Source organism: Euphorbia lathyris, chromosome 7 (assembly GCF_963576675.1).
Source record: "Euphorbia lathyris chromosome 7, ddEupLath1.1, whole genome shotgun sequence".
NCBI lineage: Eukaryota > Viridiplantae > Streptophyta > Magnoliopsida > Malpighiales > Euphorbiaceae > Euphorbia > Euphorbia lathyris.
Window position 1 is genome coordinate 29,583,863 of NC_088916.1, and position 62,811 is coordinate 29,646,673.

At 37.6% G+C, this 62,811-nt stretch overlaps 2 protein-coding genes across 7 annotated transcripts; one reads left to right on the forward strand and one right to left on the reverse strand.

Annotated features, from left to right (window-relative positions):
• The first annotated feature begins 25,873 nt into the window (after nucleotides 1-25,873).
• On the forward strand, nucleotides 25,874-36,172 carry LOC136200879 (uncharacterized). 5 transcript variants are annotated; one of them, XM_065991370.1, is made up of 15 exons: nucleotides 25,874-26,057; nucleotides 26,616-27,702; nucleotides 27,777-28,286; nucleotides 28,393-28,695; nucleotides 28,792-29,043; nucleotides 29,581-29,910; nucleotides 30,459-30,848; nucleotides 30,951-31,238; nucleotides 31,331-32,194; nucleotides 32,656-32,970; nucleotides 33,149-33,523; nucleotides 33,631-33,918; nucleotides 34,015-34,638; nucleotides 35,125-35,391; nucleotides 35,991-36,172. In XM_065991370.1, the coding sequence occupies exons 1-15, from the start codon at nucleotides 25,944-25,946 to the stop codon at nucleotides 36,023-36,025; spliced, it is 6,042 nt and encodes a 2,013-aa protein (XP_065847442.1). In that variant the 5' UTR covers nucleotides 25,874-25,943; the 3' UTR covers nucleotides 36,026-36,172. The 5 variants fall into 5 exon arrangements, with proteins under 5 accessions (XP_065847442.1, XP_065847443.1, XP_065847444.1 ...); XM_065991371.1 differs by having other exon boundaries at nucleotides 33,149-33,505; XM_065991372.1 differs by having other exon boundaries at nucleotides 30,459-30,830.
• A 6,021-nt stretch (nucleotides 36,173-42,193) lies between these two features.
• Nucleotides 42,194-48,407, reverse strand: LOC136200882 (cellulose synthase A catalytic subunit 2 [UDP-forming]-like). Of its 2 annotated transcripts, none has more exons than XM_065991377.1 (14): nucleotides 48,031-48,407; nucleotides 47,378-47,561; nucleotides 47,133-47,308; nucleotides 46,931-47,027; nucleotides 46,654-46,816; nucleotides 45,979-46,245; nucleotides 45,345-45,690; nucleotides 44,979-45,116; nucleotides 44,749-44,874; nucleotides 44,444-44,656; nucleotides 44,058-44,322; nucleotides 43,690-43,880; nucleotides 43,230-43,580; nucleotides 42,194-43,133 (listed from the first exon to the last, which is right to left on the reverse strand). In XM_065991377.1, the coding sequence occupies exons 1-14, from the start codon at nucleotides 48,139-48,141 to the stop codon at nucleotides 42,552-42,554; spliced, it is 3,210 nt and encodes a 1,069-aa protein (XP_065847449.1). In that variant the 5' UTR covers nucleotides 48,142-48,407; the 3' UTR covers nucleotides 42,194-42,551. The 2 variants fall into 2 exon arrangements, with proteins under 2 accessions (XP_065847449.1, XP_065847448.1); XM_065991376.1 differs by having other exon boundaries at nucleotides 42,196-43,133; nucleotides 43,690-43,886.
• Nucleotides 48,408-62,811: the final 14,404 nt, after the last annotated feature.

The window sequence follows — 62,811 nt, forward strand, 5'->3', positions numbered from 1 at the left end:
TGGATTTATAAACGAAGAGGTATATGTTAGTCAGCCTCCTGGGTTTGAAGATCCAAAGTTTCCAACCCACGTTTATAAACTCAAGAAGGCCTTATACGGCCTGAAACAAGCACCTCGTGCTTGGTATGAGAGGTTGACTAGTTTCCTGCTGACCAGGAACTATGTCAGAGGCAAAGCTGACACAACCTTATTCATTAAGAAGAAGGGTAAAAATACCCCGCTGGCACAAATTTACGTAGATGATATAATCTTTGGTGCTACTGACGAATCTATGTGCAAAGAATTTAGTAAACAGATGCAAACTGAGTTCGAGATGTCTATGATGGGCGAACTCAACTTCTTCCTTGAACTTCAAATCAAGCAAGAGAAGAATGGCATCTTCATTAGTCAGTCTAAGTACGCCAAAGAAATGTTAAAGAAATTCGATATGGAAGAATGCAAGCCTATATCTACCCCAATGGGTACTGACACTGTCCTCTGTGCTGACAAGAAAGGTAAGTCAGTAGATAGCAAATTATATCGAGGTATGATTGGCTTTTTACTTTATCTTACTGCTAGTAGGCCTGACATTCAGTACTCAGTATGTTATTGCGCGAGATACCAAGCTGACCCCAGAGAATCTCATCTTATAGCTGTGAAAAGAATTTTCAGATATTTGCAGAGCTCAGTTAATGCAGGTTTATGGTATCCAAATTCAAATGATTTCACACTCATTGGATACACTGATGCTGACTATGGACGAGATAAGCTAGAGCGTAAGAGTACTTCAGGAGGGTGTCACTTCCTTGGAAGCTGTCTAGTATCTTGGTTCAGCAAGAAGCAATCATCAGTGGCCCTGTCAACAACTGAAGCTGAGTACATTGCTGCTGGAAGCTGTGTGGCTCAAGTCCTATAGATAAAGCAACAGCTTAAGGATTATGGTGTAAAAACAGAAACAATAGAAGTCAAATGCGACAACAAGAGTGCCATTGACTTATCTAAAAATCCAATCCAACACAGCAGAATGAAGTATGTCAGTATAAGGCATCACTTCATTAGAGATCATGTACTCAAGGGTGAGATCAAGCTGACCTACGTTCCAACAGATGAACAGCTTGCAGGTATCTTTACGAAGCCTCTGGCTCGTGAGCAATTTAACATACTAAGGGAAGCTATCGGTATGTCTAATCCTCTCCACTAAAATTCTATGTTTAAATTGAATGTTGAGTGATTACCATGCTGAGTGATTTGTGCTAAATTAGTAACGGTTGCATGCTGAGCTAAATATGAACTATATCACCCTATGCTGAGTAGACATACATATTGAGTGATCATCATAAATTGAGTTACTAAGCACACAAACATTCCTGCTACGTAAAACTGATTTCCTAGAATCTCAAACGACTAGGATTCTTGAAACCGAGTAAAACTCTCATGCATAATAAATGCTAGCACGCACATTAATAGCCAACTAGGATGACGTAGGTGCAATAATTAGAAAACACATGCGCCGATTGTGTCATAAATGCCAGGATAATTGTCGATTGATCATCTCGAGGTCAAACCGCCACTCCAACGTATCAAATCAACTCGGCATGTCTATAAATAGTGGACGAATTCCCACTTGTATCTCTTTACACTCAAAATTTATGGCATTCTATCTCTCTCTCTCTCTTATATCCCAAAACCTCTCAAAATTTCTCAAGAAAATCATGTCTGATTCCCAGAATATCTCCGGTGCCGATTACGACCAAAATCGCTCCGATGAAAACCCTCCATCTCCTGCTCAGCAGGACTATGATGGGACTTCTATTGAGTCTCAAGGACATGGTCAGCATGACCAATCCAAGGTTAATACTCCGAGCAAGAACCCTCAAGCTGACCGAGCAACCTCTTCGAAAAAGAAGAAAGAGAAGAAAGACAAGCAACCTAAGGAAAAGGAATTTCTTCAGGTTTATAACTGCGTAAAGAATTGTGAGGTACTTTGTTGCCGGTGGTTCTCCCCAAGTTTTGTTACAGCTGAGCAACTGTTCTGTGAGTGGATCTCCAAAAACGGGTGGTCAGAATTCTTTTCTATCTCCGGTAAAACTTACCCCCGGCTAGTAAGGGAATTCTATTCGAATTTCAAAGTGGATAAGCACAACGCTGACCATCTAGTCACCAAGGTCACAGTCAAGGACATCACGATAACCCCATCCTATCTAGCAACCTTGCTAAAGCTGCCAAACAAAGGTAAAGAATTCAGAACCACAAATGCCAAACTTGACTACCCCGTTGAATTCTGTAAACCAAAGGACCACAAGGGAGAAATAGCTAGTACGTGTATGGGTCAGAATCAAAAAATGGCTCATTACATCCTGACCGACTTCATATTTCCTAAGGTCAACTCTGCCTCATCAGCCTCAAATTTTGAGCAAAACTTTATCTGGCACATGTTGACCTACCAACCACTCAATATGCCCGTCTTTCTCATCGGTGCATTCCAATGGAGTACTGGGAAACTCAGGATGGGCTCCCTCATCACAAGAATTCTTGAGGACCATCAGGTCAGCACCGTTGGTGAAGCTGAGTCATGGGGTACCGAAATCACAGCGGCACTGATGTTTGGGTTAGCATACAACCAACCCCTCAAGTCTAAGAAAAGAAAGGGGGTTATTGAGGAGAATGTGGAAGAAGTTAATGTTGAGGAAGGAGAACAAGTTATGCCAACCAAGAAAGGAAAGACAGTGGTGGTAAGCAAGGAACATGCTGATCGCACAAGGCAGGACAAAAAGCGGAAAGCTGACCAGTCAGCAAAGGATGTGAACACAGCTCCTAAAAAGCTAAGAATAGTATCCAGTGCGAGGAAGGATGATGCTGTGTCAGGTCAGGAGGCACCTAAGTCAGCAGAAAAACTGAAAAGGCAAGTTGAGCCCGAGGAAGAGAGTGAGGATACTCCTGAGCAGCCTCTGAGAAAGAAGAAGAAGAAATCCTCTAGACTAAGTCCAATTGATGCACTGCCTCTTGACTGTGTAATCTCTAAAGACTCACACTTTATGAGAAGTCAAGATATCGATCTTGAGAAACCTCCTGCTGATCAAGAAGAAGAACTGGGTAATGATGAAGGTCAGTTTGAAAAGACAGATGATGTCGAGCCAAGTAAGGATGTTGATGCTGAGCAAAATCAAACAGTTGATGCTGAGCAGGTTGAGAATCCAACTATGTCAAGTAAGACAGTTGATGCTGAGTCCACAGAGAAAGACAAAGCTGTGGGAGATCTCAATGCCGACCTAGGGCTGAACTCCTCGCCTGAGTCTCTTGACTCCATTCCTGCTGATCCCTCTCCTCCAACTAATAAGAACAGCACTCGCAAAAGACTCAAACGAAAGGCTAAAAAATCTCCAGTTATTGACCTTCTAGATGATTCTCCGTTAAGGGAACTAATCTCTGACCTTACCACACTCCAATTCCAGTTCTTCAACACCATCATTGAACCAACATTGGACCAAATCAAGAAAAAGCAAGCCTCTGTTTCTCAGGCTGAGGAACAAGCCCACCCTAGAGCTTCAAAAGGTCATGCTTCTGCCGAGCAAGTGCTCGAAGTTCCTGCTAATCAAAACAATAAGTTAGCAAAGGAAAATCCTGCTTAGGTCAGCACTGCATTACCTCAATCTTCTGAACCTACTCAGCTTCAGGCTGACTCTGAACAGGTCAATAACTCTGCCGATCCTACTCTTCCAGATTCTTTAACGCAGAATGAAAATCAGTCAATTCCTGCTGTTGACCTAAACAAAAGCCCAGCTGCTAACCAAGCTAGCACATCCAAGTCTGGACAGCATAATACTCCTCCTCCATCCGGTCCTCTTACAATTTCGGCCTCTGAACTACAACATGATGAATCTTATGCTTACCTGCATGCTACTGAGTCTGGACAAAGAATCATTGACTCAGCTCAAGCCCTAATTCAATATATTCATCAATCCAATGCCGATGCTGCTGGGTCTGTCAATGTTGAGCCAACTCAACTCTTTTCTGTCACTCAGCTTTTGACTGAAATCAAGGGTCTTAAGGATCTACTGAGTGTCATGACATCCTTTCAATCTCAACAACCCAAGCAATAATCTATAGTGAAGCTGGCTGAACTCCAACTGACAATGGTCCCCCACCACCACCAAATCAAGGAGGGAATGGGCGATCCCCCCCAAAAGGGCGTGGCAGAGGTGGAAGAAGGTCACCATCAGATCCATCATCAGGATCTAACTCCTCTTCTTCACAACGAACTAGATCTCGTAGTAGGAGATGCCCAAGAAGGAATCAAAGTTCTATGGCGGATCAGATCAGGGAAGAAATACGTAGGTAGAATGAGGAGAATGCCAGGCATAATCCTTTCGCCAACCGAGAATCGCCCTTCACAGAGTGGATTGAAGCTGAGGAAACTGATAGGCATTTCTTAAGGAAAATAGAAAAACCTAGGCGCAGCGGAATAATAAAATTTTATCTATTTCCCTTTTCTAAGATCTATTAATTGTTATTTCATATAAAGATGGATAGAATGAAATATCGTTTCTGAAGAACTATCTACAGTTGCAAACGAAGTGCCCACAACTCTTAATCCGTGTATCAGGAACAACAAAAGAAACAACACATAAAATAATAATTAATCAGTATTCAACCTTAATAATAGCAATCGCAATGATTGCCTCTAATAGAAATCGATACGAGATCAAAGAGAAAGTAAGAAATAATGTAAATTAGCCGAGACGAAGACGGAATGGTTCCTCCTCCTTTCTTATTCAGTTGGTCGAAATTCTGGGCATAGGGAGTCTATTTATAGAATTCTCGAAACCCTAACCCCAGTTGTGTTAGGTAATTAATTAATTAGAATCTTATTTGGAATAGGATTACTAATTAGATAATTAAATAAACACTTATTATTATCTAAATAATAACTAATTATATTTAGATAATATCACTAATCAAATTAGTAATTTAATTACTGTTCGGGATAATTAATTAGAGTTTCAATCTCATTAAAATCTCTAATTAATATTATCAGATAATCCTTTAATTTAATTCACAACTATAATCCAATTATAATTATTAATCAAATTAATTTATCCCAAATTTAATTACAAATTTCGGCCCATATATTAGTGTCTCACTAATTACATTTTCGTCCTCTGGTTTCAAGTCCCATATGCGACCCATTAGGTCCTTTATTGCCACTAGTCGTATATATCATTTGAAATTAATTCATCACGATTAATTCCAACATATATATAACGGAATACCGTCGCGAGCTGTTACTAGCAGAACCTATGATATTCCCCCAGAGCAATTAAGAAGTCAGGTTGATAACTGACGTTAACCTTTCCGCATTAGGTACATTATAATACGATCCTTCATCAACTATATCCTGTTGGTAAATTCCTTATAACCATGGAACGTGTCAATGTTACATATAACGAAGAGTCTGTTTTACTTGTACAGGTTGAATTCACTCTGAAAGATAAGTTAAGTGAAATATTCATTTCTACTCTTAAATCTATCACCTTGCAAGGATTTCAGTTAATTCACCACAAGCGGTCATTTGGACATATCTCCCATTTATCGGGAGTGACGAATGCTCAATCTGACATTAACTATTCTGCAATTACTTTGTGTGATACCCAACCCTGCTCTCACACACCCCAGGCTCTCACCTGTTGGATCGTGCTCGCACAGAATCAAAGTACCAGACTCCATAATCCAGAATCACTAATTAATGAATGTTTGAGTCTGAGGATTAATTACCTACTAATACCAATGAGATGAACAATTGACACATTAGATAAATCAATACATGCTGTTATCTCAAGTCGGGTCCCAATCCTAATGAACTCTTTCACCGGATCCATGTAACTGTCTAGATATCTAAATATCTAAAGCTTGTGAGATCAGCTTTCTGTCTCGACAGAAAACACTGTTACAGGCAAGTCTCAACATTAATATGCCAACCCCTATAACATATTACTTGACTGGGGTTGGTTTTAAGTCTATTGGTCTATTATAAAGTATAGTCTCACTTCATGCTTGTATGAACACTTTATAACTACTTAAATAAACTTAGGATTACTTTCTTTATGAAAGATTTGTGCCTTTATATATAGTTACAATTTAATGCTATATATCTGATTAAACAAATGACTAAATAAACAATTTATTCATTAATATTTATATCCTAAAACAATTGTCTTTAGGACACTAAACCCCAACATTCTCCCACTTTGACTAAAGCCAATTGTTTCTGAAAACATTCCCATAAGCGTTCGCATGATGATCATGAACCTTTTGGGGTAAGGCATTCTTTTAAATGGATCTGTAAGATTGTGCCTTGGTGGGCACTCTTTTAATTCTCACATCTACTCTTGTTGTTATCTCTCGGAGATTAACAACAGCCCTATTGTTAATCTCATTAACAATGTCAGGTACCACGCCTAGTTCATTAATGAACTTGCATTCCAAACTTCCTTTTAGGTGCTTCCGAAGCTGCTATATATATATACTCTGATTTAATTTACTAGCTCGGTCACGATTTCCTGCTCGGAACTATTCCAGCTAATTGTACCTCTTTCAGAATAAACTTGTATTCTGCAAGATCATCTTTTATCTGTTTGATGACTTGTATCTGAAAATCTCCAACTTTCAAATTTCATCTCCATATACCCGGAACATATCTTCAGTCATTTTAAGTACTTAAGAATGTTATTGACAACAATCCAGTGACCATCACTCAGATTGACCTATAATCGACTTTGTCATGCTTAAAGCAAAAGTGATGTTAGGTCTAGTGCAAAACGCTTTGAGCACTTTGTCAATGTATTTAGACTGGGAGGGGTCAAGCAGTCTTCTCAATCTATCTCTATAGATTTTAATCCTTAAGATGTAAGCTGCTTCTCCTAAGTCTATTATGGAGGATTTTATCCGATAACCAAAATTTTCACCGATTGCAGTATGGCTACGTCGTTCCCATTAGTAGAATATCATCGATATATAATACTAAGTAAACGACCAAGCTCCCACTAGTTTACATGTAAAGGCTCATACGAGCTCCCACTAACTTACATGTATATGTTTACAAGAGCCTTCTCACAAGTCGTAGGTTCATTGTCTAACATGTGAACCTCTTCGTCGTCTCCCACTAGAAATCCAAATCTCTTTGGGATTTCATCGGCTCTTACTAGAAATCCAAATCTCTTTGGAATTTGATGAACTCGACCAGACTTATGAGTTAGCAGTGTCACCAGTGTCTCATCCTGTGAAACAGATTTGGGTTCCACCATCGCTTCTGCTATTTCAGCCAATCCTTCTTCTTGAACTTCTTCAAGTTCAATCACGCTTTCTATTTGTGTTTCTAGAAGAAACTCTTTCTCTAGAAATACAGTGTGTTTGGATACTATTACTTTCGATCATCTGAATGATAGAAGTAATATCCTACTGTTTCTTATTAAAGAGAAACTGGGTTTCTTTTCTTTTCCAATGAACAATTCAAAGGGAATAGAACTTGGCGGTTTTGTGGATACTCGGTTCAAAGTAAATAAGGCGATTTCTAGGGCGTAGCTTTAGAACATCTTTGGAAGAGAGGTTGTGCTCATCATGGACTGTACTATATCTAATAGAGTACAATTTCTCCTTTCAGATACACCGTGGTGTATATGGAGGAGTCCATTATGAGCGAATCCTATATTTAATTTAGATAATTAAGAAAAATCATTAGAAAGATATTCTCCACGACGATCTAATCGAAGCACTATAATATTCTTTCTTGTTTGTTTTTCTTACTTCATTCGTGAAGCATCTGAACTTTCTCAAAAGCTTCTAACTTATGCTTCATCAAACAGATGAATCAATATCTGGTATGATCATCTTATGAAGCTAATAAAGTAACTGAACCTTCTCTTGCTTGTGTTGACATCTGACTACATACATCTGAATGTACTAGTCCTAGAGTGTCTAATACACATTCTCCTTTATTGCTAAAGGGTGTCTTTGTCATCTTTCTTTTAAACAAGACTTACATGTGTTCATTGATTCAAAATCAACTGAGTCCACAAGCCCATCTTGATGCAGCTTAAACATGTGTTTCTCATTTATATGGCCTAGGGGACATTCCCACATGTAGGTTGAATTATCTATCTTTTAATTCCAAATGTAAAAGCACCATCATGTCCTTTCTTCTAGAGAAAGTCTAAGTACTTCTTACAGTTCCTCTTCCAATTCCCCTCTTTATCATATTGGTGGCATTCCCTTATTGCTTTTATTAACTTGGGTTTAATGCATTTGTTCTTCTTGGAATCTTTAGAATTGGGAAACTTCCCTTTCTCTCGTGAGATCCCTCAATAACAAGTGCTGACATCACTTTCTTAAGATTTGGGCTCAACTGACTTGAGCATATTCAAGAGCTCTTTTAGAGAGGTCTCTGAGTTTATTCATCTGACAATTTGAGATGAACTTATGAATAAATCTCTGGGAGGGATTGTAGAACTAAGTCGACACTAAATTCATTATCCATTACAAATCCTATACTAGAAAGCTTTGGTGATGTAGTCAATCATCTTGACACAACAGAAGAACCTTCTTGCATCTTGGGGCAAAACAATCATCGCTATCTCATAGCTTTCACATTTGAGCCTGTTTCTCAAAACACCTCCTCCAAGTGCATAACCATGGAATACGCATCCATGTTATTATGTTGCCTTTGTAACTCTAGTGCCATAACTGCAAGTATGATACATCCTGTGCGTTCGTCATCTGATTGGTGCTTCCGGTAAACATCAATCTTCTTGACAGGAGCATCATCAACAAGGACATTGGGTATCGACGTATCTTAATACATACCCAATCTTTTTGAACTTCAAAACAATTTTGACGATGAGTATCAGTGTATCTTAATACATACCCAATCATTTCGAAACTTCAAAACAATTTTGAGTTTGCCAAAACAGTTGGTGAATTTTGAACTATTCAATTTGTTATCGGTTAAAATATTATGTAGATCCATTTTAGATATGATGATTCAGAGTATTTATTTTAACTTGAGAGTGAGATAGAGTGATGGATGTTATTGATTTGTTTAATTCATTTACAATTTAAATACGTTGGTCTTTTATGGTTTTAAATTGCTCCCACTATTTTACCAAATTAATAACCCTCCATATTAATTCGAAGGATATTCACAAACCCTTTAATGAGCTAGAATCCTAACTCCTAAAATTTCACCTTGAGTTTACTCAACAAGCTAAGTTTTATTTATTAGGTAGATTCATGAAATCAATCACATCAACCATGTGACTTCTAGGTTATTGGGTTACTAACCACATTAGTAACTGATATGTTTCGTTTATCAATCCCAACCATATTGCCCATTAGGTTAGAACAACATGAGTTTACTCATCCAATTATTCTAACCTAATCCAAGTCATTACCCTGTATTCGTGAAAACGATTTTCGATAATTCAGGTGTTACCATAAGACCCCGAGCTTGAGTTTACTCAACAACCCTAAGGCCCCCAGTACTGCCGGCTGAATTACAATATTAGGGAGGGACAACCGATTTTTACAATAACTCGTTTATTGACTTAACTTTTGATTAGTGAGGGGTTTTATTTAAAGTCTCATAATCTAACCTAGTGTTGATTTGCTTTAGCATACATCAAACACATACAATTTACATTGGTGTTATGGACATATTATCTAAATTATTCCGTTGAGCCAGAAACGGAATAAAAGGTCAAACCTAGGGAAATACTAACTATTACATATTTCTCTTTAGATCCTCCGTCTTCTCCATGGCGCCTTGAAATTACATCAATATTAATTTCTAAACCACTAAAGAATACTTTAACTAATTTGAAGGAAATTAGATGAGAAAAGAAATTACAATAGAGAGTAGATAAGGCAGGACACACATGTCCTATTTTCCAAAAATACCAAAAGACTAAATAGAGAGTCTAAATATGTCCATAACTCCAAACATGCAAAGACTTAATTAAATAAACTTAATTGGTTGATTACATAAACTGTTTATATAATATTTTAATTAATCAGATTAACCCTTAAATTAATTTTATTATCAATTTAGTCATTTACTTAACTTTTCTATCGAATTAACCTTTAATTAAATTTTGTATCATTTATATTTTATTCTAATTAAAATATATCAAACATAAACTTAATTAGACTTTCAAAATATAACTATACAAAATATTAATTATTTGTGTTCAATTATTTTACCAAAATTATTTACCGTGTTTAATTCAACCGTATCCCATACAAATAATTAAACATCAAATAACTTTACAAAATCAATTCCAAAACACAAAATTTTTAAGACGAAAGATTATAAATTAACGTGTTTAATTATTTTATCAAAACCGTTCAACGTGATTAACTAATACATCAAACATGATTATTAAGCACAAAATCGGTTTGCAAAATCAAATTAAAACACACATAATTACCATATACTTTTATTAATTATAACAATTATATATTAATAAACTTATATGGGCTGATTCGTTGTTCCTAAATTTTAATTTTGTATCAATGAAATAGTTCGCCTAATTAACCGTATCAAATAACTTTAATTAGACAACTTAATTCAATATATACAATTTAAAATAAACAACGATTAAATCATGTGGATTAATTAATTCTATATATATAAAGTTTAGTTTTCGAAAAAACCAAAATAAATAAAAATATATCAAAACACAAAACAAACATGATGGGGACGAAAACCGGGTTCGTCCCGTCGCGGATCACATCCGCATTGTTGTGTGGAATTGCTGCCAAAAGGCAGCAATCCCGCCAACACTAACAGGAGTTCATGTGTCCAACTCTTCCAATTGGAAGAGTTGGAACACAACTCTTATTATGAGAAATGGGACACAACTTTGCTGTGTCCGATTTCTTTATATATATTTTTTAAAAAATTAAATTAAAACTCTTCTGAACTAAATCAGTTTTAATCAAAACAAAATTTTCGATTCTTATTTATATATATATATATATATATATATATTATAAAACTATTTTATATTGATATATATAAGCCTTTCAAATATATATCAATAATTAATCGATTCTAACCGTTTCGCTTAAACCATTAACAAAATCAAATTTTTCAAAGATTAATCTAATTAACTCTTTTAACGATTCAAACGGTCAAACCCTTAATCCACAAAACACATATATCTCATATACAACCATCGTTTTAATCAACCGTTCAATTCTACAAACCCCTTTGTTAATTAACCGAATCATAAAACATCTTAATCTCATCTTAACCATTTATCTTTAGATTAATTAACCAAATCAAATTTATTAATTAACCTAACAATAAATCTATTCAATCTGATTGAAAAACCTTTTTATTTACATATATGAAATAACAGATTAACATAAGCTCTGATACCAATTAAGGAAAATAGACAAGTCTAGGCGCAGCGGAATAATAAAATTTTATCTATTTCCCTTTTCCAAGATCTGTTAATTGTTATTTCATATAAAGAGGGATAGAATGAAATACCGTTTTTGAAGAACTATCTACAGTTGCAAACGAAGTGCCCATAACTCTTAATCCGTGTATCACGAACAACAAAAGAAACAATACATAAAAGAATAACTAATCAGTAATCAACCTTAATAATAGCAATCGCAATGATTGCCTCTAACAGAAATCGATACGAGATCAAAGAGAGAGTAAGAAATAATGTAAATTAGCCGAGACGAAGACGAAACAGTTCCTCCTCCTTTCTTATTCAGTTGGTCGAAATTTTGGGCATATAGAGTCTATTTATAGACTTCTCGAAACCCTAATCCCAGTTGTGTTAGGTAATTAATTAATTAGAATCTTATTCGGAATAGGATTACTAATTAGATAATTAAATAAACACTTATTATTATCTAAATAATAACTAATTATATTTAGATAATATCACTAATCAAATTAGTAATTTAATTACTGTTCGGGATAATTAATTAGAGTTTCAATCTCATTAAAATCTCTAATTAATATTATCAGATAATCCTTTAATTTAATTCACAACTATAATCCAATTATAATTATTAATCAAATTAATTTATCCCAAATTTAATTACAAATTTCGGCCCATATATTAGTGTCTCACTAATTACATTTTCGTCCTATGGTTCCAAGTCCCATATGCGACCCATTAGGTCCTTTATTGCCACTAGCCGTATATATCCTTTGAAATTAATTCATCATGGTTAATTCCAACATATATATAACGGAATACCGTCGCGAGCTGTTACTAGCAGAACCTATGATATTCCCCCAGAGCAATTAAGAAGTCAGGTTGATAACTAACGTTAACCTTTCCGCATTAGGTACATTATAATACGATCCTTCATCAACTATATCCTGTTGGTCAATTCCTTATAACCATGGAACGTGTCAATGTTACATATAACGAAGAGTCTGTTTTACTTGTACAAGTTGAATTCACTATGAAAGATAAGTTAAGTGAAATATTCATTTCTACTCCTAACTCTATCACCTTGCAAGGATTTCAGTTAATTCACCACAAGCGGCCATTTGGATATATCTCCCATTTATCGGGAATGACGAATGCTCAATCTGACATTAACTATTCTGCAATTACTTTGTGTGATACCCAACCCTGCTCTCACACACCCCAGGCTCTCACCTGTTGGATCGTGCTCACACAGAATCAAAGTACCAGACTCCATAATCCAGAATCACTAATTAACGAATGTTTGAGTTTGAGGATTAGTTATACCTACTAATACCAATGAGATGAACAATTGACACATTAGATAAATCAATACATGCTGTTATCTCAAGTCGGGTCCCAATCCTAATGAACTCTTTCACCGGATCCATGTAATTGTCTAGATATCTAAATATCTAAAGCTTGTGAGATCAGCTTACTGTCTCGATAGAAAACACTGTTACGTGCAAGTCTCAATAGTAATATGCCAACCCCTATAACATATTACTTGACTTGGGTTGGTTTTAAGTCTATTGGTCTATTATAAAGTATAGTCTCACTTCATGCTTGTATGAACACTTTATAACTACTTAAATAAACTTAGGATTACTTTCTTTATGAAAGATTTGTGCCTTTATATATAGTTACATTTTAATGCTATATATCTTATTAAACAAATGACTAAATAAACAATTTATTCATTAATATTTATATCCTAAAACAATTGTCTTTAGGACACTAAACTCCAACAATTTCAAGATCCCAAATATACCAGGCTACTCTGGTGAAGATAATCCTGAAGCTCATGCGAGGAACTATCGCATGTTGCTTGGGCTTAACCGTGCTAGTGAAGCAGTGTTGTGCCGAATGTTTATCAGCACATTAAAAGGCCCGGCGTATGATTGGTTTCAATCTCTCCCCCCAGGATCGATAGATAGCTAGGACCAGTTGAGTAGAGAATTTTGCGCAAAGTTCGCAGGAAGCATCCTGCTAGTGGTTAAATGGCGAAAACTCTTCGAACTAAAGCAAAAAGAAAATGAGTCTCTAAGAGATTATGTCAATAACTTCAACAAGTTATGCATTCACGTGGTAGATGTGGATGTCTCTATGGCCATAGAAGCAGTGGTAAAAAACACGACATGTAAGAGCTTGCAGGTGGATCTCATCAGAAATAAGCCGAAGACTATAGTAGAGCTGATGGAAAAGTGTAAGGATTTCATGGAAGTTGATGATATCCGAAGGGAGTCTGCTTCTCCTCCCAAGAGAGGGAAAGGCGAATCCCGAAGGAGGGATAAGGAAAAAGAAAAGCTTCCTGATTCATCCTCCCGGAGTAGGCGGAGAGGCTCCAGGAACAAATCAGCATATACGCCATCGTTTACGCTGTTAAACACCTCCAAAAGTGAAGTGCTAATGTGGATAGAAAACAGCCAACACAAACGGAGCATTTCATACCCTGAACCAAAAGGGGGGGAGTACACCAATACGGGGAAAACCCCCAAGAATTACTGCAAATATCACAGGAGGAAAGACTATAAAACAGATGCATGCTGGGAGCTAGCTAGGGAGATTGAAAGGCTTATTGAGAGAGGAAAGCTGGACAGGTTCGTCCAGAATGACAAAAAAGGAGATGGCGATAAACCGAGAGATGAGCCGAAGAAGAAGGCTAAGGGGGTCATTAATGTCATCGCTGACGGACCAGGGTAACAGCCTACAGTAAAGAAGGCGAAAACTATCGCTCTAGACAGAGCATCAATCAATCGCCCCTTTGCAGATATTGGTCCAGCGATCCCTCCACATGCAGATGCTCTCGTCATCACCATGATGGTGGAAGGATGGGAAATGAAGAGAGTGATGATAGACACTGGCAGTTCATGCAATGTCATCACTAGAGGAGCGTTCGCCAAGCTCAAGGTTGATCCCATTCAGATAGAGACCACCATCGTAGACATCCTGGGAGTAACGGGTCACACAATCCAGACAAAGGGACAAGTGACGCTGGAATGCGAATTAGCAGATGAAGATCAGGTGTGGATGGGAGATCTGGAGTTCTCCATCATGGACGGTTAATTGGCATACAACATCACCTTAGGGCAGCCTTTTATCTCAGAAGTAGCGACTCTCATATCGATACGCCATTTGACGATGTACATCCCTATTGCCAAGGGAGGAGTGATGATCAAGGGGAACCAGAAGGTTGCTCAGGAGACATACTCTGCATCCTTATCGATCCGCCCATAGTCTAAGGATGATAAAGAAGATGAGCTTGTTACGACGGCCCTTGGAGATACAGAAATGTTCCTCATTACAGATGGTAAGTAGGTACGGATCGCCAAAGGGCTGAGAGTTGAGATTAAGGAGGATGTTACGAAAGTTCTCCTTGAATCAGAAGACGTGTTCGCATGGAAAGATGAGATCCTCATAGGGGTCAGTCCAGATATGATCACTCACAAACTCAATATCGCCGAAGACGCGGTCCCTGTAGCTCAGAAGAGAAGGAATTATGGTCCAAAGAGATAGAAAGTGATTGAGGAAGAGATATCTAAACTGAATAAGATAGATGCCATTGAGGAGGTTATTTATATGCAATGGATGGCGAATGTGGTCCTAGTTAAAAAGGCTGGCGGATCATACCACATGTGTATCGATTTCACAGACCTTAATAAAGCTTGTCCCAAAGACAACTACCTTTTACCTTGCATTGATATCCTAGTTGATGGAACCGCAGGACATGTAATATATTCCTTCACAGACGTGAAGTCGAGCTATCACCAGATCCCCATGGAGCCATCAGACAGGATCAAAACTTCCTTTGTAATTCACCAGGCGACCTATTGCTTTAAGGTCATGCCCTTTGGGCTAAAAAATGCTGGAGCTACTTACCAGCAGATGATGAACAAGATATTTGAAGGAAGGAAAGGTGACAACTTCTCAGTCTACATGGATGACATGATCATTAAGAGCACCACCATGGAGAGGCATGCAGAGGACATAAGAGAGGTCTTAGGAGTCCTTCGCCATCACAACATTAAGCTAAATCCTGAGAAGTGTACTTTCGGAGCAACTTATGGAAAATTCCTGGGATATATGATCAGCAAGAAAGGAGTAGGTCCCAATCCAGATAAAATCAAAGTTGTACTGGACATGAAGGCGCCACAAAATGTTAGAGAAGTGCAACGTCTTAACGGGCGGATCATAGCACTTGGCTGGTTCATTTCATGCTCAACTCGTAGATGCCAACCCTTTATGAAGTGATCAAAAAACAGAAAGCATTCAAGTGGAATGAAGATTGCAAACAAGCCTTCGAAGGGATCAAACACTTCCTTTCAGAACCACATCTAATGAGCAGGCCTTTGGAAGGTGAGAATCTATACATGTATGTTTCTGTTACTAATAAAGTAGTTTATACCGTCATGATAAGGGAGGAAGATGGCCAACAATATACAATCTATTATGTAAGCAAAGTTCTAAAAGATGCCGAAACTCGGTATTCAAGATTGGATAAGATGGCCTTAGCTGTGGTCACCACCTCGATTCACCTTAGACCCTATTTCCAGGCTCATACAGTCATCGTCCGCACCAACATACCCATGAGGAAGGTGCTACAAAGGCCAGAAACTTCAGGAAGGTTGATGGAGTGGGCAATCCGCCTGGGCGAATTTGACGTTCGCTATGAAGGCAGATCCGCCTTAAAAAGCCAAGTCTTGGCAGACTTTGTGAACGAATTCACTGAAGAGGGCGTGAGTCTTTCTAAACTAAAAGTAGAGGAATGGACGATGTACACTGACGGTGCTTCTTCAGCAGAAGGTGCAGGGATAAGCATAGTGGTTAAGGGACCTCATTACATCAAGCTACATTATACTGCGAAGCTAGAATTTCCCGCGACAAATAATGCTGCAGAATATGAGGCCTTGATATTGGGGCTACGCCTGTTGAAGGAGATTACACCAGAGCGGGTTGTGATCTATAGCGACTCTAAACTGAGGGTCAACCAGGTGATCAAAAACTTTGATATGAAAGATGAAACTTTGGTCAAATATATAGAGGAGGTCAAAAAGCTATTAAACTACCTAGAGATCAAAGAAACCAAATGGGAGCTAGTCCACGTGCTTCGAGGATCAAACATAGAAGCGGACCACCTGGTTGAACTGGCTTCTAGCAAAGACCAGTGGGCGGACCTACAATGTCCATTCGAGGTGAAAACTAGACCGGCATTCGCCCCAGAAGTCGTAGCTCTTCTTACATCAACCGTGGGAGATTGGAGATCGCCGATCCAGCAGTATCTTGCAGACGGAACTTTGCCTCAAGACAAAGAAGAAGCCAGGCGGACGGTAAGAAAGGCAGCATACTTCTCCATAATAAATGGTAGCTTGTACAGAAAATCTTTTGGACAGCCTTGGTTGAAGTGTGTTACGACAAAAGAGGGACGAGAGATCCTCAAAGAGTTACATGAAGGTGCTTGTGGAGCCCATGAAGCATCCGCTTCCATTCTGAAAAAGTCCAGGTTGTCTGGATTTTATTAGCCTACAGCAGAACTTGATGCTCAGAAGCTAGTAGAGTCCTACCATAATTGTCAGGTTCATGCAAATGAATCTTACATGGCTAAGCACCTACAAAATCCCATCGTCGAGGGATGACCTTTCGCCATTTGGGGTATCGACATTGTCGGTCCTTTTCCTCCTACCAAGAGACAAATGAAATATGTGGTAGTAGCTGTTGATCACTTTACGAAGTGGGTAGAAGCTGAAGCTATCTCCTGCATAAATGCAGAGCGAATGGTCGAGTTTGTAAGGGATAATATCGTCGGAAGATTCGGAGTTCCTCACACAATTATCACTGACAATGGGACGCAGTTCAATTGTGGGGAGTTCAGAGCATTCTGCGAAAGTTAAGGCATTCAAAACAGGTTCGCCTCAGTATACTACCCTCAATCCAACGGGATGACTGAAGTCACAAATCGAACAATCGTCAAAGGCATAAAAAAGAGATTGGGGGAGCATAGCAAAAAGTGGGCGGATCAGCTGATGAATGTCCTATGGGCATATAGGACCACTCCTCGGACAGCGACAGGTGAATCATCGCTCGCCCTTTCTTATGGCGTAGAAGCTGTGACCCCCATAGAGATTCAGGTCCCTAGCGACAAAATTTTATTCTATTGTGAGGACAAGAACGATCAAAGGTTGATGGAAAGTCTCGATCAACTGGAGGCAAAAAGGGAAAAAGCGTATGCACGAATGGCCGCCTATAAACAGCGGATTGCAGCCTATCATGACAGACACGTCAAGCTCGTGGATCTGAATTCGGGAGATTTAGTGCTCCGAAAGGCGGATAAAGTTCAATCCACGGAGGGCAAAGGAAAGTTGGGAATCACCTGGATGGGACCATACAAGATAGTCACTAAAATTGGACCCGCCACCTTCAAAATTCAAGATATGGAGGGGAACACACTGCCACGAACATGGAATATTCAGAACCTCCGCAAGTATTTCACCAGAGAGTAAAATGTAACCAAGGTCTTGAGTACTCTTTTTCCTTTAGTAAGGTTTTATCCCATGTGGTTTTTCTTATTAAAGGTTTTAATGAGGCTCACACATAAGACCGATTTGTTGTAATAAGGCGGATCGCCATTCAATAAAGAGAAATTTTCATTTACAATTTCCTTCTTAAGTATCTTTTTGTAGAAATATAAATATTCCAGATTCAAAAATGGGGAGGCAACAAAAGCATTCCCATGGTAGAACAACGCTATTATAGCACATCTACCTTCTCCTTAAAGATGGGAGGGCAACAAAATCGGATGGCGGATCAATCTACCTCAAATATAGGAAATGATTAACCGCCATCGAAGAAGGATTAAAAATTTCTTAGACGTGAGATCTTTACATCCTTAAAAATTCTTCCCAAAGAAGAGTTTCAAGACCTGGTGGCGGATCGATTCACCTCAAAGACAGAAAGCAATCGATCGCCTAAGGCAGCTTAACTTCCTCAAAAGGAATAAGAAGCTTCAAAGCCTTCAAAAAGGCTCACATTCCGAGGTATGGCTGGCCACCTACCTCGAACTAGCAAAATAAGTCCTAAATACAAGAAATTTACTTGGTGAAAGATATAAAGCATAGAAGCTAAAATTAAGGACCAAAAAGTTTCAACAAAAACTGTACTTAGTTACAATAAAATTAAATGTTCACAACATTATCCTCTTTGGATCCCTTCTCAAGAGACGCATCCTTCGAGGGAACCTCATTCTCCATATCAATGATCCCCGCTTGAGGAGCCGCGTCATTGATCTCTACTACATCCACCTTATCCCCTGCCTCATTGGATGTCTCACCAAGGTCATCCGCGTCAAGGTCGACAACTGGCTTGACGTCTTCATCTGATCCTTTCAGCTCTTTCTGGATTTGGTCACGGATGAAGTCACGGGGATTTGGCACTCTGTCATATCTAATAGCGTCCTCAACCTCGGGGACCACATACTTCGGATCCATAAAGTCAATCTCTAGGTAGGTGAGTCTGACGTAAGCCATGATCCGCTCGCCATAATAATACGCTCGACTACCCGCCATAAGCTCCGTATTCATCAAGACAGCTTTGTGATCCTCCGCATCCTTCTCCATCTTCTCCTTCAGTTCACGGATCTCGTCATCCTTACTTTGATTAAGGGCAATGGCAGCAACCGCATTTGTATTAGCAACGGCTACATCATTCTCCAGCCTCTTGATAGTAGCCTTATCCGCGACTCCCTAGAGAAGATCCGCCTCCATTGCGCGTATGTGAGCATAAGCCTGAAAAGGTAAGAAGACCATTTAGAAACAAAGTCTCTCTCATGGAGATCACTCTTTCATCCAAAAATGTAAAAACAAAGAAGAGAAAAGCTTACCGAAAGGAGATCCCTTTTCCCCATCTTGACATGATCAGACCCAGAGAATTTGGTCTGATTCTCTTGAACCTCTCCAAGCTGGCCAATGGCTTAATCTAAGTCATTCACGACCGCCTTGTTCCTCAAGGACCCCTTGTACCATACTTGGAGAACCAGTACTTAGGTACCCGGCACTATCCGATCCTAATGGGACAAACCCTGTTTTAGAGGGTATGGGACGGGTATGGGATTAAAAATCCTACCCGTCACGGGTATGGGAATACCCCCCAGGGTACTCGTTACCCGCTATCCATTGCCCATTACCCTTATATATAAAAAAATATTAAGGAATATGCATACATGGGAATCGAACACACACCCTCCTAACTAAAACTAAGAAGTATTACCACTTTGCCACATTGCTATTATTGTTTATATTTAAAACATAATTAATTTATTATATGAATTTCGTTATTAATTATATAAAATAGAAACCCTAAAAATACACAGCCAACATTATTATTTCATTAGTTCTCAATCTCAGACTTCTTCAGCCTCCCCAGTCCATTGCTCTCCTCACCACCTCTCCTCCACTCCATTGATTTGCTCACTGCCAGCACCGATTGTCCTCCATATTTGTCCTCACCGTCATACTTGTACACAACATATCATATCCTCCCTCAAATCCCTCTCCTTCTCCACCTAACGGAGCTGTCCTACAGTGAGGACATCTACCATTTTTACCGTCGTCAACCATCACCGTGCCGCCATTATCTATGCATTTCAAATCCGTTGTTGTTGATACTCTTGGTGCAGATTTCAATTGTTTTCTCATAAGTTTATCGTACTTGTAACATTTTGTTTGCATTTGCATCCTTAAGCTATTTTTAGATGGATATTTGTTTAATTTTATTTGGGATATTTGTTTAATTTTTATGATTTGTTAAATTTTATAATATTTTGTTATTTTATGTGTTATTTTTTAACGGGTAAGGATACCCGCGGGTGCCCGCGAATTAAATGGGACGAGTATGGAATGCAAAAATGATACCCATTAGGGTAATGGGACGGATACGGGTAATTCAAAAATAAACGGGTAAGGGTATGGGAAGGGCACTACCCGCGGGTACCCTACCCGTTGCCATCCCTACCAGTACTTCCCCAAATCAGGTTTGATCACCTACACGTAGAAAGCAAAAGATCATAATCTATAACCAAAGAATAAAGAAAATAAGGTGGCCATACCTGCTCCTGGTTGGAGCCCAACCAGTTCATCCTAGGCTTCCCAGCTCTCAAAGCATTCGCCAGCAATTTCTCCCCACCGGCAGCAGATGATCTCGTTTTCTTACTTGGGGGGATCGTGGCACCCTCCAAAGGGCGTTTCTCGTCCCTCTTGATGGGATTCGCCTCCTACACGTTCTTCTAGGCCTCCAGCTCCTTTTGCTTCTTACGCCTCTCTACAAAGGCGCGACTATCTTCAGACAAATCCCTGACAAGGGAACAACAAAATAATCAAGGTTCAAGGAAAGAACAAAGGTACCTTCATCAAGTTGAGTAAACTTCACGTAAGTAATCTCAGCCCCCACTCGATGGACTAGAGGAATGTCATTCATCATAAATTCCAGAGCATAGGCGTATGTCCAGAAGTCTGTTTTAATACTCTTCATGCGATTCGCCACTTTTTCGTCCGTATCAGTTAGTATACGCAAATCTCCAGCCATGTGTTGAGGCTTAAAATTCCAGTTCAACGAGAATCCAAGAGATTCGCCCTCTACCACTTTGACAAAGAAAAACTTTTCGTCCCAGAGATGGACGTTTGACATCTTATCACTAAAGGGCGAATAACTTTTGAATTTGACGAAAGCGATGAAAGATCCGGTTTGGCGTTTCGAAGGCTTGTGAAGAGATCGGAAGACCCAGGGAGTACAGGTCACCCCCAGATTTGAAGCTAAAAATCAATCTAAAGCTATATCCAACCAGCCATTCGGATGCAGCTGGCTGACGGTGATCCCAAAGAATTCTAGAATATCCCCCATCACATTGGGAAGCGGAAGGCGAAATCCCCTCTCCACGTGACTCCTATATACAGAAAGATATCCCCTAGGGGGACAGGCGAGTCGCTAATGAGCAGCCGCTAAAGCGGTCTCATAATTTTTAATCCACGGATAACGATCCGCCAAATCGGCAAGATCCGCTGGGCTCATGCGAGATGAAGTGATCTCTGCACGAGGTTTCTTTTTCCTAATTGGGGTTGAAGGAAAAGCCTCCATTCCCGAAAAGGTTCTAGGGTCTATCGCCAGAGTAATAAAAGCTACAGTGGCGGAAGGGTTTTGGATCCCAATTAAACCGAAGCTATGATTCATACGCTCCCTCACCGTATTACTCAACTCCGATAAGTCGCAACTAGGGGTACTCTTAGAGGTACTCTCAGAGGAACTTTCAGAGGAACTCCAACTAAACGAAGGCTCAAAGGAAGTTGTTAAATCAAAAAGTTCAGTAGTAGAGCCGGAGAAAGAACTCATAAAAACTAGATGACAACAAAATAGAACAAGAAGGTCGACTTACATGGAAAATCAGAAGCTCCAAGAGTTCTCGACACACGGAAGGCACTGGGAAGACACAGACGAAAATCGGAAGTGAATTAGCAAATGAGGAAGATAATGGAAGAGAGAGAAGGAGAGAGGTTGAAGAAAGACCGCCACTTACCTCGACCGGTGTGTCTAAGACACATGTCGCATAAAGGATGGTTTGGGACAGAGCGGAAATTAATGCGATGCATCATGACGGCGCGTCAGGAAGTGCAAAAGCCCTAAAGGACTTTAACGCTGGCTTCTGATAACATCGAGATATTATCTACGAGACTGAAAGGGATATTAACCAAAACGACTACGTATCCAAGTGACCGGGAAAGCTATGGCGTATCAAGCAAGCTACCAAAGGCGGATCTCGGAGATTCCTCCACACGCTATCCATAGTCAAACCTATGGGAGACCCGCCATCATGCCTCGATCCGCCCCCCTAAATGGCTGGACCGACTCCCGATAAAGGCACTAATGAACCATTAATGAGCTAATGGTCATACTTGAATAAGATCAGTAACCGTCATTAATGATGCATTAATAAAGACTTTCTAGTTACCGAGGGTTACAACTATACGACTATAAATAGCTTGCATCCCAAGCTATTGAGGTACACATTCTCGCTCTCTTAAACCCTACTTTGTCATTACAGTTTATTCCTATTACTATATACTGACTTTGGCATCGGAGCTTCCCCCGCCGATCCCAACGGCGCCCCCCGCAGAGAAGAAATCCGACCGAGAGTTCATTACCGGTTATCAAATGTTTATGCATTTTCTTTGATTAATATTATTTCAATTTCATCATCTTTTGAGTTTAATAGTTAATTAATTGATTTTAATTCTTATATTTGATTAATACAGACACATATAAACACATAACTCTAATTTATTATCTTATTTGAACCAAACAACCACAAAATGAATTAGAGATATTCTCTTTATGCAATTGAAACAAACAGATAAAAAAATAATTATCATTCCATTCATTTCTATTTGTTTTCATTTATTTATTTGATTCCATTTATCAGAAACAAACTTCCCTAAAATTAAATTTGTCATTATGCTTTTATAAAAAAAAATCCTATCCATTTTACGGAAGATATTTCTATCCAAATATACAAGTTCTAAGAGCATCTCTAACGGATACAACTTAATTGTTACTCGTCACAAATTAGTTATACCCAAGCATTAGAGAGTTTGTTACTTATATTGGTTTGTTACCAATATTGGTAACAACCATTTTATCACCCGGAAATAAGTCAAGAAAACAAACAGGATTAGCTTTTGAATACCACGCGAGCGCCAGTTGGTCTATATCTGGTGATTGTAATACACTCTCCAGATGTAGGCGTATGGCGCCTCAAATAAATCAAACAACAACTTTGTCTTGCTTCAATCCTCAAAAACGGTGATCTTTGGTTTTATTTTAATATCTTTTTCTTTTCCACTTACTGTTTTTTGTAATCCACTATAAAAAGGTAACTATTTTTTATTTTTTATATCACAGCCTTCATGTTAAATAAACTATTTTTCTTTTCAAAGTATCTTAATATTAATATTGTGTTTTATCTCAAATAAAAGGTTATCAATTTTTAGGGATAAAATATAAATATCCTATCGTTGACATTTAGAAATAGTTTTACTCTTAACATCTAAAATTATATAATTTTACTTTTAATATTAGGGCAAAATTGCACAATTTTTATGTTAAAATAAAATTGCTCTTGAGTGTCAACGTTAGGAGTATTTTTGCACTTTATCCCTTATTTTTATCTCAATGTTGTATTTCATCATGGAATTTTACTAAATATTTTCTATCTCGAAATAATAGTACGTATTGAATTAATTATTTTATTTGATAAATAATATTTATGAAATTAATAATAAGTATTGGATTAATTATATTGTGTTTGATAAAAAAAATTATATTATTAAGTGAAAAATTGTTAATTAAATAAATATGGTGTGTTTTATGATAAGTGGGGTCTATAAATTTTAAAGTAATAATATGCTCTAGTGGGATGTAATTATTGAATGTTATTTTTGACGAGGAGGAGGTAGAAAGTAACAAAACAAACTTAGTCATTTAGTATTAGATTTGCTCTAATACAATAATGAAAAAAAGAAGGGAAAATTACAAAACTAGGTCAAATGGGAGGCCTATTTATATATTTAACCCATTTACTCAACCTATTACATATCTAGACTCATTTTGTGTGACTTTCCAAAAATACCCTCAATATTTACGCGCGGCTCGCCCCATCCCGTCTGACTTCGCATATTCCATACTATGCGAAGTCTGCGAAGTAAATGTTTGGGTTTGCTTGATGAATTTAGTTCGCATATGCGAAGCCTGGATGTGTTTTGAAGCTAATTCGCGAAGTGGTATATAACAAAAAAGGGCAAACAACAACGGATTCTAACATTCAAATCATAACATTATCAAAATTTACAACAAGATTGCCACAATAACAACATTCAAATCATAACATTATCAAAATTTACAACAAGATTGCCACAATAACTAATCCGGTACCAATTTTGAAACGAAGATTACTCATCCGCTTTAAAATTGGCACCGGATTAAGTTAGGTCCACTTTGAAGATTGGCACCATAGGATGGACGTGTCCCATGGTGCACCCCGAGATTGACACAATCTCTCCTAACGAATCATTTCAGGAGTGAATGTGTCAATCTTGGGGAAGTTCATCCCTATACAGGAAGGAAAATCATCTTCCCTGCAGCCCAGTACGCCGCCTTCCAGAAAGGGATGTTACGTATTCAACCATCTACAGAAAAAATTAACCGTGTTAGTTATGAAAAAGGACGATATTGGATTCACGAAATGAAAATTAGCGAAGCATGCGAATGTAAATGTGCATGGGAAGAGGTGATTTTACTTCGCATAACGATTTTTTCGCGAAGTCTGAAATGTGACTATATACGTCGCATATCGATGCTTTCGCGAAGTCTGCGAGGTCTGAAACGTAAGGATCTATTCGCAGACTTCGCGAACTAATAGATTCGCGAGGTAGATCCATACGTTTCAGACTCTTTCTCTTCGCAGAACGTCGCGAATTCATCGATTCGCGAAGTAGATCATCAAGTTTCAGGCTCGTTCTCTTCGCAGATCTCCGCGAATTCATCGACTACGCGAAGTGAATTCATGGAAAACGCAGGAAAAACAGCAGACACTTACATTTTTCGCTCCTAACAATATGATAAACTGGGAAGAACGACGGAAATAACGTAGAATAACCATTTCTGGAATGGTAACAAGAAGAAAGAAACCAATTAACGAACAGGAAGATGAAGAACCATGGCTTCGTTTTCTAGGGTTAGGAAGTTGCAGAATCAAGAGATGAAAAGAGAACTTCATTGTGATTTGGAAACATGGTGCAGATTTCATGCAATTTAAAGGCAAATAGGAAGATCAAAAGTCTTCAAATCATTAATGGAGGAGCCAAACCGTTTTCGCACACCAAGGAGAACAGGGGAGAGAAACCGATAGAGTGAGGGGAAGTGGGAAGGGTAGGGGTATTATGGGAAAGTCACATAAAAACAGTCTAGATATGTAATAGGTTGAGTAAATGGGTTAAATATGTAAAAGGGCCTCCCATTTGATCTAGTTTTGTAATTTTCCCAAAAAAGAAACTGATTGACCAATCATGTATTATAGCTTTATCAGCCCGTGTAACTTTTCATGCTCCCATCTTTTCTCCCTTTTACCATTTTTGCCCTTATGTCAGATGTTGGCAAGTTATTGAGGCGAGTTCCTATCGTAATCCCCGATAGCGAGTGATAAAAGCATTTTATAATTTATACTCGGATAGGATATAAAGTAAACTCAAGAGCCGCGTGTTGAAGGCGGGAAAAACTATAGTTTTAAATTTGAACTAGACCTTCAAATTTATGAATCTGCCATCGGGAATGTTGCCAGAGTGACTACTTATCTTCTATTACAAGTTGATCATCTCATAATTCGTTCTCTATAGACAGAAACAGAACCAAGGAATTTGGATTGATGTGGTCAAGATGGATTTCCATTCTTTAAAGAGAAAACAACTGCAATCTCTCTGCAAAAAGCATGGCATCCCGGCCAACAAAACCAATCTTCAAATGGCTGATTTGTTGACTGCCGCTCTCAAGGTTTGTCTTTCAATTTTCCTACACTTCTCTATTTCTTTTTTTCGTTTTGATTAGTACTACCATTGCATTCTTGTGTAGATTAATAGTATTATCTTTTTTTTTCTGTGACTGTTTGTTTAAACTGTCCGGAAAGAATTTCATGGAGATCGCTGTTATTTGTTATTTTTTTTTTGTGGTATGAAAATGGAGAGTGAACATGAATTAGAAGTGGTTTAGAAGTAGTTGCTCAATTTGCAGGGTTTTTTCTGGGTCATGTTGAATGAAAAGTAAACTTTGAAATTGGGAGTCGTTGTTAATATTGGAAATGTTAGAGCTCTGATATCAGTTTTGTTGGCCTTTTTAATATCCAGTCCCTTGTAACAAAAAAAGAAGCTAAGAATATCCACTCTCTTTAAAGAAGCTTTAGTAGGGAATTTAAATAGTGGGTTTTAGTTCTTTATCCTATTTTCCTAAGAAATAACAGCGAATATGGCTGCAAGTTAGATTTTTTATTTTATTTATTTTCAGTACAACTTGAGTTGTGAATGACATATTATTACTTCTCTAAACTTTATACAGGAGAAAGAAAATACAGTTCTTGAAGAACATATAAACTTGAAAATTTCTGAAGATGAGCAGAAAAACTTTAAGAAAGTGCGGTTCAGTCCTGATATTGAAACCCGTGAATATGAGCCTTCAGGAAATAAAAGGAAAAGAAGAACAACCACCTTGATTAGTTCTTCCTTAAATGAGTCGAAAAAGAGCATTGTTTCTCATAAAGTTGGTAATAAGAAAGGTAGAAGAAATGGAAAGATAGGAAGTGCTTCCAGGACTCGTCGGACGGAAAGTGAAATTGAAACTGATAATTGTAACGAGGGATGTGAATCTACAGCCTTTCAGAAGGGAGTGGCTAATGCAAATATTGATAGGGATGGTGGTGAAACTAGAAAGGGTGCAAGGCGATCAGCGAGAATTAGGGCTAAGTGTAAAGACTCTGAACTGGTTTTGGAGGCAGATGGTGGAGAAGCTCAGTCTGTAGTGAGCATTTCTGCGGTTGAAGGAAAAGATGAAGTTTTTGGCGCTATATTTAGAAAAACTTCCAAGGGCATTGCTAGAGCTGTTTCTAAACGGAAATCTGTTGATGTCCCTGTGGAAAGTAGACAACTGGTGCCAAAGGAGAGTAGAAAGCGACGAAAGACTATGAATTTGGATGTAGTGACTGAGGATAGAGCTTCTTCAGAAACTAATGAGCAAAATGAGAAGGCTCCGCCACCTGCTGCCAATCCGCGTATGTCCAGGCGCAAAACTATTGTGTTGAACCCCAACGTCGCGGCAGAGGAGTCGGCATCAGATGAAGCTATGGTAAAGCTTAAACTATTGCATGAAAAAGCTTTACCAAAGAACTATATAGTGAAAGAACTTCGTAGGTCTAATAGAAGAGCTTCCGTATACAGTGGGGCAGCAATGTCTATTGAAGTGAACGAAATTGCAGGAATCGTTGCGGAAGTGAAAGAAATATCTCCATCAGTTCAAAAGACTGAAACTACCGCGGTTGTCAGTGAATCATTAGTTTCAAAGCCTTCAGGAGCATCCGCACGACATGCGTCTAAGATGAAGCAAAAGGCCATCGCAGGAGTGCCAAATTTGGTAGAGACTAAGCACGGTGGTAAGTTTCTATGAGTAGGAAATTATTTTTAGATACTTTTGGTGTTTACTTACTGCGGTCTTAAACATATGTAGGTCAAAACTCCAATTTCACAGAGAAAATGCTGGCAGAAGAAGAAACATCAACCAACAAGGAAGTGTACTGCGGAAGTGATGATATCAGTGGCCATTCAGCTGAAGTTGATAGGATAGACATTCAGAAAGATGGAGTATATGTTCTAGAAAGGCATGCCAATACAGAAGATGAATTCGAGAATGAATTGATACCTGAAAATGGAAGATCCCTAGAATCAGTCAACTTGGATATTGTAACAGAGAGCATTAAAAACGTATTTCATATTGATGATGTCAATGATCCTCCAACTGAAGTTGGAAGGTCTCTCGAAGAAGATGGAGTGATCAGTGGTCTAGAAAGGAATAATCATGATGGTACAGTAGGTGAAAAACAGCATGGACAGCCAGGACAAGAAGCTCTTCATAGGAAAGCATCACTGGTTGACGATGAGGTTTACACCAAAAACCTTGACGATGTTTCTCCATTCATAGGCAAGAAGACTGATGCAGTAGGCGATTCCTCTTGTATTGGTATGTGTTTAAAAGCCTAGAGAAAAAAGTTCTTTCCTTTTGTTTCTACTTATTGTTATTAGCTTAATTTTGGAAGCTTTAACTGTTTCTCTTCATCGAATCACAGAAAGTGAAGCCTTGGAGCTGAATTTATTTTTTCAAGAGGGGGAAAGTGTTTTTGAAAAACCGTGTGTAGAGGGATCCTCAATAAATTTGACAAGTATGGACGGTGGAAAGTTGCTAGAGAATGCAGTTACTGACATGTCTTCCACACAAGTTGCTGAAGAACCAAGCAATTTGAAACAAACACATACAACTGATATTATAGCTGAACAATCCCAAGAACCGACAGAGCAGTTGGAGGAAATTACAAAAAATGGGGCAAAGATGGTGGATCAATATCATAAATTCACTACTCCCGTCAATCAAGGTATATATTTTAGCAGAATGTTTGTCGTTTGGTATTTAATTTTGTATTTAGGTGCAAATGAATGTCCAGTTCTCAACTCCATTTCGATTCTATCAGATTCTACAGCTGGAGAGGGCAAGAGTTGTGAATTACAATTGGCATCACCAAAGGAGATAAGTCCGCATCTTGAAAATGAAGTGGAAGCTCCTAACACGAAAGATAGCTTCCAGGCGGATTGCAAAACATTCCTTCATCTCGAGAAGGATAATATCCAAGCTGCCGAGGACAAGGAAACTGTTGCTTTGGGGGAATATGCCTGCGATGCTTCGGAGCTAAAAGGAAGCAACGATAAAGCTGAACTCGAAGATGGTAAAGGAATATTTCAATTTGTCCTAGAAGAGAAAGATCTGAATAGTGATCAACATGATTTTGCTAGCGGTGGAGCTTTAACTTGTAAGGACCATTGATAAAGGGCGGCCCGGTCGCATTACGCGTCCCCGCTGAGCGAGGGTCCGGGGAGGGGTCCCACCACAAGGGTGTATTGGGGGCAAGCCTTCCCTTGCCAATTTAATTGGCAAGAGGCCGCTCCTAAGACTCGAACCCGTGACCTCTGGTCACACGGCAACAACGTTTTACCGTTGCGCCAAGGCTCGCCCTCTAATAAAATAGAGTGGGATAAATAATCTAAAATGCAAGAGGTCTTAGGATATGCTTCCCGTTTGAAGCTATCCTTCCCTATATATCACCATTTTAATGTGCAAAACTGATCCCTTCTGCAGCCTTTTCTATTAAGCACAGAATCAACTTGCCAGTACTTGATAGTCAGTCATGCAAAAAACGTGTCTATTTCTTTTTCATATCTGGAGACTTGTTTTCATGCACTTGGGAATTTCGTTGATGTTACAGATCAGGTAACAGCGAGGTGTAGTTCTGATGGTGAAGAAACTGATGTTTCAGAAGGAACAGAAGCGGATACTTTGCCTTTGTTGTTTATGGATGACTTGGAAGATAAAAAGGTTTCCTACATTGCAGTGCCAAAGAACTCTAGCGATGAGATATGTGAAAAAGATCTTGGAGTTGGCATGATTTGTGATAGAGAAGTTGGTGATGGTAATGGTGGTGAACCATTTTTACCGGTAGCAACAGAAATTTCATCATGTGCTAATTCATATTGTGGTAGACCTGAAATGGAGTTGCATCATTCCTTCACACAATCGAATGAAAAAGCATCTTATGGTAAGTGAGCTCGACAAACTGTCTTCAACATATATTATTATATGCTGAAATGTATTTTAAAAGCCCGTTATAATGATATGGTAGGAGAGAATCTCTAACTTAAGGTAGATTTGTCAGGATTAGGGATTTCTGACAGTAAGATTAGGGCAGAAAAGAGAAGAATAGAGAGAATTCAGAAGAAATAAAGATTTCATTAATCAATTGCATAATGAATCAGTACATGCTGATTCTCTTAAATAGGGAAAAGGAAAGTAAAGATGGCCTAACAAATTCATCTCTCTAATAATTCTAACCTACATTAAATAGGAATAGTAAATATAATCTACCTTAAATCACTCTAATAATTCTAACATACCTTAAATAAGAAAAGTAAATACAACCTACCTTAAATAAGAATATGAATTACAGTAATTCACTAAATAGATAGAATGACAGCTAAGGATGGTAAAAAGACCCATTTTAATCCTTCTTCTTTTGCACATATGTGACAAGATTCATTCTAGCAGAATTCTTAATTTTCAGTAATACATGGTGAAATCTTTTTTTAGTTTGCCAAGCTCAGATAGAGGAGGACGAAATTATGATAAGAGGTGATGGAAGGGTCCATAAATCTGATGATGTTGCAAATAATCCTACTCATAATCCAAGCTTAGGAAATTATGAAAAAGACCATGATGACGTTGCTAACGAACAACTTAAATTGCTTTCTGATGCATTCGGTGAAGGATTTTTCATTGATGATGTTCTAGACGAACTCTCATGTGAAAATAAAACTGAGGTTCAACCCATAGAGGCCGGAAGAGAACAATGTCTGCCTGAGCGTAATAAGGTTGTAACTGTAGCTAATTCTGAGCTAACTGCGGACTCCAAAAACCTTGATTCTATCTCTCCATTCAGAGGCAAGATTGGTGACGGATTAGGTAATTCCTCTTGTGATGGTAGGTGTTAAAAACCCTGGAGAAAAGTAGTTCTCTTTAGTTTACTTATTTTTATCAACTTAGTCTTGGAATCTTAAACAATATCTATTCCTGGAAATGCAGAAACTGAAGCTTTCGAGCTGAATTTGTGTTTTGAAAAGGGAGAATATACGGCGGAAAAACAGGATGTAGAGGCATCTCCAGTAAATCTGATAAGCATGGACGCTGGAAGCATCCCAGAAAACGATTCTTCCACAATAAGTGCTGAAGAAGCAAGCAATTTGAAACGAGAATATACTGCTAATTCTATTGGTGAAGAACTTCAAGACGTAACAGAACAGTTTGAGGAAAAAACTCAGGCAGTGATGGTTGATCAGTCTCATGCATTCACTGCTTCTAAGGTTCATGAAGGTATAAATGTAGCAGAACATTTATTTCGTCTTTGCATTTGTATTTAGGTGCAATACAATAACCATTTCTTAACACCATTCCAATTCTATCAGGAGTTACAGCTGAAGAGGGGAAGAGTTGTGAATTCAAATTACTGTCAGCAGAGAAGACAAGTCCTGGTCCTGAAAATGACACGCATAACGTTCAGTTGGAATCTACTTATTCAGTGATGAAAAGGACAAGTAAAAGTGGTTTGATTCGAAGTACAGCCCAAAAACTTGCAGACCCGAATTCTATGAAGGGGAATAGTGATGATATCAGTGGTCATTCAGTTGAAGTTGATAGGATAAACATTCAGAATGATGTAGTCTATTTTCTAGGAAGGCATGCCAATATAGAAGATGAAATTGAGAACAAATTGAAACCTGAAAATGGAAGAACCCTACAATCAGTCAATGTGGAGATTGTGACAGAGAACATTAAAGACGTATTCCAATCCGATGATGTCAATGATCGTTTAACTGAAGTTGCAAGAACTATCGAAGATGATGGAGTGATCCTTGGTCTAAAAAGGAATGAACATGATGGTACAGTAGATGAAGAAGAGCACGGACAGCCAGGACAGGAAGCTCATCCTAGGAAAGCATCACTGGTTGTTGGTGCAGAGAATTTCATGGAAAATACAGAAGACATACCTGAAGGTGCTAATGAGTACTCAAACGAAATGCAAAGAAATCATGTTGAAAATTTTATAGTCTGTGGTCAAGAGAGGACTGAACATGATGGAGTCCAGCTTGAAGTGGAAGCTCCTAACACGAAAGATAGCTTCCAGGCGGATTGCAAAACATTCCTTCATTTGCAGAAGGATAATATCCAAGCTGCCGGGGACAGAGAAATTGTTGCTTTGGGGGGAAATGCCTACAATGCTTCAGAGCTAACTGGAAGCAACTTTAAAGCTGAACTCGGAGATGGGAAAGGTATATTTCGATTTGTCTGAGAAGAGAAGGATATTAATAGAGGCCAACATGATTTTGGTAGTGGTGAAACTTCATCTTCTTGCTAATCTGTGAAACGTTTCTCACACTGTACTTGTCTTATCCATTCTTTTTAACATGTTGGAAATTACTTTCTGCTTTTCCTGATACCTTAGGCACTTCTATAAAAGATAATGATGAATATCAGCAAAGTTTGTTTTCAATTACTTGTTTTATAACAAAAACATTTGACACTGTTATGCCATGTGTAGCTATGCTCTTTATATATCTCCATTGCAATACGCATCGTTTCATGCTGTTTTAATTTGCAAAAAATTTCCCTTTTGTAGCCTCTTCTATTAAGAACCGAACCAGCTTGCCAGTACTTGTTAGTCATGCGAAAAATGTGTATTTTTCTTTTGCGTTTTTGTGGTCTTGTTTTCATGACTTTGTTGATATTGCAGATCAGGAAACAACAAAGTTTAGTTTTAACGGTGAAGAAAATGATGTTCCAGAAAGAACACAAGCGGGTGCTTTGCCTCAGTTTTGTATAGACGCGTTTGAAGATGGAAAGGTGTCCTACACCGCGGTGCCAAAGAAATCCAGCGATGAGATATGTGGAAAAGATATTGGAGATGGCATGATTTGTGATAGGGAAATTGGTGAACAATTTTTGTCAGAAACAACAGAAATTTCATCAGGTGCTGATTCATATTGTGGTAGACCTGAAATGGAGTTACATCATTCTTTCACTCAGCCGAATGGGAAAGCATCTTATGGTAAGTCTGCTCGACCAACTATCTGCAACATCATGTACTATTATGCTGAAATGAATTTCAAAAGCCTGTTTTGATGACATGATAGAAGAGAATCTCAAACGTAAGGTAGATTCATTGTAGGATAATTCTTAATTTTCAATTTTCAATGTTAGGTGGTGATTTCTTTATTTTTCTTTAGTTTGCCAAACTCTGGAGGTGGACGAAATAATAACAAGAGGTGATGGAAGGGTGCATCAACCTACAGATAGTCCAAGCTTAGGAAATGATGCAAGAGACCATGATAGAGTTGCTAACGAACAACTTAATGTGCATTTGGATGCATTGAGTAAAGAAGTCTTCATTTATAATACTGGTTTTCTTAACGACCTCCCATGTGAAAATAATCTTGAGATTCAACCCATAGAGGCTGGGAGAGAACAATGTCTGCCTCAGCATAGTGATGAGGTCGTAACTGATGCTAATTGTGAGCAAACTCCGGACACCAAAACCCTTGATGCTGTTTTTCCATCCAAAGGCAACACTACTGATGCAGTAGGTGAGTCCTCTTGTCATGGTAGGTGTTAAAACCCCGAAGAAAAGAAGTTCTCTTTAAATTGTTCATTGTCATCAGCTTAGTTTTAGAATCTTTAACAATATCTATTCCTGGAAATGCAAATGCAGAAAGTGAATATTTCGAGCTGAATTTGTTTTTTGAAGAGGGAGAACATGTAAAACAGAATGTAGAGGCATCTCCGTTAAATCTGCTAAGCATGGACGCTGAAAGCTTCCCAGAAAATGTGTCTTCCACACTAATTGCTGAAGAGGCAAGCAATGTGAAACGAGGATATACTGTTAATTCTACAGTTGAAGAACTGCTAGAAGTAACAAGGCAGTTTGAGGAAATGAAAAATATTGAGGCAGTGATTGTAGACCATTCTCATGCATTAACTGCTTGTGCGGTTCATCAAGGTATACATTTATCAGAAGAACATTTATTTCGGTCTTTGCATTTGTGTTTAAGTGCATTAGAATATGCATTTCTTAACACCATCGTATATCTATCAGAATTTAAAATTGAAGAGGGGAAGAGGTGTGAATTGAAATTACCGTCATCAAAGGAGACAGGTGCTGATCATGAAAATGACAAGCATAACGTACATTGTGAAACGCCTTTTTCAGTGACGAAAAGGACAAATAGAAGTGGTTTGGTTCCAAGTACAGCCCAGAGCGCGAATGCTATGAATGATAATGGTGATGACATTCAGAAAGATGGGGTCTATGTTCCAGGAAGTCATGCCAATATGGAAGATGAAATTGAGAACGAATTGATAAATGGAAGATCCCTACATGCAGTCAATGTGGAGATTGACACAGAGAGCATTAAAGACGTATCCCAAAGGGATGATGTCAATTATTGGTTAACTGACGTTGCAAGATCTATCGAAGACTATGCAATGATCAGTGGTCTAGAAAGGAATAAACATGATGGTACAATAGGTGAAGAAGAGCATGGACAGCCGGGACAGGAAGCTCATCATAGGAAAGCATCATTGGTTGTTGTTGGCACAGAGACTATCGTGGCAGATACAGAAGACATGCCTGATGGGGCTAATGAGTACTCAAACAAAATGCAAGAGAAGGATATGAATAGAGGTCAACATGATTTTGCTAGCGGTGAAGCTTTACCATGTAAGGACCATTGACTCATGTTCTTTCGAATCCTTCACATGCTGTACTTGTCCATTCTTTTTAACATTTTTGAGATTGCTTTCTGCAGTCCCTAATACCGTATGCACTTCTATAAAATATAATGATGAACGTCAACAAGGTTTGTTTCAAGTTACTTGTATTGTAACAAAAATATTTGACACTGTTTATCCGGTTCATAAATTTTCTTTAAATTGAACACCCTAAAAATTCGCACATTGTAAAATGGAGGGACCAATAATCTAAAAAGTCAAGAGGATTTAAGATGTGCTTTCCGTGTGTAGCTATCTCCATTCTAATATTCACTGTTTCATCGTGTTTTGTTTTGGAAATTTATCCCTCTTGCAGCCTCTTCTATTGAGGATAGAATCGACTTGCCAGTACTTGATAGTCATGCAAAAAATGTGTCTTTCTTTTGCGTTTTTGTGGATATTTTTTCATGCACTTGGAATTTTGTTGATGATGCAGATCAGGAAACGACAAGGTTCAGTTTTAATTGTGAAGAAAATGATGTTTTAGAAGGAACACAAGCAGATGCTGCACCTCATTCTTTTATCGATGAGTTGGAAGATGGAAAGGTGTCCGACATTGTGCAAAAGAACTCTAGTGATGAGATATGTGACAGAGATCCTGGACATGGAATGATTTCTGATAGGGAAGTTGGTGAATGTAATGGTGGCGAACTGTTTTTGTCAGAAGCAACAGAAATTTCATCATGTGCTGATTCATATTGTGGTAGACCTCTATTCATTCTAGCAGAATTCATAATTTATTTTTGAGTAAAGTTCAAATAAAACCCCTGTGATTTCACTAATTTTCAGATAAAGGACTCTGGTTTACTTTTTGTCAAAACAAGGATTGAAGTTTTAAACTTGGATTAATGCTATTAAAACCATCTTTAACGACCTGAAAATGAAAAATTTCAAGAATTAAAGTTGTTCAATGTCATATTTTCTATCGAACTACATTTTCGATTTTCGAAAATCATCATTTTTGGAACTTTCTCTCTCTAAACACTAACTTTCTCTCTCTTTACCAAACATCATCTAAACAATCTCAAAATAAAAAAGTTGAAGAATTAAAGTTGCTTAGAATATTAGTAGTTCTTAAAATATGTCATTTTTGAAGTCGTCAAAGGCGATTTTAATAGTATCATTCGAAAAAGTCCTTATTTTGTTAAAGTTAAAAACCTCAATCCTTGTTTTGATAAAAAGTAAACCACAGTCCTTTATCTGAAAATTAGTGAAACCACATAGATTTTATTTGAACTTTACCCTTTATTTTTTTAGTTTGCCAAACTCCAGAGATAACACCAAATTTTGCTTGAAATGCAGAAGAATTTGATGGACGAAATTACAACAAGAGGTGATGATGGAATGGTGCTGAAAACTGATGAAGTTGCAAATACTCCTACAGATAATCCAAGCTTAGGAGATGATGCAAGAGACCATCATGAAGTTGCTAACGAACAACTTAATTCGCATTCGGATGCATTGAGTGAGAAAGTTTTCATTGATAATCCTGCTGTTCTAAGCGAACTTTCCTGTGAAAATAAAACTGAGGTTCAACCCACTGTTGCTGGGAGAGAACAATGTCTGCCTGAGCTTGATGATATGGTTGCAACTGTTACTAATTCTGAGCAAACGGCGGGCACCAAAAATCTTGATGCTGTTTCTCCATTCAAAGGCAAGACAACCTATGCAGTAGGTGATTCTTCTTGTCATGGTAGGGTGTTAAAACCTTGGAGAAAATTCTCTTTAATTTACTTGTATCAGCAATGTTTTGGAATCTTTAACAATATCTATTCATGGAATTGCAGAAAGTGAAGCTTTCAAGGTGAATTTGTTTTTTGAAGGAGAATATGTAGTTGAAGAACCTGGTGTAGAAACATTTCCAGTAAATCACAGTGGAAGCTTCACAGAAAATGTGCCTTCCATTCCAATTGATGAAGAAGCAGAACGAGGATATACTGCTAATTCTATTGTTGAAGAACTGCAAGAAGTGACAGAGCAGTTTGAGGAAATGAAAGAAACTGAAGCAGTGATGGTTAATCAGTCTCGTGCATTCACTGCTTCTGCGGTTCATCAAGGTATCAATTTTAGCAGAACATTTATTCTGGCCTTTGCATTTTTATTTAGGTGCAATAGATTATCCATTTCTTAACACCATTGCACTCCTATCAGAAGTTACAGGTGAAGAGGGGAAAAGTCTTGAATTGAAATTACTCACAGCAGAGCAGACAAGTGCTGATCCTGAAAATGACAAGCATAACGAATCATTGAGTTTTTCAATGATGAAAAGGACAAGTAAAAGTGTTCTGATTTCAAGTACACCCCAAAAAGTTGCAGACCCGTACACTATGAAGGAGAATGCGCCCAGCGTCAAGAGGGAGCAACTTGCTAGCTTCACAGCCTCAAGAATGTCACAGAAAAGGCGTCCCCTAGAGGACATCAGGAACCAGTAGATATATTCTTGGTCATTGAGTTTTTCAATGATGAAAAGGACAAGTAAAAGTGTTCTGATTTCAAGTACACCCCAAAAAGTTGCAGACCCGTACACTATGAAGGAGAATGCGCCCAGCGTCAAGAGGGAGCAACTTGCTAGCTTCACAGCCTCAAGAATGTCACAGAAAAGGCGTCCCCTAGAGGACATCAGGAACCAGTAGATATATTCTTGGTCATTTTTATATGTTTTCTTTTTTTGATACTTCGGATTTGGGTTTTAAATCTCATCTGATGTTGAGCATATCTCATGCATTACAAAAAAATGTCTGTGGCATACTTTGGATTTGGGTTTTAACACCTATCATTGAAATACTATGATGTTTCTATTTATCAAGAACACTGCTTGTGTTTTTATTTGTTTTGGGTACTTGTTACATCTCTTTCAAATCAAATGTTACAGCAAGATTAATCAAGTACCCTAAACAATTAATTAAATATAGAGGAATAAACTTGTTACATCTCTTTGAAAATTTAACTGAAAATCCAGTCCCATTTGATTTTGATTGTGGCGTTTGAAATAGATTAATAGAGGAATAAACTGTTTCCTTATATTTGATAATGAGGAATCTATTTATACACGTTCTATATAATAAAGGTTCAAAGTTAGCCCTCAGATTTGGCATGGAGGGTCAATTTAACACAAATCCATATCAATGCAGTCTTTTTATACCTTTATCATGTTCATTTTTAATATTTGAAAGGCTTAATACATCATTTGCCCCTGAACTTGTCCGAAATAGTTGATTGGCCCCCTAAACTTTCAAAGTGTCTCGATAGCTCCCTGAACTTGCATAAAATGTTTAGTTAGCCGCCTGAACTTGCGTAAAACGTAATCAATTTATCACTCGGTTGCAAAAAAGTAAGTTAAACGCGGAAGATGTATTCCACGTATCTTAGAATGTTATTACATAATTTAAAAATAGAGTAAAAATGAAGTTATTACTTGCTCAACTACAAACCTTGTATTCTCTAATATTACAACCGCAATACCCAATCTTGATTGTTTTACTTTTTTTAAGACGCGTGCAATACATTTTCCGTATTTAACTTAATTTTTTGCAACCGAGTGATCAATTGATTACGTTTTACGCAAGTTCATGGGGCTAACTGGACATTTTATATAAGTTCAGGGAGCTATCGAGATACTTTGAAAGTTCAGGGGGCCAATCAACCATTTTGGACAAGTTCAGGGAGCAAATGATGTATTAAGCCTATTTGAAATTTATTTTCATACTTAAAAACTATTATATTCTGCATAGCCGTATAACGCTTTGGCGTTGACGCATTACTGTATGTTGATGCACTAATACTATTTTGAGGGGTTTAGTGAGGTTTTTTTTTGCTGTTTTGAGAGTTTCTATCCGAATTAATTTGTTGTGGCCCATACTCCTATTTCGATGGATTTTTAGAGATTTTATTTGTCAGTTCAGTTTTGGCTTCTATTTTATTTTTCATATTTTATCATTTAATATAATTATTTCATTAAAAAAAATTAAGAAAAAAATTGAGTAACAATTAAAATTCGAAATTCAACTAATTTTTATCTAAAATTGGGTATGATTTCTTTATAAATAAAATATATCCGAAAATTATTTTTATCATATATTATTACTTAATATTATTATTTCATTAACCAAATGGAAAAAATTATTTAAAAGAAATAAAAAAACAAACTTTGTACAATATTTATCAGGTTATGTCCCAGTGCATACCAATGCCATTTTGAGGGGTTTGAGTCACATGCTATATATGTGGAGAGTAAACCTGGCAGACAACAAGTAAGGAAGGAACAGAAACCACCTACCGTTCAAATTGGGAAGGATAGAAGGAAATGAGTATCCTAAATAACCATCTAAAGAGGAATGATACCATTTTTGTTGACGAGAATCACCCACAAAGACACACTTAAGAGCTTTAGGATCGAGTTTAGATACACGAGGTCTCATGTTCTAAAAAAGCAAGTAGACCCAAACACTCTAGGAGTGAGAGGGAATAAGGTATTTTAGCCTTTAAGAATAGAAGAAGGCATACGATTAATCAAGGTACAAGCAATAGAAACAACATCAACCCAAAATATTTTAGGAACCTGCATATGAAAAATAAAAGCTCGGAAAACATCTAGTAAGTGATAATTTTCGCTTAACCTCTCCGTTCTGTTGTGAGGTAAAAACACAAGAAGACTGATAAATAATACCATTTTGTAAAAAATAAGTATTAAAACAAGATGAAGACTTTTCTTGTGCATTGTCACTTCACAAGATGTATACATGTTTATTGAATTGAATCTAGAAAGCACATGAAATGTAAAATAAGTCTAAACGATTTCTCATAGGATACAACTACGTAATCCGAGAATATCGTCAACAAAGGTCACAAAATAATGAAAACTCAATTTTGACGGAACAAGATAGGCCATATATCAAAATGTGTTGGGAAATTAACTATTAATTTAAAATAATTAAATAAAAAGGGAATTAGTGTAAAGTCCTAATTAGTAAGGAACTATATTTGAAATTTGTAAAGGATTGATTTTGTAATTATAATTATAAAAAAAAGAAAAAATAAATAAATAATTTGATGAAAGTTGACCACCGAATTTGGTGGTCAACTGAATAATTAATTGTGCCAGCAACTAGTGCTGGCACAATTAAGGCTTTATAAAAGCCAATGATACTTAAATTCAAAGAATAGAATTGGGAAAAAAGAAAATGTAAGGAGAGTTGAGATTGTGAGAGGAGGCACAATTGTGCCTTTGTGAGTTTTGAGAGTTTGTTTTAGAGGGTAGTCTAATTATTTTGGAGAGAGATAAAAATAGTAAAGATAATTATTTTGGGTAGTTTTGGGAAACACCCGAGTGCTACTATTTTTGTTTTATCTCATTGTAACTCTAGAAAGTTTCTAGAGAACACCCTCTTGTAAACCTCATAAATTCAATAAAATTAAGATTTATTGCTTCCGCTAAATTGTCGCAATCCAGAAAAATTTCCAACAGTGGTATCAGAGCCATGGTTCAATGGCACAAGGGGAAGCCTAAATGTTTCAAGTGTACGGAGTTTAGGCACGTGCAACAAAATTGCAGGTATAAGAGAAAAGAAAGTGTCAATATGGCAAATCATGTTGACGAAAAAGAATTTGTTTAATTTGGAGAGAAGTGCTCCAATAGTTGAAGGTTGATGAGAAGTGCATCAACAAATCGATTCGGCGAGAAATGCTCCGAGAAGTTGTTTGTGGAGAGAAGTGTTCCGTTTACGAGGAAGTGCTCCAACAGTTGAAGGTTGATGAGAAGTGCATCAACAAATCGATTCGGTGAGAAATGCTCCGAGAAGTTGTTTGCGGAGAGAAGTGCTCCGTTTACGAGGAAGTGCTCCAATAGTTGAAGGTTGATGAGAAGTGCATCAACAAATCAATTCAGTGAGAAGTGCTTCGAAAAGTTGTCTGCGGAGAGAAGTGCTCCGGTATGAAGAAAAAAAAATGAAGGTTTTAAATTAATAGTTAAGGGGAAGATTGTTGGGAAATTAACTATTAATTTAAAACAATTAAATAAAAAGAGAATTAGTGTAAAGTCCTAATTAATAAGGAACTATATTTGAAATTTGTAAGGGATTGATTTTGTAATTATAATTATAAAAAAAAGAAAAAAAAATAAATAATTTGATGAAAGTTGACCACCGAATTTGGTGGTCAACTGAATAATTAATTGTGCCAGCAACTAGTGCTGGCACAATTAATGAGCCAAGCTCATCCTTGGCTTTATAAAAGCCAATGATACTTAAATTCAAAGAATAGAATTGGAAAAAAAAGAAAATGTAAGGAGAGTTGAGATTGTGAGAGGAGGCACAATTGTGCCTTTGTGAGTTTTGAGAGTTTATTTCAGAGGGTAGTCTAATTATTTTGGAGAGAGATAAAAATAGTAAAGATAATTATTTTGAGAAACACCCGAGTACTACTATTTTTGTTTTATCTCATTGTAACTTTAGAAAGTTTTTAGAGAACACCCTCTTGTAAACCTCATAATTCAATAAAATTATTTTATCGTTTCCGCTAAATTGTCACAATTCAGAAAAATTCCCAACAGAATGGACCAACAAAAAAGAAACATCTCTATGTTTATTTATGGAGAGGGATAAGGAACTCTAAGGTGTTTTGCTCTTTTCTTTAGATAGAACTAGAGCGAGCGGGCAAAGTACTCTTTTTCAATCCACTAGGCTGATTGAAAGGATTCACATTCTAAATTACCTTCCTATTTAAGAGCGAGACAAGAGTTATTATAATATTTTAAGAGGAGGACTATCAAACTAACAATGAAGTACTAGCCCATACTATTTGTTTTAAACACAACTATAATCAAGAAGATACAATCCGTCCTTTATTACCCCTACCAAGAATCTGCTTCATCTGAAGATTCCGAGAAATACAATGGTTGGAAAAGAAAGAGACAACAATTTAGGTCATGGTAAGTTTAGTAACAGATAACAAATTAAACGAGAACTGACATACACATAAAAAAAAAGGGGACAATCTGTTTCAACGTGTTTCTCAAGAGCAATACAGATTGCACAAGCAGCTCAGAGGAGATAATACGACGCTGGAGAAACAAACCGGATGGGAAAGGGTAAGCCACGTGTGTGACTCACGCTCTGCAGGGACGTTTACCTGATTTGGTGGAAGGGAATGAGAGAAAGTGAATGGGAGGGGCAGTGAGATTAACAAGGGTGTTGGAAAAAAATTCTCAACCCAAACCCAATGTTCTTGAAAGCAGTCCGAGAAAAGCAACTCAGAAAAAAAAAACGCAGATGCAAAAACTAAATTCTGATACCATGAAATAGATCAATATAGAGGAATAAACTTTGTATTCTTATATCTGACAATAGAGATTTACAAATCTTATTTATATACATTCTAAAGGGCTTGTACATAAACCATGTTTATGTTGATTTCCTATAATGAGGTACCGTTGTACATTTATGACAACATTCAAATAAATCATTTCAGTTTCAGCAATTGACAGGTAATCATATCAAGTCTTTGCCTGCAAGTAGTTGATCATTTTAAGCAAAATGCAAATTCCTGACCTGAAAGCTGCCAAAGTACAAGGCAATTCTGTATTCATTCATCCCCTATATTTCAAACGGGGTAGGTAGGTTGTTATCTCATTTTACAAACAAATAAAATCAGATAGATCACTAGTAAATCCAAAAATCAAAAAGGAAACTAGGCAAAAATAGTTGACAATGTGTCAAAAGGCCCTTGTATCTACACACATTCCTCCAGCATCACATTGTGCTATGGGTTGTCTTCTTTTTTCCATCTTAATCGTAGCTTGCTCATGGAAAACCCCTGATGACACTTGTACATTTAACACAAAATCTAAACCTCATATAAGTTATGTCCTTAATCGCAATCCAATCCGCAGACTTCTAACACTATACCATTCTTCGACAGAAACGGATTGATTCGAACCCATAAAAGTGAGAAAATTGAAATTACAAGAATTGACCAGACAACAAGTATGGTGGGAAGTTTGTCTTGTTTCCCCATAAATCCCTTGAGGAATGGATAAAGATGAACAATGACCCAGACTGCAAAGAAAAGCCTACCAAAAAGAGGACCCCATGAATCATAGCCGTTATTTATAGCATCTGCAACTCCAACTATGAGTCCTATGATGTTAATGACGAGCAAGGTCATAGGAGGGGCCAACAAAAATGTCCATTTAAAGAGGTAGAGATCTGAAAATGCTCCATCATCTCCTGCTTTCGAAGTAACCGTGAAGTTAGTGTTAACACCAGCCAATACCTTTAGCAGACCCTGGAAAAGCGCAAATAAGTGCGATGATGTGCCACCAATCACCCAAAACTGCTCATTTCTCCACCAGTCGTGTATGCCAACTCCTCCCCATTGCATCTCAAGGATGCTAGTTGCGGCAATGGATATGAACAGGGCCATGAAAATGAGACCAGCGTAGTTACTCATCTGTGATCACATGCAGAAATCAATACAAATAGCAGAAGGTTAAGCTTGGGTTGTGATAATTTGGCAATAGAATGAGTAAAATAAAGGGAATAATACCTCAGGGACAATAAATTTCCCTGTAACGAGACAGATAGCTGGCAAGGTACAGTACGCAATCAAGGGAATTGATGTCAATGGATAAACAACTGAGTTTATATATGAAAAGCGCTCCAAGGGTTTCAATCCACAGCCATATCCGTACCATATCGGACAGTGCTTACTCAACAAGATTTCAACAGATCCCAATGCCCACCGCAGAACCTGATGCAGCCGATCTGAAAGATTTATTGGAGCTGAACCTTTAAATGCAGGTCTTTTAGGTATGCAATACACTGAACGCCAGCCATGGCAATGCATCTTGAAACCTGTCAGTATATCCTCTGTGACAGAGCCATATATCCACCCAACCTAGACAAGCATCGAAATTATGCAAGGAAACTAGTCAGTTGGCTAAAAAGACAAGTCTAGTTAAACAAAATGTGAAGTCCAAAACATGGAAATTCTCTGGCATGCCTACCTCCTTTCCCCATTCGGTTTTGTCTTCATAACCACAGCTAATGACATGAATGGCTTCATTCAAAAGTGATGTAGAAGTTGCTCCCTTTGGAATTCCACCTTCTTCCATGAATGTTGATGCTATGAAAACTGGCGACTGTCCAAATTTTTTCTCAAATTTTACCTGGGGCATTAGTTCTGATTTCTCATTGTCTATTCCTGAATGAAAATGTAGTACATAAATGGTCCGTGTTTCTTACAATCCCACACAAGAAAACAAGGTAAAAAGCAACGGAGAGGTTCAAGCAAAAGCATGAAAGAAAGACTATTCATTACTTGGCATGTTTTCAAGGATATCAGTACATAACTCCTTGACCAGCTTAACCTTACCTTCAATACCCTCCTCAATATGTTCCAAAGCATGTATCTGCTTGGAAGTCTCCTTGTTCTTTCTTTTCTCATTTGATTTCCGTTTCTTATTCTTCTTTCTAGATGTGCAACAACAGTAGCACCATTTCGGCCAGCAATTGCATGTTTTTCGAGGTGGTTTTTTCTTGATGGGAGCATCATATCCATAAAGTGCCTGCCTCCTGAAGACACACCCAGTTCCAACATATATAGGTCCTTGAATTCCATCCAATCCTTTCATGTTGACCTGCAATTAACAGAAAAACCAAATAAGCTCTTCTTAAAGTCCGGAAAAGAGAGAGAGAGAGAGAGAGAGAGAAAAGCATGTTTGCATGTATGACATCAACATTACCAAGATTTTTACATACATCAAAGAACACAACATTACGATTGGAGTATCTATCATGACGATCAATCCCATCAAATCTTTGAGGAAATTGTACATAACAGATTGTCTTTCCAGATATTGGATCCATCATAAAGCACATGGCTTCACGAAGTGCCTTGCTATTGTTTATATAATGATCACAATCAACATTCAGCATGTATGGAGCATTTGTTACAACAGCGGACACCCGCACCTTCATTAATCACCCAAAAATAAAAAGTTAGAAATGGGATGACAGCAAGGAAATGCAAGAGAAGTTGGAGAGAGAGAGAGAGAGAGCTCTACCAAAGCATTCATTGCTCCAGCTTTTTTGTGGTGATCAAATCCCGGTCTCTTCTCTCGGGATACATAAACTAGGCGAGGCAATTGATTTCCTTCAATATCAGGAGGACCATCATGACCCAGGAATACCTAAATGCAGACAATTGACTTTAGAAACTCAAATGGACACAAATGAGAATTTGATGCATCAAATTATCATTATTCATGAAATATATTCAAATAAGCTCTCTAACCTGAATCATTCCAGGATGATCGCTGACATCGTTCCCTGGCCATGGAGTGCCATCTTGCATTGTCCATCCCTCCTCAGGAACCTTCTGTGCCACCGCGACCAACCCATTTATTCGAATTTTGAATTCTTCATATTCTCTCTGAACCAACATGTAACCCACCCAAAAAGAGAAGGCACGTCAGCAATTAAAAATTTAAAACCAAGCCAAGATTCACTGTCATGAAAGGTTATGATGAAGGTTGTTAAAGCCACAAGTCAAATTTCACATCATAACAATTATGCATTGTATATTATGCTTGACTGGAGCCAACCCTTCTGTCATGTGTGTGTATGTGAAGCTAATTGAACAGTAAGACAGAGCACAGACCTTCATGGCACGGCGTTCCCTAACAAAGGCTGGATCAATTTTGTCTTTCAAATAGTCAACCTTCTCAGCAAAGTACCGTTCTGGAGCTCGAGGCTCAATTTTGAACTTCTTGCAGAAAGGGACCCACTTTCTTGCAAATTGGGATGTCTCTGAGAGTGCTTCAAAAGTGAGCATGGCAGCACCATCGTCTGATACATAGCATGCAACCTTTTTGACTGGATAGTCAACAGCAAGTATGGACAGAACTGTGTTTGCTGTAATAAGTGGAGGTTCTTTCATTGGATCAACAGTACTAACAAATATGTCTACTGAAGCTAACTCAGATTCCTGTCCCTCTTTCTCATACCTATAAGAAAATTTTCAACATTAAATATGAAATTGCCATTTGTTAGGACCGAAAATGATCACCATCAATAATATAGTATTCCCTCCATTTCTTTTACCCGAATACTTCTCTTCTAAAACTCTACTTTCTATCACAAAATTCTCTTCCTAATTATCATGTATGAATTATAGGATAATCTACATTAATAATACCAACCTCTCTGTCTCTTACTTAGTATAAAACATCATGTAAAAAAGTGAACAGGCTGATAAAGCTAAAACTAGATATAAAAAAGAATGGAGGGAGTACCTAATTGTTAATCGATCAAGATATGTTTCTCGTTCAATTGGGCACCATTTTGGGAGCTGATCAAATATCCATGATACGGCAAACCATACTTCGCAAATTATTGATGTTAGCCACAACCCATAAGCATCATTTACTGGATTGAGAATCCGATAGTGAAAAAAAAGGCCAAGAATTACAAGCCGGAGTATAATTATCAATCTGTATGGACTTATCTTGCTAGAAGGAATTGGTAACTTCCTTGAAAGAGGTTGCCGCCCTTCATCCATCCTATCAAAGCATATATAGAATTAATATCACAAAAGCAAGACGTGGAAGTCTTTTTCAGGGAAAAAAAAAGCAAACAAGACTAATGCTTCATATATAACAGACAACTGAAATCAGCATAAAATACTGTATGACTGCACTAACTTGGTCATATCGTTAGAAGCAGCCAAGTCCCGGTGTATACGAAGAAACATAATTTATCTACTCTCTTCTCATTACAAACAGAAGCAATTTCATAATCAAGGAAAGAAAAACAGTCTAATCTTAAGTTAGGAAGAGTGAGAAATGAAACTGCATCGGAAAATCAGGATCATCCAATTGATCTCCATCATTACAAACAGAGGCGATTTCACAAACAAGGAAAGACAAGCAGTATAATATTTGGTTAAGAAGACTAAGAACTGAACCTACATGGGCAAACAGGGATCATCCAATTGATCTCCACCATGGTGCTTAATCACCTGAAGTTTTTCATTCTGCTTTCTTTTCCACCCCTCCATTTTATCCTTCCATGCAACTGATCCGTACCCATAAACGGCCAAGTCTTTATTAGGATCCATCGGTCTAGGTTGCACTGCACCATCAACACAAAACGATCACATACTAAGCAAAAGAGAAGGAAGCCTAAACAGTCATTGAGTTGAACAAATTTCAGAACCCCTACATATGTATAATTCAAGAAACTTACAGTACATGGAAAAACCAATTGATGGCATTGGATGAATCCTTTTTCCGCGAAATGGGGGTACAATAAGAGCATGCTTATCAGAAGAAACACCAACATCCTAAACCAAAAAGAGCCAAAGCAACACCATAGGAATGGCTAATTAGAAACTATTGCCGCATAGCATGAACTCAAAGACTGATTAAACATCAAAGTCTAATTTCACCTCTTCACCATAAGTTAGGAGAGGAATCTCCGGAGCCACAGAAACAGAATCGAACTCCCGGCCAACAACATTATGAGGAGCATAAAACATAACATCATGAGGAGCAGAAATATCAAACTCATTCTCTATATCATCAGTATCCTCCTCTTCTTCATCCCCTTCAATTCTAGGACTCCCTGATACAGCTCAGGTTTCTTAATCATAATTTTTTTTGAAAGGGTAACTAGAAACAAAATCACCCGAACCTTTGATGCGTTTGTATCTGGTTTTGCATTGAGGGCATACTTGGTTTCCCTCTCTTCTCTCATATTCGTAGCAAGGTCTACAAACAGGGAATGCACATTCATTGCAACCAATAAATGGCTCCCCATCTGCTGTAAGCTCTATCTCATCCCCACAGATCTGGCAAATTTCTTTAACAGAAGTTTCCTGCAATTGTAATTGGCACAACCCATATATACATGTATTATACTATAGAGCTTCAAAATAAAAAGTTACTGAAATGAAAATTCTCTTCTACTAAAGACTATTCATGCAGAATTAAAGTTGCAAACTTTAGCGCATGAACTGTATTGACCGGCTCAGTAATCTTGAAACTGATAAAATTTAAAAAACCAAAAGATACCTCTCATTTTACACCAATTAATTCATAAAATCAAAATTTCATCCAAATGAACATGGATTTCAGAAAAGAGAGAGAACAACAAAATGAAAGAAACCAAGAAAAATAAAATTATTTCAAATAATTAATTCAGTGAACGTGAAAAACAAAGGAAGTAGCCTGAAACAGCAGAAACAGAGATTAAACGAGTAACTCCGAAACCAAAAGCAACAAACTTTGAGCGGAAAGGTCTGAAAAAGAAATGTGTGTGTGAGAGAGAGAGAGAAAGGCAGTTACCGGAGCATTAGCAATATCGTCGGCATTGATGAGAACAAACTCATTTCTAATATGAGAACCCGCAATGAGTCTCCCTTTAGTTTCCATCAAGCCCTCAAACTCACAACTCATAACTCACATTTTCACTATCTCAAAAACCCGCAAAGCATGCAGCTTTATCCCTCTCTTCTCTCTCTCATTGAGATCACCAACCTCACATCACACTATAGAGCTATTACTTATGAGTGAAACAGAGAGAACATAACACAAAAATAACTTCATTAAAAATATTTTTTAATGGAAAAAGAAAGAAAATGTTTTCTGTTGTTTGTTTTGACTGCTTTCAGCTTCGATCTGATTGTGAATATAGTACATATAATCTATAGAGAAATAAAGTATTTTTAGTTTGAGAAAGAGAAAAGGGAGAATCTACAAATTGAAAACAGGGTGTTTGGTATTTAATGGAATACAAAATAGAGATAATGATAAAAATGTGGGATAAAAATAAGGCCTAATATATAAATAACCCATGAACTTTTAATTATAACAACTTATCTCTCCAAATGTTACAACTACCCTCTTTAACTTTTAATTATAACAACTTATCTCTCAAACTTGTCTAATCGTAAAACATAACCTCTTAAATTTGTCCAATTATAAAACATAACCCCAAATTGCTAACATGAACTGTAATTGAAGAAACACGTGAAATACAAAAGCTGCAACGCTCGTGGAGTGTGATAATCAGATCTTTGGCGTGATACGAATTCGGGAAAATGTTTTTACGGTTGCTTCAAGTACGGGGTAAAAAAATTCTCAATTTGGGGTTATGTTTTACAATTGGATAAGTTTAAAAGGTAAGTTGTTGCAATTGAAAGTTGGAGGGGGCAATTATAATATTTGGACAAGTTCATGAGGTTATTTGTGTATTACGGCTAAAAATAATGATAAAAGATTAAGATAGGGATAAAAATAAAATAGTTAATTATTGTTCTATTTTTTTATTATTATTGGTAGATATATATGGATAAAATAATATGTTTTACTATATTACAATACAACCGATTAAATAATAACATATTAATCAAATGAACATAATTCAGTTGTTACATCTCTGAAATTCGAGGTGGGATTGTGGGTTCGAACACTTTTCCCTTATATTAAAACTACAACTGGTTATCTCACTCTCGTTATCTCGTATACCAAACACTCTCCCTTATCTCCCTACCCAATTTCTAAAATAAACAAGAGATAAAGAAGCTTTGCATTTTTATCTCTATCCCGTCCTATTTATTATGTATATCAAACACCCTTTAAAAGCAATGAAATGCGGTGGTGGTGGGCCCTAAGAGAGCTACCCCACCGGAGTTGATGCACTGATGGACGGAGGGTATTTTTGTAACTTTCAAAATTTGTATTGGTACAATACTCCTAACTCTTGCTTTTTATAAAAATGGTATTTAATGTCTTGTCTTTTTGACAAGTTTTGTTTTTCTTGTCGTCTGATACGTTTTGCCTTTATTCCTTTTTGTTCTTAAGGTTTCATCATTCATTTTCAAAGTTCTCTTTTATCCTTTCTCTTAGGGCCATAGAAGCAAGTTGATATGAAAGTGTTTCAATTTTCGTGGTATCCTCTATAGGATCAACTACATTGTACTTAGATCTTCTAGATATTCCTTGTCCTATGTATGAAATGTTATCTTGGGATTAATTCATGTATACAAGCGCCAAACATAACTACAATACCCTTTTCATTTTCATGTAATTTCTTGCACTTTCACATGATGTGAACTTGCCTGAAGTTAGTGGATTGTGTTCCTCAAATTGCATTCAATTGTACACAAACTTAATAATGTTAATAGAGAAATGTCCAATTAAATGTGCCATTGCATAAACTACAATAAATTTGTTCAATGTTATTGATCTGGGGGGCCATAGAAGCAAGTTGATAGGAAAGTGTTTCAATTTTCGTGCTACCCTCTATAGAATCAACTACATTATGCTTATATCTTCTAGACATTCTCCTTGTGTATGAAATGTGATCTTGGAATTAATTCATCTAAACAAAGCCAAACATCTAAAATACATTGGGTACCCTTTTCGTTTTCATGTGATTTCTTACACTTTCATATGATGTGAAATTGCTTGAAATTAGTGGATTGTGTTCCACAAACTACATTGTGTTTGGATCTTCTAGATATTCCCTATCATATATATGAAATGTTACAAGAGCCAATCATATCTAAAATACATTAGGTATCCTTTAAACTTTCATGCAATTTCTTACACTTTCACATGAGGTGAAATTTCCTGAAATCAACTTATTGTGTATCCTTCAACGAACTAATGTAGGGAGGAGGCAAAATGCTATTGGTTCAAGTGGTAATAACATCTTTGCATATTCCCAAGCACAAACAAAAATTTGCTTTGCTATCTTTTTGAATATTTAAGAGGCCAATTATTATGATCGATTAAGGAGAAGAGACTTCATTCCTACCCCAATCAAAAAGTTACATATGCATTAAAGGTTGTTTGGATTAGTTTAAATGAGGCGACTCTTTGTTTTTTGTGATATGAACGCATCACTGTAAGACACGTAGACGCATGTATGGCTGTAATACAATCACGTGCATTTCTTCCCCTTTGCCTATTATGATATATATATATATATATATATATATATATATATATATATATATATACACACACACACACATACTGATCATTGCACAACCATACACTTTACTTGTTAAATTTTCTGAAAGTATAGAGTCTCAAACACATTCAAATGAAACAAACAACCTCCATGATGTGAATTCACCAGTTCAAGAAACCCTTGCTACTCATAATTCTAGTGCTATTCATGATTCCACTCGCAATTCAAGTACCTCATCCCAAAATCGTCCTCAACATAACACCTCTCCCAACCACACCCACCTAATAGTGGAAATCATCACCATGCTGCCGGATTCACACCAACCAGGAGATATGTTTATCAATTGATTTTGCCCCCATATCCTCAATATTGGGAGACATTGTATTTCGCTGCTAGGAATGAAACATGATGCTAAAGGACTACATCAAAGAGCTGATGAGAAGGAAGATTCTTTATCATAGGAAGGAAACGATCAATGTTGTTCTCATCCGGGATCCACCTTTTATTAATGTGTACAACATTTACCTAGTTGTATTTGAAAATAAGTTTCAAAATGGGGTGTGAAGGTTGGATGTAATTGACATCTCTAACTCTTGAATTCTAAGTTTATGTACGGTACCTATGTGCACCACACAATTTATGTTTTTTTATGAATGTTTTTTTTTGGTTCATTTTTTTTGTTGTTTATATTTTCCCAATTCTAACGCTCTTAAGATTATGAAAAATATAACAACCATCAGTCTATAGTTCTATATTGTAAGGTTAACATATAACTACACAGACCAAACAAAAAGTAAGAGTGAGTTAATTATGTTATTCCAAATGGTAAATATATCAGACTGTGAACCAAAGATTCAAATTCAGAGTTAGTTAATTCTGTTATTTATAGACATTAACCAACTTCTTCTTCTTTATCTTCATGTATACCTTCTGAATTCAATATTCTATAATACCCATAAGAAGACGCGTGGAGGAACTCAAACTATTTAATTTTGTTATTTATTGTTTTGTGCTTTATGTATGGTTTTGCATTTATGACTTTAAATGAGTCAGTTTGTTATTCTATATATTAACCAACTTTTTCTTCTTCATCTTCTTCTATCCTATCATTTTGTAATACTCATAGCAAGACACGTAAATGAACTCAAACTATTTACCTGTCAAGTCAACATAGTAGACGAGGGCAAAAAATGCACAACACGTAATACAGCGATGCAAGCATCGATATGTCTTACAACCATGCATCTATGTCACATAAAAAATGGTCTTTTCCATGAAATAGAAGAAGAAGAAGTTGCATATGAAGATATTTTAGTTAACAGACAATATAATTGTCATTGAAAAAATGAATAAAAATCTTAACTTTATTTATTTCATATAAATATAATACAACTATTAACAATCAAAGCATTAACAACATTGTTATAAAAGCTTCCAACACAATAACAAGCCTTGCATACATATTTTTTTATTTTTTTATTTTTCTTCTTCTTGCTCTTTATATGCATTTTGTTATCTTCAATAGCAAAAAAAGGCCCAACTGTGCTAATGTCGATGAAAGAAGAAGAAGGAGAAGAAAGAGACAATGAGAATGATCAGTGCTGATCACATGCTCCTTAATGAGCAAGTACTATTTGCACATTAACCATTGGATTTGGATTTGTTATCATCCAATGGTTCATAAAAAATACCGTTCTAATAACAGCTAAAAACACTTCTCTATTTTTTTTAATACACACTAATTAAAAATTCCCTAAATTTAAGGAATAGACTTAATAAGAGAGAGAATAACTAACTATAGGGAAAAAAGCAACGACATCTTCTCCATTGAAATCGAATCCTAGATGATTTGGGTAAAAAAAATTGACTCTTAATCAGAAATATGAGCTTCATATTTTGTGTCCAACAAAATATTCTTGCTTAATATGTCTTTGTGAACAATTGGAGCTATGCATTCACAGTGCATATAAGACAAGGCACGAACCACGCTAATAATTTCCAACCTCTGATTCCACTCCAATTTCTTTGTTGTTTCATCATCTCTCAGAATTTTGTCCAAGCTACCATTTTGGAGATACTTAGACTAGAAATTTGTGTCGAACATGTGAACAAAATCCGAAGAGATTCACAACATTATGATGCCCAATCTCTGTTAACACTTGAATCTCGTTTAGGAATTCTTTCTGATTTGCCATATCTTTGAATTTCTTGACAGCTACAATGTTTCCTGATAACAATTCTGCTCGATATACACGCCCAAATCCTCCCTCTCCAATGCAATACATCTGGTCAAAGTTGTTAGTTGCTCAAACTTTTGAATTCTGCAGTTATCAGCCCGCTAAGCAGATGCCTTTGCTTTTTACCCAAGGATTCGACTTCAAACGGAGACGATGCCGATTGCTTTTCTCTCTAGTCAGTTATTCTCTCTCATTAAGTCTATTTCTTAAATTTAGGGAATTTTTAATTAGTGTGTATTAAAAAAATAGAAAATTGTTTTTAGCTGTTATTAGAGCAGTATTTTTTATGAACCATTGGATGATAACAAATCCAAATCCAATGGTTAATGTGCAAATAGTGCTTGCTCCTTAAGGAGCATGTGATCAGCACTGTGAGAATGATATCTTTAATGAAAGAGAGAGAATATGTAAAAAGTGAATCTTCATCAAATCACACTCCCCTTGGAGGATCTATGAATGCTCAATCATTTCCAAGAACATTTAGTATGATAGAGAATGAAAAAGCAGAAAGCGAATGAAATTCAAATTGAAAATTTCTTAAAAAAAATCATATGGACAATATGGTCCACTTGTTCTTTTATTTACGCAACGTTGTGGCATTTATCGACCCTTAAAGTAATAAAATCAACACGAGGAATCCAAAAGAAATTTACATAAATTTTAGAATCACGAATGACTCACTTCATATGCGTATAGTGTTTTTATTAGGGAAAAATACAAAAATAATACTTGTGGTTTGATCAATTTACAAACACAGTCGTATAGTTTAAAAGTTGATAAACAAATACATTATGATTTACCCTATTAACAAATACAGTCCAAAATATTAATGATATCAAAAATTACTGATATGCCAGTTTAAGTCGAAAAGTAAAATTTTTTCATTATTATACTTTCATTTATTTTATATTTAAATCAATTAACTTCAATTATCTCTCTTCCACCTTACTTTTTTTTTTTTTGCCTAATATATCACCAGCTCCCTTAACTTGTCCATAGTAGTAGATTGACTCCCTGAACTTTGCAAGTGTCTCACCAGCTCCTTAAACTTGCTTATTTCGTATCACCGGCTCCCTAAACTTGTCTATAAAAATTTATTAGCTCCCTGAACTTTGCAAATGTCTAACCAACTCCCTAAACTTGCTTATTCCGTAACAACTAAATAGAAAAATCACAATACTAACTCGGATTAAGGTGCAAAAATACCCTTAACGTCTAAAATGATGTAATTTTACCCTTAACATTAGTAGCCGAAGAGCAAATTTATAAATCTAGTGAATTTTTTGAATTTTTTTGTCCAATTCGTACAAAAGTCAGTTTATTTTTTTTGACATCCCAACATATGTTTGTGATTTGTTACTGATAAAATGACGCACGTGTGAAGTGTAGATGACAAGATTCATGATCGAGAAGACAGTTTGATGAATTATTTCTCAAATTAACCCAATTGATCAATGTTAGGGGGTAAAATTACTTCTGATCGAAAACGTTGGAGGTATTTTTGCACCTTAATCCGAGTTAGTATTATGGTTTTTGTATTTAGTTGTTACAGAATAAGCAAGTTTAGGAAGCTGGTGAGACACTTGCAAAGTTCAGAGAGCTAATCAATTTTTATGGACAAGTTTAGGGAGCTGGTGATACGAAATAAGCAAGTTTAGGAAGCTGGTAAGACACTTGCAAAGTTCAGGAAGCCAATCTACTATTATGGACAAATTCAAGGAGCTGATAATGTATTAAGCCTTTTTTTTTATCATTAATGAATCATCATCTCTCACATTATCCATCTCCATTCCCCCTCTCACTCTTCATCCTTCCTCTCCATTCATTTAAATACAATACCAAACTAAACATCAAACCAGATTTATAGAAGAGTCTTGAATCAGGTAATTCAGTTTAATTACACCGAATGATGTAATAAATAATATATATATATATATATATATATAAAACCTATACCTATATATATAATTAATTTAAAATTATATATAAAAATTATATATATATATAAAGTTATAAATAGATTTTGGTTTGTTATTTTTTTGTCAATTTGACCCTTAAATATATAAAAGATAAAAAAAATTTAGAATAACTTGAAATACGTCATCATATTCCATGCCATGAGATCTTTTTAACGGTATATTATAAGCTCAAAACAGACAAGTAGTGAATGAGAAATTGATACTCAAAGTGAACTACTTGAAATAGTTTTTAAGAGAAAAGGAAATTAAGCTTCCCAATCCCACATAAGAAAGAAATGAGAATTTCCAGTAGTTTATAAGTAAAGAGTTTTTATAAGTCTTTAACTAATTACTAGAAGAAAGACTCTCTCATGCACAAGGGTGGCGCAGTCGAAGCACCACCGGATTAGGCGTGACCTGCATGACGTGTGCGACGTGAATGCAATCTCACCATTGGAAGTTTGCTATGATAAAAAAATTACAGTTACAAAAAAGCTTACCGACTTAAACTTACACAATGAGCAATTTTTGACACCATTGGTATTTTGGATTGTGTTTGCTAAAAGGAATGAACCACAAGGCACCCGTTCGTAAACTTTTAAATCATGTACCTGTATTTATAAAGGGTGTTGTTAAACATAGCCTCAATTTCCCACCCCTAGCCACGTGAAAGGACGAAAATACCCTTTGAGATTTTGGGGTGGGAAATTGAGATTTTTTTCCTCTACCGCCACGCGGGCGTGAGGAAATCACGCCTCACCTTGTGGTGAGACATGTGTATATCACGCCTATGTGGCGGATTCACACAAAAAATATAAATATAGTGTATTATACGGTTTGTTGCGGATTAGACGATTCATTGCGGTTTAGACGGTTTATTGCGGATTAGACGGTTTATTGCGGATTAACCTTTTAGAAATAAAAATTAACAACATCAACATTAAAATTAATTAATATGCACAAAATATTACATATATTTTTAAAAGTGTTAAAATGTGTTAAAAACAATAAGTTCTAGTAAATGACAACATATATCAGTTCGCCCGACACCACTCGTCCATAAACTGATCCATATCAGTCCTAATAAGTGGAGCCTCCTCATCATGTCGCCCGGTGACCGACCGCTCAGTGATACGCCACAAATGGCTAACCCAATGCAGAAAATTAAATATTAGAAAACAAACATATGTAAACCAATAATAAATAACAAAATAATAATAAACTTACATATTCGCTGTTGGAGCGAGCATGGTGGACTATAATTAACAAAATAAAATTTACAACAACTAAATTTACCTATAATTAACAAAATAAAATTTACAACATACAAATTTAACAAAACTAAATTAAAAAAAATTAAATTTACAACAACTAAATTTAACTATAATTAAACAAAATAAAATTTACAACATACAAATTTAACAAAAATAAAAATTATAATCAAATTAATAAAATAACAATAACAATAATTAAAATTTAAACAAAATTAAATTTAATTAAAAAAATAAAAAAATAAATTCTGAAATAGGAGACGGACGTGAGGCTATCACGCCCTCAAATAGGTGCGGGCGTGATAGCCTCACCCCCACCCCCCAATTCCGGATTCCCCCAATCTCTCAAAACGATTCAAAAAAAACAACCAAAAATCACCAAAAACAAACATTAATTCATACTATTAGTGCTTTTCCTTTGTCGTCCCTCATTCGATCCATGTTTTCGTTGATAAATTAGTCCGAATTTGATCGAAGAGACTTTAAAGTGTTTAAGAGGTTTTGAGATTTTTTCTAATTTGTCCAAAGGGTATTTGGGTGTGTTTATGAGGCTAAATGTGGGAATCAAGGGCTAGGTATAGTAATTTATAGGGGTGCACGTGGTCGGTTAACCAGTCCATTAAGGTTAATTCGATCGGTTAACCATTTCATCGGTTTTTTAAATACACTAACCGTACACTAGGCCACTAAATTCGGTTAACCACTAATCGATTAACCAATTATTCGGTCGGTTAACATTTTTATTTCGGTTTCTAACCATTAGTAACTAAACATAAAAATAAGGGTAAAGTACGAAAAAAATGGTCGTGGTTTGCTTTGTTTGCAAATAAAGATCCATGATTTAAAAGTTTACAAATAGAGATACGTGATATGTTTTTTTTTTACAAAACAAGGTATTTAAAATTAAACTTGTGAGTAATTGATGACGATTAAGAACATTTTTAAATTTTTTTTTCAATTACATTTATTTATTGACATAACACGGATTCCAAAATCAAATTTTAATTGTGTAAAATGAACTTAAATATTAATTTAGTTCACAAACTGTCAATTAGTAAAAAACGTAAAATTCCACCATATTATTCATTGTTTCGATTTAGGAAGTTGCTTTTTTCGGTGGTTGTGTTTTGCTTATATGTAAGAATAATTTTTTTTAAGATAAAAATGTATTTGGTTGTAATTAGAACTTAATTGTGTAATTGTAATACTTTGTTTTCTAAATAAAACATACCACAGACCTTTATTTGTAAACTTTTAAACCACATGCCTCTATTTGCAAATTGGACAAACTATAAGCATTTTTTTCGTAATTTCCTCTAAAAATAATAAAAGAATTCAAATTAAAATTTACAGCCAAATAAAATTAATTGATGCATTTTGAAGTCTATGACATTAACTACCAACCAAATCAAAATTTAATAAACTGACTCATAAATATTAAATGAAAATATCAAATCACATAATGTGGTAAGGTTTTATTCTATCCCAAGTAGAGACACATGTAGAACTTTCTATCCCAAAAACTAAAACTGTAAAAGATTAATGATCATGAAATCTAAAATTTTCTGCCTCATGTAAATTAAAATTTCTATGAACTCCATTTCAACATATGATAGTTGATGGATAGTATGTCAGTTTTTTTTTCCAAACTTAGTAACTTAGTAATTGTAATATTTTATTGATATTCGGTCGGTTTCGGTTAACCACGGTTTTTGAAATACAAAAACCGTAACCATTAACCACTATTTTTAAAATTAAAAACCGTACACTAGTCCATCGGTTTCGGTTAACCTTATTTTCGGTTCGGTTTTTCAGTTTTTCGGATTTTCGGGTTTTTGTGTGCACCCTTACTAATTTACATTTATAAATGGACATTGTAATTTTCCCTTTTTATTATTACTATTAGGCATAATACATCCCTATTCACTTCAAGCTGTCCAAAAATTTCAACCAACCCCTAAACTTTAAGAGGTTACAACTAACTCCTCAAATTGCTTTTTTTTTTTTAAAATAAATAATCCATCAAGTTGCTTATGTAAAATAATCAGAGAATGCGGAACAGTGATCTGGGTCTTCGTCGGGAAGGCCTGGCTTCTTCGGGGGTCGTCTCTGCGCGGGGAACGGTCCCTGCAGAAACCCCGAAGATTAAGACAGTTAGTGGTTCAAGAGAGTATTCTAATCAAATGAGAGTGAGGTAGGAGATTAGTTACCCGATCCCCTTTTCTTCCTTCATTGGTATATTTATTTTGGATTGTCTTGGGCCTGTGGGCCTTCTGTTGTCCTGGCCCTTTCGCTGGTCGGGCATCGTTGGGCCTCTTGGGCCTAAGTGATATTCCGAATCAAGTAGTCCCCCCCGGCTAGGTTAGCTGAGTATTGCATGCGAGGAGACGAGAATCTCAGTGGATCATTCTCTTCTTAATGTGTGGTTGACAGCTGTATGAAAGGTGCCCGATTTCCTCATAGAGACCCTTCAGATTGATGCATGCGCTTGTGGGTTTTAGCGCGTAATTTATTGCCCCTTCATTAAATGCTCCTGCACGCGCCGTAAAAAGGCCTTGAATGTCGTGCGTTGCCAGCGCCTCCACTTTTGGCTTGATATAAAATGCAAGGGGAGGCTCTTTTTTCGTCTTATTTTGCCAAATTTTCTTCCCCTTGTGCGATTTGATCGTCTCGTTCTCCCGTTGGAGCCGCTGTTTCCTGCCGATCTTTCTGTCGGTGTTCTGTCGTTTACTCGCGCTTGCTGGGAACCGAGCATATTAGTTGACGGAGCTCTGCTGAAGATTCTCTACGACACTTGTCGTAACCTTTGCGAGGTTAGTCGTACCTCTCATTTCTCCTATCTTTAGCTCTTTTGCTTAGTTGTTTTTTCTAGGGAGGGGGAGTATGTCAAAGGGTTCTTCACGGGGAGCCCTAAGAAGACTGCCGCCAGTGACACCGGGTGATTTTACGCTGCGCGATGCTTCGCGAACGCGGGTCGTAAAACGAAAAAGGCGGGCGAACGCGGGAGAGGAGAGTGGTTCTGCTGCGAGAAAGAGAAAGAAAATCGTAGAGCGTACGCCGCCTAGTGTCGAGCGGCCGGTAGGAGGAGTTGCTGCCGGTGTTCTTGAGGTAGTGGTTGTAGTACTAGAGGGTTTGATTACCGAAGAGTGTCCCCTGGCCTCGATTTACGAGGAAATGCACCAGAGGGTATGGACGCGTGCCGCGGGGGTCACTAGTGTTGATGGTCGGCGGTTTGAGGGAGTAGAGCGGCCAAAAAGACTGGAATCTTTTTCGGTGGACGATGCACACAGTATTATTGTCTCCGCGGATTTAGCTGCTATCTCCGCGGTGTATCGATTGGGGAAGCCATATGAGCTAGTTGCGCTTGGAGAAGACATCCGTGCTCATCATGCAAGCGGCGCGAACGAGCTCGTGGTTTACGAGGAGCAGTTGGAATCGGGGATGCGGTTGCCCCTGCTTCCCTTTTTCGTGGAGGTTCTAAAGGAGTATGACCTGTGCCCTGGTGAGATCCATCCGAATGGGTGGAGGATGATGGTGGCCTTCTACTCATTTTGTCGATCAGCTGGATACCGGGCAACCAGGGTGGTATTCCGCGAGTTCTTTCGGCCAAATAAAGGGCCCCGATCGCAACATGTCACCTTCTCGCATCAAAAGTTCAAGGTGATTGGCGGGTTGAAGGACAAAGTTCATAAATATAGGCATCGTTACTTCTTGGTGCGAAAGCTGGACGACGACTTCCCTTTTCGAGTAGTGTGGAACGAGGAGCCCATGGATTCCAGTCGTTGGCTGAAACCGTGAGAAAAGTTGCCTTTTGAGGAGCAGCTCGTGAAATATTTAAAGGGGCTTCCGACAGATAAGGATCGTAAGCAAGACATGGATGAGCTTGTGCGTCACTTCCTGGCCGCCGGGTACTATATTTGGAACCAATGGCGAATGGCTCAGTTATCCGGATGGACAACAGCGGACTTTGAGAAGTGGAAACGCGGGTACAATTTCAAAGCCGGAGAGTTGGCGGAACTAAAGGCGATTTCCGTGAACGTCGCTGTTGTAGGTTAGGGGTCGGTGTTGTAGGTTTTGTTCATTTCGTCCTATGTGCTGTTGTTACTATATATTTTATGTGTGGTCTAAATTTTCCGTTCTTTCTTGCCGTGCAGGTCCAGGAGATCCCCATGTCAGCATGGATTTTGATCCGAATGAGTTCGGTGTTGGCCTCGATACTGCGGAGGAAGCATTTGATGTTGGCTCCGGATCCTTGGCGTCGTTTTCTTCGCTTGAAGATGCGAACCGAGTGGTTCAGAGCATGGGGGGCGTGCTTGCGACGCATGAGGACCTTGACGCTGCTTGTGACATTCCGCAAGGGATGCCCGTGGTAGAGAAAGAGGCCGAGCAAACTGCGGAGGTGATGGATCTCGAAGAGGAACAGGTCGAGAATCAGATTCAGGGGCCCCTTACCCAGAAACGCAAGAAAGACAAGGGTAAGGCTGTTGCTGGGATGGAAGGCGAAAAGATAAGTGCTGGAGATAATATCGGTGGGGAAAACGACGGCTCTAAACGAGCGTGTACCGACGGTGGGTCCGATCTTGGAGCAGGGATGATGGATCGGGTAGGCGATCATCCGGAGATGATGAAACGAATGGATGTCAAGATTGCCAAGTTCCGGGAATATGTCATGGGCTTGTTGGTTCACTCCGATATGACGACGTCTGACCTTTCTCGGGCGATGGCTCGCGTAGCTAAGGTGCCCGGAGAAGTTGCCCGAATGGACGGTGTGACCAAGATGAACCTTGGTGTGGAGACCCTATCGGCGCTTGGTGTGGTAAGCTCTCTTGACCTTCCCGCTTAGGTTTGTTTCTAACAACTGTGTCCTGATTTGTGCAATTTGTATGCAGGCTATTCAAAATGCCAACACTGTCTTTGACATGTGTGTGAACAATGAGAACCTGTTTCATGATATGGAGCAAGGTCTGCGGAACGCGGTGAAGGAGCTGGAAACGGGGAATGGGAAGATAGCCACCGTCGGGGAGCTGTTGGAGCGCCGAGAGGGCGAGATTGCTGTGCTGACCGAGAAGCTAAAAGTGGAGACGGGAGGCAGAGTGGAGCTGGAGAAAAAATTGAAACTTGATGTGGAAAAGCTTTGTCCGATGAGAATGAGAAACTTAAGCGAGAGCTAGAGGTTGCTCGGAAAGAGGCTAGCGAGTTGCGTGCCCTAGCGGGTCAGCGCGAGGAGAAGCTGATCAAAATGAATAGGATGATGCTCATTGCTGCTGCTCACTCTGCCGGGTATGATGTGCCTCCGAAGGTCATATTCTCTCCGAATGTGTATGATAAGGCGGCCCAGGCGAAAGCCGTAGAGTTCTACGGTCGTTTCAAGAAGAAATGAGTGTAACTGATGATATCAAGTGTTTTTGTTTCATAATTTCAAAGATGTAATAATTTCTGTACGGTTGGTATCTTTGTGGATCTTTTGACAGTTTATTTTGATCATCACTTTGCACTTTGATTTGATTTGAGCTTTCATGATGTGTTTGTCATGTCTTGTCCATTCTTGCTATAAATAGGAGTCGGTTTTTGTTTGTGTTTTTCGTTCATGTGGCGTTCTTGCTTCGAGTGCTCGTATTCTTAGTCGTTTGTTTACTCCTGTGTTCGTGTGATGTCGCTTCGGGATGTTGTGGATTCCGCTAAGGTGCTTGAGGTCCAGAAGGCTATTTCGGCGATGCCTCATCCTTACATGTACTGTCCCCCGAGGGAGGATCACGAGCTGGACAAGAAAGTGCGATATGCTTCTCCTGTGTGGATGAACCGGGGTTTCTCGCGGAGAAGTCGAAACGGGGAGAGTGAGAGTTCCGCGCCCTACACTGGATCTGCGACGGACTCATGCGATGTGGTTATCAGCGCCTTTTCTTCCACTGAGAAGAAAACTTGGTCGCAGGATGGGATTGGGTTCTTGAATCCCGACGAGTCAGTGGTGCCCGTGACAAATCCTCATCCTGCCTGGGTAAGGAGACTGCTTGCCGACGAACTAGACGGAGTTATGAACCTCCCCCTTGTGCTAGAAGATCGTCGTCCCGGGCGCCATGCTTCGCCGAGTCGACCCCATGGGGCGACGTTTGTCGATCCGTTGAAACCTCGCAGTGTGGTTTTTCTTGAATTTTCTAGGCAAGGGTTTCTGGGGCCTATTCCAGCCGATCCGGCGCATCGAGTGACGCACGTCGGGAAAGCATGCTTGTACCATAGGCAGAATGGGCATAACACCGATGAATGTACTGATTGGCGAGCCGTGCACCAGGCCCTCATGGATGCGGAGGCTATCCCGAACCCCGACAGTGTCCGTGTTTCGCTTGAATGATTGTGGTGTGCTTTATCTGTATTTGTAATGGTTGTAACTGTGGATCCTTTTGTGTAATGAACTTTGGTATGTTTGTCGTTATAATATTTATGTGCGTATGCAGCGTTGTTATTGGCCATTTTTCTCTAAATTGCGTGCGAAAGATTCCTTCTTTAGGGAGCGTTTCAGATGCTCTAAGAGTAATGTTTAGTGTTGCTTAGCGGAGAACGAACCGAGATGTGCGCTTGTAAATAAGTGGTGACCTATGGATGCATTTGGTCGAACAAGTGTTTGCGAGGTCATTCGAGATGCCCGAATAACCTTGCGAGATTTATCCTAGCGGAGAAAACATCGT

Bases quoted from the DNA above. Each gene is read 5' to 3' on its own strand.
- LOC136200879 (XM_065991370.1), top strand. From the start codon at position 25,944: ATGGATTTCCATTCTTTAAAGAGAAAACAACTGCAATCTCTCTGCAAA. The intron at 28,287-28,392 runs GTATGTGTTTAA...ATCGAATCACAG, and splicing joins AGGCGATTCCTCTTGTATTG to AAAGTGAAGCCTTGGAGCTG. The intron at 29,911-30,458 runs GTAAGTGAGCTC...ATCTTTTTTTAG, and splicing joins GAATGAAAAAGCATCTTATG to TTTGCCAAGCTCAGATAGAG.
- LOC136200882 (XM_065991376.1), bottom strand. From the start codon at position 48,141: ATGAGTTGTGAGTTTGAGGGCTTGATGGAAACTAAAGGGAGACTCATT. The intron at 46,817-46,930 runs GTAAGTTTCTTG...TTGATGGTGCAG, and splicing joins AATTGGTTTTTCCATGTACT to TGCAACCTAGACCGATGGAT. The intron at 44,657-44,748 runs GTAGAGCTCTCT...TGATTAATGAAG, and splicing joins CTGGAGCAATGAATGCTTTG to GTGCGGGTGTCCGCTGTTGT.